Consider the following 51,501-nt stretch of genomic DNA (forward strand, 5'->3'; position numbering starts at 1 on the left):
CCATCAATGGCAGTTTTGGTTGTAGGGTTGCATGGGATGGGGAACTGGGTTTTGGAGTTGGATTGAGAATCAACTATCATGTACCGATATATCTCTTTTGGAACTTACATGTTGTGTGTAAACCAACTATCTCATTGAGAATCTTTTGGGGTATGCCCAAACAAACTTTAAGTATATTGAGATTCAATCCTTACATGTATAATTAACTTTGTATATATATTGAGCATTCGAGCCGAAAAAAATTTCACCTAATTTTATGTCGACTCGTACAATGATATATTGTCAATTTCTGAAGCAACTAATTGGAACCAAAAGAGTTGCAATATCAGATCGATAGCATAGGAGATGCGTAACTCCACACAACAGTACAGATTTCTATTCCAAGTTCGCATATATAGTTGTATGTTATGTGCTGGTAGCAGAACAACTCAAAGTACCTACACTATACAAGACAACATTCTGAATCGAATGCCGGTTTTACATTCTAGGACCCATTTCAAATTCAGAAACATTTTGTCTCGAACGTACGATTGCACAAAATCAATGGCATATTCAGAGCGTTAAGCCGAGCATGGCGGTGAGACTGAGAAGTGCGGCACAAGCGACGGCGAGAAGCCCTCTCTCTTTGATGACGACCCTGAACAACTGGACGGCGACATCGGAGGTGATGAGGCTTCCCCGTCGAACCAAAACCCGACGTCGATTTCCGGCGAAGGTGAGCATCACCAACACCGTGATCCAGGCGATCATGGTGGCACGGGCCGCGATCACGACCAATGCGAAAACCAGGGACGCTCCGATGAGTAACAAGCATGACATTGTGATATGGTACTCGCTGTAAAATAGTACTAGGAGAGATGCCAACGACGATATGGACAGCAGGAATGTCGTCGTTGCTGATTTCGTTGCAGCCAAAATCATAGTTACTGGCCGGAGAATTGAATCTGAGATTGATCGCAAAGAAGAAGAAGAAGAAGAGGTTCGTGAGAGAAGTGGGGGTTTTGGAATGATTTTGCTAACTATACTATTGGGTTGAATTGATGATCGAGGCATGTGCGCACATGGAGTCTGGTTGGAAGAATATTGGGAATTTGGAACCGACCTACTTACTTATTAGTAATTAACAAGGTTGCTGCAGAAGTGCAGAGCACCTAACCCCATAATCATAATTGGAAAATGTTACATTCATTGTCTTGAAAAAATGAATTTTAGGAAATATATAGTAAGAAAAGATTGTAGGAAATAAATATCCCCTAATTTTTACTTTAATATAGAGACACTGAGGGAGAGACCTATGCCATTATCTAGAAAGATAAAATATATTGAATATAAATCAGTAAAGAGAACATCCGTTTTCTGATTTGGAGACTATGATGATCAATCTCACTGGAAAAACTAGTAACAAAAATACCATTTTGGCATAATAAGAAGAAAAAGGTCCGTTTCAAGATTCAGATAAGTTGTCGTGACAAATCTGATATAAAATTTGATCACACCAACAATCTCTTTTACCGGCATGGGGTCCCTGAAATCAAATTGTTGGTGTTGGCCAAAATTTAGATAGCAGCGCGCTGCTAAATTCTGTGATGAATGCTTGCTGTTGCATGCAGTAGAATAACAATTTGTACTGCAATTTGACAATGGAGTCACCTCAAGTTATGATCTCTGTGAAAAGTTTGGTTGCGACACAATACAGTCGAGGAGGAAATGCGTCATGGGCGCCAAAGGAAAGTGGCTCACAGCATGCACCTACCACTTTCCATCAATGTGAATTAAAGTTCAAGGATTAAATGATTTAAATCCAAGCGATGAGCTATCTCTCCACCGTTTCACAATTTATTTGCATTTGACCGTCTCGCGCCACAGCTTAGTGGTGGGTGGGTGGGCCTACATTTTGAATATCAATATCCTATCCATAGACAGATGTAGATGTATAGTCGATTATAAAACAATTCGGCCATCGCCTACGCTTCACTCTTAAATATTACCTTGTCCATACTCCATAGGCAACAGCAAAACAAGGGAGATATATGGCCGAAATCCAAAGCAAAACCCTCTCCCTTAACAAAACCTCACAAAAACCTCAAGAGCTCCGACGTCGTCGTCCCTTCCCGCAACCTCTGGTTCCGCCTCTACACTCCCACCGCCACCCCTACCACCAAGCTCCTCATCATCGTCTTCTTCCACGGCGGCGGGTTCGTCTTCATGTCCGCCGCTTCAAAACCCTACGACGACTTCTGTCAACGCCTCGCTCGGGAGCTCCCCGCCGTCGTCGTCTCCGTCAACTACCGCCTCGCGCCGGAGCATCGGTACCCGTGCCAGTACGACGACGGTTTCGACGTCCTCAAGTTCATCGACGACAGTCAGAGCAGCTTGTTCGAGGGCGCGAATCTCGGGCAGTGCTTTCTGGCCGGGGACAGCGCCGGCGGGAACATTGCGCACCACGTGGCGATCAGAGCGAGCGGGCACGAGTTTCGGGAGCTGCAGGTGGTCGGAATGTTGGCGATTCAGCCGTTTTTCGGTGGAGAGGAGCGGACGGAATCGGAGACGAGACTGAAGAGTGTGCCGCTGGTGAACATAGAGCGGACGGACTGGATGTGGAAGGCTTTTTCGCCGGAGGGGTCGGATCGGGACCATCCGGTGGTGAATGTGTTCGGGCCGAACGCGGTGGATATTTCGGGGGTGGATTTTCCGGCGACGATTGTGGTTGTTGGGGGATTTGATCCGTTGCAGGATTGGCAGAAGAGATACTACGAGGGATTGAAGAAACGCGGGAAACAAGCGGAGCTGGTGGTGTTTCCAAATGCCATTCATACTTTCTATGCTTATCCCGAGTTGGATGACTCTTCTGTGTTTATTAGCAGAGTCAGGGATTTCGTACAAAACGCAATTAGTTAATGCTACTGAAACAACACTATAACTATTGTTTTTCGATTTTCAATTATGTACCAATTTGTTTGCCAGGATATATGAATGGTAATAAAATATAAGACGTTCAAAATCTAAATATTGCTGCTTCATGGAGCAAAGGATCATGATCAATCACACCGGTAGGCATAATTAATCAAATGAAAACTAAGAAGCATCAACATGCATGTATTCATACGAAGACAAGAAGAAATTTTGCAAAAACAGAAAAAAAATGCATTAACCATGTTTCTGGTCACTAGGCCCTGCAACGTCTTGGTCCAGTCTGGCCCATTAGTAGTGGGCTTAGAGCGGGCTGGGCCTGGCCGAGCCTTATTACATTTTAAATTAATAACGGGCCGGGCTTTATTGCAAATCGCTAGATCCAAGCCCGTCCATATAAAACGGGCCTTTCAGGTCGGGTCTTGCGGGCTTTATTTACAAATAAATCTTTAAAGATACTGTTGTAGAGAAACTGAAATTGAGAGGAATTTGCTGTGTATTCTCATTGATAATAGGGGCCTCTTTATATAGAGGATTACAATGCATAGAATCTCAATCATATAAGGAAAGTAATCTTACATTGAATAGGAATCTAGATCATTCTAATTTAACCCTATTACCACTAGGTCAAGTAACCTAGAGTTTGGGTCAGACACATAATCGGGATTTCCTTGAACACTCCCCCTTGTGTCGTCCAAACGTGGTGCTTCTCTCGTTGCCTCATTAAAAACCTTGCCGAGTAACAAAAACCTAGTGGGACAAAAAATAACCTCGGTCGAAGGGGAAAAAGAGCACAACACACCCTTCACGTTTCGAGACCATACATGTAGACATCTCCCCCTGATGTCTGCATCTCCCCCTGATGACTACGGTCATGGGAGTTCGGATAACTTCCGTAAACGATGCTACCAACATGTTTCTCGAAAGTGGAATTTAGGCAATGACTTAGTGAGCAAGTCTGCCACACTGTCCTCATATTGAACCTAGTTCACTTTGATCTTGAGGAGAGTCTGTTGTTGCTGATTAAGCTTGGTGTTGTCGCTTTGATGTAGCCTTGCTTCATTTGTTCAAAACAAGCTGCATTATCCTAAATGCTCGTAGGCTCATCTATGGTAGACTTCAAACCACAATTGTTCGAACATGCGTAATTATGGATCCAATCCATATACATTCACGAATCTCTTCGTGAAGAGCAATGATCTCTGCATTGTTCGAAGATATAGCGACTAGGGTCTATTCTGTAGACCTCCAAGATATCGCAGTCTTTACCCATGGTGAACACTTAACCAGTTTGGGAATGACCTTTGTGTGGGTCAGAGAGATACCGAATATCAGCAAAACCTTCCAAAACACTTATGTCGTTTTGGGGAGGGGATAGAGAAATCAGGCCAGTGTTGGCGGCGTTTCTGGTGTGTGATGGATCCGAATCCATCATCTCTCTGTAGGGATAGAACAAGCCCATATCAATCGTACATCTCAAGTACTGAAAAATATCTTTTACACCAATCTAATGGCGTCGCGTTGGCGCGAAGCTATATCTTAGCTAACAAGTTCATGGTAAATGAGATGTCTGGTCTTGTGCATTGAGCTAGGTACAATAATGCGCCTATTGTACTTAACTAGGGCATTTCTGCCCCTAGCGCATCTTCGTCATCATCCTTCGAACGAAGAGGATCCTTTTCAGGATCAAGACTACGGACGATCATGGGGGTGCTTGAAGGTTTGACCTTGCCAAAATGCCTAAGCATCTATCAACACGATGCTCAAGTTCCAAACCGAGACATAATCGTGTTCTCCCATAATCCTTCATCTCAAAATCGGATTTCAAGTGTTCAGCGGTTTCCCTTAACTCTTTAAGGGCTTCTAATGAAGATCATGTCCAACATGAACCGCGATAGAATCCGAAACTTGTTATAGAAACGCGTGGGCATATCCCTTCCCAATCAAGTAATCACTTTAGTGAGCGTTTCAACCTCTTTGTAAACACGCTCGTGGTCTAGAGACACTTGACTTGGGTAAATGAAGTTCACCATGAACCTTCATGTATATTCCGTATCTAGATCCCCATAGAGATACGTAGTGACCACATTTGTAAGCTGCATGTTCAGTTATTCGGAAACTACCAAACTGACAAGGTAGTGGAGTGCAATGACATCCATTACGAGAGAATATGTCTCATCGTAGTCGATTCCAGGGCGTTTTGTGAGAAGCCTTGCGCCATAAGGCGAGATTGCCATCTCTTTTTCTCAGCACGCTTTCTAACGAAGACCCAGTAGTCAATAGGTTTTATGTTAGGAGGTGTTGGCATCACTAGCTCGAAAACCTTCCTCTTCGTTAGAGAATCCATCTTAACCTGGATCGCATCTTTTCCATTTAGGCCAAATCTCTCTACGTTGGCATTCATTCATCAACGGAGCGTGGTTCGATATCATCTGACTCAACAAACTCTTGCGCAACGAAATGCGCAACTACATCATCAATTATGATGGAGTTTCTATCCCACATCTCATGTACACTAGTGTAAGTTTCATAGAGCTCTATATTCTCAGGAATAGGTTCTAACGTTGAGGCGTCCCCCAACTATAACCATAACCCGGAAGATACTCATGAGACGGATTTTGAGTGTCGATGATCAAAGTATTGCAATGTGCCAAAGTATCCTTCGAAACCCACGGGCCTCCCATGCATCCTAGCTGGGGCCATGGCCTGTAACGCCAGAGTGCCACTCTCTTTGGTGTTGGCGCCATGCCTATCTCCTTGTAGGTGGCGCTACATCCTCTCGTAGGGACGTACTTCCTTGCAGGCATGTTTGCAGCATATTTGTGTGATCTCGTCACTTTAACAGGGATCGGGATGAGACATAGTGAGGACAGACTACGACAATTCCTGTCGTTCCTGTTGAACATTCGTGTTCGTATCTCCCCCTAACGACGGGAAGACTGTCTCATCAAAGTGACATCCGCAAATCTAGCGGTAAGGAGATCGCCTAGCAAGGGCATTAAGTGGTGGACGATTGTTGGAGTCTCAAATCCAACTGAGTTGCCCATTCGTCTGTAAGGACCCATTATAGAGCGCTGTGGCGGCGCAATTGGCACATAAATGGCACACTCAAATATGCGTAAGTACGATATTTGTACCCAGTCACTAGCTGTAACGCAGAGGTAGATTGAGTGACAGTGGGTCGTAGACGAATTAGCATAGCTGCATGTGATATTGCATCACCCCAAGCGGATATAAGGAGATTGGTGCGCATTACCAATGTCCGGACTACCATCGTAGTCGTTTCCGCGAGACCATTGGGGTGTGCTCATGGGAATAAGATGTCCAACATCAGTCCCAAATGCAATAACTATCGAGAGTTTTCGATGTAAACTCACTAGCATAGTCAAATCCAATTGACTGAATAGGATGATTCGGGGAGTGAGCCCGTTGTCATATGATGTGTGCTAGGAGTGTTTCATAAGCAGCATTTGTACATACCTCCAATAATATGGAGTATTTACTACGTCACCAAGCATAAGTAACACCCACTTTGGGACATCCACAAGACATGGCAAGGCCCAACCGAGACATACATCGTGTAGCCCTATGTTCAGGCTACGCGGCGGTATCCGGAAGTCGCAAATCCGCCACCGGGAAGCCATCTTCCCGCCCTTGCCAAGATGCCTCCATAACATAGCTTTCTACATGCTTCTAGGCTTTCTAGACTAGAAATATGTGGAAACTTGTCCCACATCGAAGAATAAGTAGAGGAAGGGCATTCCTTCATCTATAAAAGGAATGCCTCCTCCCACAACTCAAGACATTCCACATTCATTACATCTCTTGTAATCTTGTTAGGCCGCAAGGCTCGACACACTAGTATAGCTTTCAAGTGGACGTAGTCTCCCGCTCATGCGGAGACGAACCACTATACATCTTGTGTCAAATCTCTCTCTCTATCTCTCTCTCTAAAGCTAACTAGAGACCCCTCGGTCACTAACGTTAACATTGGCGCCGTCTGTGGGAAATTACTATGGACACCCATTACACTTGCCACTATCTATTGTGCGTATTAATGGCCATAAGATCCACATATACAACTACCAATATTTTACATGTTCATACACATTAATGGAATATTGAATTCTTCTACCATTTGTTGTTCCCTTCAAATCGAATTCTTTTTCGCATTCCATTAATACGGACGATAACCAATACAACAAGCATTCTACATATGCGCGTTTCTTTTTGTCTCATTATGCAGGATTAAGCGAGTCCCTTCTTGCTTGCGGAGCTCGGGGACTTGTAGGGGCCGTGCGCCCCTCGGATATTACTTATGCTTGATGACTTCATGATTTGAACTCCCCAACCAAGAAGCTACTCTTACTCGGGGACTTCGGGGACTTGTACATACCTCCAATAATATGGAGTATTTACTACGTCACCAAGCATAAGTAACACCCACTTTGGGACATCCACAAGACATGGCAAGGCCCAACCGAGACATACATTGTGTAGCCCTATGTTCAGGCTACGCGGCGGTATCCGGAAGTCGCAAATCCGCCACCGGGAAGCCACCTTCCCGCCCTTGCCAAGATGCCTCCATAACATAGCTTTCTACATGCTTCTAGGCTTTCTAGACTAGAAATATGTGGAAACTTGTCCCACATCGAAGAATAAGTAGAGGAAGGGCATTCCTTCATCTATAAAAGGAATGCCTCCTCCCACAACTCAAGACATTCCACATTCATTACATCTCTTGTAATCTTGTTAGGCCGCAAGGCTCGACACACTAGTATAGCTTTCAAGTTGACGTAGTCTCCCGCTCATGCGGAGGCGAACCACTATACATCTTGTGTCAAATCTCTCTCTCTATCTCTCTCTCTAAAGCTAACTAGAGACCCCTCGGTCACTAACGTTAACAGCATTACAAGTGGACAATGGCACAACACGTGACCAGCGTGTTTGCATGTCAACCAACATCATGAGATATTTAAACGTCCGCAAGTTGGGTGAATGAGTCCAGAGAATCCCTACGGATTCTATGTAAGAACATAATGAGTATTGTCATATCCTTTGCATAGGACGGTCTCAGTCCTAATTTCCCTAAGGAACAGGCTTTGTAAAATGAGCGAGAGGCCTTAGAAGCAACCAATGAGGATTTTGGTTGGGCCTGAGCGTCTGTAGCGCTATTAGAAGCAAAGTGTGTGACTACATCTCCCATTATGGCGTTAGAGCCATGGAAATTGGTGTGTGTGGCGTCATGGCCACTAGGAGGAACAACCATGGCGTCATGCTCATGGTTGGCGCCATTAATGGCGTCATCACATGGGACTTGGCCGGCCCTATGGCGCCCCAAGACGGCTGCAGCTCCAGATGCTGCAATTGTTGCGGTCTTGCTAAGTCCTGGAATCAATTTTCGATTCTTGCTTCTTCTCACTCTGAAGAATGGATATCCGTGTGAAGTGTTTAATAGACGGATCATCATATCATGACTAGGATGACCTATCCTGTCATGACAAAGCCAATATGTGTCTAAATCCAAGAGATCTTCTCTCATAACTTTTATTGGATTAATAGCTCGAATAGTGACATAGAGTCCACTAGAGAGACACATAAACTTCTCTAAGATGCGCCTTTGTTCGCAATCATTAGAGGCATTGCAAAGGAACTCATTTCCGTTCTCTACATGCGTTTGTGCATGGAATCCGTTGGCTATTCATAGGGCAATTTGCCCTAAGAGCGTAGAGAGTTTCTGTGACATTAATCAAGGTGCCATTTGGCAAAGAGAACTTGGGCTATTCCATGTCCTTGAATTAATACTGATGGCCCAGCCATCGTAGTCACAAGGTAACATGCTCATGAATCAAAATGGAGTCATAATGAAAAGAACTCAAAATTTTATTCATAAGCCAACGGAGTACATCATTGTCTCTTAACCATTAGGAGAATCTAATCCAAATGCTTAGCTAATGCAAAACAATGGTAGTCGTCTAACTTCTTTCGGTAATTCCAAAATAAATGTGACCAGGTGAGTAGAGAGATGTCGGTGGAGCAAGGCTCGCTTAAGTACCACTAATCTCAAAACCTTCCTAGACATCACATTTACGTTGAGTACGCCTACTTTGAAGAAAGACTAAAGCATTGGCATCTACTACAAAAATGATATGGCAATTGCCTACATCTCTTGGAAAATAAAGACTTCAACAGAATTGGCGATCTATTGATCCTAGCCAGATTTGTAGTCTTGAACCCTTCACTCTAGATCATCTTCTTGATCTTCTTGTTCCACATAGTGAGCTTCTCTTGCTTCACAATATGTTTTGTAGGCGGTGACAATTTTTTCACGAGCTCTACAAATGTGTGCCCAATGATCAGACACTCCACATCGAGAACATACATCTCTTTGCTCGAACTCCATTGATTGAGGCGCTTTGAAAGCGTCATTTAGATGGCTCTTAGTGTTGGTGGCGCCACCAACATGGCCAGAGGCTTTGCCTCCCTCTCTCTTCCCACGTTGACCTCTTCGGTTCCGTGTTCGCCTATATTGGCGGTTACCTTCCCAAGTAGAGCGATTATATGGACCAGAACGTCCAGAAGTATCCCTAAGATTAGGGTTTCGCTCTTGGCGCCTTCTCTTAGGGGCGCGACTATAATTGGATTCCGGAATATGCCCTATTTCCACGGATCTCGAATTATAGTTTTTCACAAGGATGTTGTCATGCTTTTCAGCGACATTCATGGCTCCAATGAGCTCATGAAACCTTGTGATCCGTCCTGCAGCAATATCGATTCGATAGTTCTTAGCAACCATCAATGCAGAGACGGGGAAGGTAGAGAGAGTCTTCTCAATCAACATCGCATCTGTGATCTCTTTACCACAGAATTCCATTAAGGATTTAATGCGAAGTGCTTCCGAGTTGTAGTCAATAACTGACTTGAAATCACAGAAGCGGAGGCTATGCCATCTCACTTCTAGGTCAGGAAGCAAGGAGTCACGGACGTTGCCAAATCTTTCTTCGAGTGAGACCCACAGCCTTTTGGGGTCTTCTTCATTCATACACTCGTACTGGAGCGAATCATCCATATGACGAGTCATTAGGATGATGGCTTTCGCCTTATTTGCCTCTAAGGTTGCTCTATTTGCTTCCAAAGCTTGAGCTTGCTCAACAGTTAGCACGTCCTGGCTAGGCTCGAGAATCGTATCCAAGATTCCATCGGCCTTGAGATGCTGGCGGACATCACGAACCCACCTGTGATATTCAGAGCCAGTTGTTCCCAATGGAGCAAAGTCCAATTTGTTCAGGTTATTCATCCTGAAAGAGAACAAGAAAAAGGGTTAGTTTTGGAGCGTAAAAGGCTACCACGAAAACATATAAAATTTCTGAGCGTAGTTGCTTCCAAGAAATTAGGAATTTCCGAGCGTAGTCGCTTCCAAGAAATTAGGGATTTTCTGAGCATAGTCGCTTCCAAGAAAATCCGATTCCAAGAGGGGTTTTGGATTAGATCGAAACAATGATGTACTTGTGGTCGATCATAACTTCTCAACAAACTCTAAGTTTGGAGGACTCTACAAGCTCCAAGCTTGGAGTGAGCACGAACCCCCACAGTTCGGCTTTTGGTCTCCCCTATGAAGAAGAAAAGGGGGGTAGAAGAAGGGAGGTTGAAAGTCCCCGCGAAAAGAAGAGAAATTGAATTTAAAAACTCTAAAAAAAACGGGAACGTTTAGTAAAAAATACCTCGAAATAAGTCGCCGGAAATTTGGCCGGAAAAAGTGGTCGGAAAAGTCGCCGGAAAGTGGCCGGAAGTCGGCCGGAAAAGTCACCGGAAAATGGTTGACCGACGTTGACTGGAGGGTTGACCGGCGTTGACCTGGGTGCTGACGTGGCGGTCGGTTGCTGACGTGGCACTCTGACGCTGACGTGGCAGACTGATGTGGCACTGGTGCTGACGTGGCTGATGACGTGGCACTGGTGCAGACGTGTCAGATTAATGCTGACGTGGATGCTGGCGTGGCAGATGACGCAAGGATGACGTCAGAGGCTTCAGGCTGCTGGGCTTTGGACTTCGGCTTCTGGGCCTTGGGCTGAGATCTGGGCCTAGGGCTGACCGGAGATGGAATTGGTTGACTGAAGCACAGATTGATGATGCAGGCGGCGGTTCAGCGGTTCAGTTGGTTCAGGCGGCCGGTTCGTGTGGTTCTAGGCCGGTTCCGGTGGTGATTTTTCGGCTCCAGTGATCTGGGATCCTGCTGCAGCTGCTGGTGGAGTTTAGTAGCAGTAGGCAGGGAGGAAAGCTTCGAACCGGGCAAGGAGGATATCGGTATTTCCGGGGGCCGGTTCGGATATTTTCCGGCCGGTTCTGGGGACAGAGCCGCCGGTTCTGGGCTCCTGGAGGTGAGAGCTTCAAGGTGGGCGGCGGAGGTTTCTGGGGTTTGAAAGCTACGAATATTAGGTTTCAGGGTTAGTGCTTCGTGCTGATAACGTGTTGTAGAGAAACTGAAATTGAGAGGAATTTGCTGTGTATTCTCATTGATAATAGGGGCCTCTTTATATAGAGGATTACAATGCATAGAATCTCAATCATATAAGGAAAGTAATCTTACATTGAATAGGAATCTAGATCCTTCTAATTTAACCCTATTACCACTAGGTCAAGTAACCTAGAGTTTGGGCCAGACACATAATCGGGATTTCCTTGAACAGATACTAATTTTTTATAAATCTATATTTATATATCACACTCTAAATAGCAAACTCTATCAATTCAAAGAAAATGGAAAAACCGACCGTTAGATGAGATTATTACAATAAATTATGAGTTGGTAAAAAATTTAGCCAATTTCACCATGTTTTCGAATCCGATCGAATTGGTCAACCGTCGTCACTTATATGTCTTTTTGGTTGACTGATGGAGTGATGACTGCGAAACGTGCTTATTTTTTCACATCACGTTTGTAAATATTCCATCAATGGATGTGCGTGGATATCAGATAAAAGTTTCAATTTAAATTACAAAGACGTTGGTCTATACCAATTTGCGTCCTAAAGTTGTATGACTTATACGTTGCATTTAAATTGTTGAGGTTCATTCTAAAGCAACCATAATGTGAAAAATGAATTCGAAGAAACCAACCGCTCGATGGAGAGATTGTAATGTTTTATGGTGGTTGTAAAAAATCTAGCCAATTTGGTTCTCGTTTCGAATTCGATCAATTAGGTCAAACTTGGTTACTTTTATAAACATATATTTATATATCATACACTCCAAATAAAATGGGAAAACCGACTATTGGATGAGATTATTAATAATTTATCAGTGTGGTAAAAAATTTAGTTAATTTCACCATATTTTCGAATTCAATTGAATTAGTCAACCGTCGTCACTTGCATTCCTTCTTGGTTAACCGATGGCGTGACGGCTGCGGATACGAGGCTTCGAATACAATAATAACACGCACTACATGAGTCTGTGAAATATTTCTTTGATTATTTTGGACAACTGAGCTATTTTTAACAATTTATGAAAGTGTAAAGTAAATTAAATTAAGCTAATTAAATCAATTTACGGGCTTTTCTAGGCCGGGCCTGGCGGGCTTTTTTGGGCCAGACCTAGCGGGCTTTGACAGGCTTTTGGGGGGCCGTGCCGAGTTTTAAACCCCTAAACCAAGCCCGACCATCTACCCACTGAGGCAGGCTTGTATGCGGGCCGGGCCGGACTTTGAGCCCGCGGGCCTCCATCGACCCACTTAATCCGCAAACCAAATGATGAGGCCTAGCTCGAGTTATCTTTTAAAAAATAAAAAATAAAAAATAAAAAATAAAAAATAAAAAATAAAAAATAAAATAAAATAAAGTAAATAAAAGAAGCTTGAGTCGTTTAAACCCTCTTGGATGAGGTTCTTCTTCCTCTTCTTGACTTGCACCGGTAGCAGTACTACTAGATGCTACATCATCATCATCATCATCATCATCATCATCATCATAGTAGTAGTAGTGTTGAAGGCCTCGCTTGGTATTGCCAGTACTGCTAGATGCTGCATCATCATCATCATAGTAGTATTGAAGGCCTTGCTTGGTATTGCTCTGCTTCAATAATGTTTGGGTTAATTACATATAAGTGAGAGTCTCCTTCTTTGCTTCGCAGAAAGAGAGAGAAGGGAAATGGGTTCTGGTTCCGCGCCAGCCAAGAATTGGTTCTGGTTCTGATCAAGTTATAGATATGATTGACCAACAAATGTGGGGATCAAATTGTTAGTGGATGGAAACATCAATCCAAACAGAGAATCAAGTTCATGGTAGGTAGACTTTGACTTCTTGATGTGTAATTTACTAATTTTCAAGGAAACAGGCTTCCTAACTTGCCGGTTTAAACAAGCTAGATGGATTCAAATTAAAGAAACATTCAACAAAGCGATTTTCATGACTTCTGATAAAAGCTGATAAGAAGGTTACAGCTTACAAGTAACACAAGCTCTCAAGTCTCGAATATGACTCACATAGCAAAACACACAAGATGACTATAGGGAGGATACAAAACACTAACACGGTTTCATTTGTTCTCTTTCTTAATGAAACTACATATATATGAAATGCTTTATTTTTTATTTTTATTTTTTTTGAATAATAGGGTTTAGAACTCAGTCAAACTGGAAGACTCATCCTCACGTCCATGTTATTATTAAGTAAATTTTGTTGCAACGGAAGGGATGTAATATCTATACCCCATGGTATATATAGAAGCATTACAGTTGTCTTGATAGAGTACATCTTGTAGGAATGCAGGAACCTCATATGAGCTACACTCTTCACGATATACATGTCAAATTTTAATAAAATCAAAAAGCTTGCATATATATAGGCTTTGCAATCATCTAAGATCCCACTAACCTCTGAATTACTCTCACATGCTTTATGTTTTCTAGCTACCTTGTTTTTTATTCTCATTAAGATAATCTCATTGTCATTAGCATGTGTGTTAATTTAATCAATATCTAATTGTATCTCCCTGATTTCGAACGAGATTCGATAGCAAATTGGATCATCAATATGTCATCGGAAAAAAATAGGATCATCAATAGAAAAATTCTTGCGTACGGCAGCCGCACCACGTGGCCGTGCGGCTGCCCAATCATAACTCACAAAAATTTTACTTTATTCCGAAAATGTCTCTAATTTTTAAAGGTGAAATACCCAAAATACCCCCCTGCTAAGGGTCTGATTGGTCAGCCCGTACCACGTGTACTTTACGTCTGCCGTACGCAAGACTTTCTCTCATCAATATATGGTTTTGATGAGGCTGAAGAGACCACGTGGAACTTGTCTGAAAACAATGTGTGGGTTCCCTTTTGACAAAAAAAAAGAAAAAGAAAAAGAAAAAGTTTTCCCATTTTAGTGCCGCTCCCTTCTGACAAAGTCACAAAAGGAGAAAAGAACCCTCATTTACTCTTTTTTTTTTTTCTTTTCTTTTTTTGTAATACCTGACACGCTCTGCAGTTATCTGTGGGATTTGTGGGTCAGTGACTTCAGTCTATTATTTCATCATAGTTTTGGTTCTTACTTCTATTGTTTTAGGAGAAACTATGGATCTAACACAAGAAATTGCGGTCAAGTTCATTTTTTCTTTCAGGTAACAATTAACAAGGTCATGGTTTGGATTGGAGAGATTGGCATCATTGATTAGAGTCGAGCAAAAGAAGTGCATGTGCTTGATACATCCCATAAATGTGTATAGAGAGGGCTTAATTAATATCTTTTGTTGAACTTGATTTCTCTGCTGTGGGATTTGGAAAATGAAGAGAGCGGAGATACCATGGAATACTTTATGCAACACTTTGTAGTTGTCTATTGAGAGAGCATAATATTGTAGTTGAGGAAAAACTGGTCAGTAGTTGATGTCTTGATGATCAGTAAAGAGATCATCCGTTTTGTGATTTGGAGAACTATGATGATCAATCTCACTGGAAAAATAGGTAGCAAAAATACCATCTTGTCGTAATAAAAAGAAAAATAAGGTCCGTTTCGAGATTCAGATAATAAGTTGTTGTGACAAATCTGATAAAAAAACTTGATCACACTAACAATCTCTTTTACTGGCACGGTGTCCCCTGAAATCAAATTGTTGATGTTGGCCAAAATTTAGATAGCAGCGCACTGCTAATTAAATTCTGTGATGAATGCTTGCTGTTGCATGCAGTAGAATAACAATTTGTACCGCAAAGTGGAGAATTACGTCTTTACTCTTTCACAGTTTATTTGCACGTGACCGATGCAAAGCGTGCTCGTCAAGTGGGAAGCAAAGTCGTGCCCACGGCGATCGTCAATTTGTCATCAATCCGGACTTAGTGGCCCACATTTTGAATATCCTATTCCTATCCATCCATCATAATGCAGACAAATCCGCTTATACTTCACTCTTAAATATTACATTGTCCACAGTCAACAGCAAAACAAGGGAGATGGCCGAAGTCCAAAGCTCACCAGATCTGCCATGGACCGTCCGCCTCTTCGTCTCCGCCGCTTCCTTCGCAGCCGACGCCTCTCGCCGCTCAAACCTCACCATCAACCGTCGCCTCTTTAACTTGTTCGACTACAAACCCTCTCCCTTAACAAAACCTCACAAAAACCTCAAGAGCTCCGACGTCGTCGTCGTCGCTGCTGACCCTTCCCGCAACCTCTGGTTCCGCCTCTACACTCCCACCGCCGCTACCACCAAGCTCCCCATCATCGTCTTCTTCCACGGCGGCGGGTTCGTCTTCATGTCCGCCGCTTCAAAACCCTACGACGACTTCTGTCAACGCCTCGCTCGCGAGCTCCCCGCCGTTGTCGTCTCCGTCAACTACCGCCTCGCGCCGGAGCATCGGTATCCGTGCCAGTACGACGACGGTTTCGACGTCCTCAAGTTCATCGACGACAGTCAGAGCACCTTGTTCGAGGGAGCGAATCTCGGGCAGTGCTTTCTGGCCGGGGACAGCGCCGGCGGGAATATAGCGCACCACGTGGCGATCAGAGCGAGCGGGCACGAGTTTCGGGATCTGAAGGTGGTCGGGATCTTGGCGATTCAGCCGTTTTTCGGCGGAGAAGAGCGGACGGAATCGGAGAAGAGACTGCAGAGTGTGCCGCTGGTGAACGTAGAGCGGACGGACTGGATGTGGAAGGCGTTTTTGCCGGAGGGGTCGGATCGGGACCATCCGGTGGTGAATGTGTTCGGGCCGAACGCGGTGGATATTTCGGGTGTGGATTTTCCGGCGACGATTGTGGTTGTTGGGGGATTTGATCCGTTGCAGGATTGGCAGAAGAGATACTACGAGGGATTGAAGAAAAGCGGGAAACAAGCGGAGCTGGTGGTGTTTCCAAATGCCATTCATACTTTCTATGCTTATCCCGAGTTGGATGACTCTTCTGTGTTTATCAACAAAGTCAGGGATTTCGTGCAATCGCTATCAGTTAATGCTACTGAAACAATACAATAATAGGATTTTCAATTCTGTACCAATTTGTTTGCCAGGATATATGAATGTTAATAAAATAAAAGAGACATTCACAATAAAAGGACTAAAACAAGACAATGACCTTTGTTGTTTTTCGATTTCCAAATTCTGTACCAATTTGTTTGCCAGGGTATATGAATGGTAATAATTAAAGAGACATTCACAAGTGGATGGTAACTAAATATTGCTGCTTCATGGAGCAAAGGATCAATCACACCGGTAGGGATAATTAACCAAATGAAAAATAAGAAGCGCATCAACATGCATGTGTTGATTCGAAGACAAGAAGACATTTTCAAAAACAGAAAATTGCATTAATCATGTTTCTGGTCACTAGGTCCTGCACCGTCAAGCTCGAGTAGTTTAAATCGTTTTGGATGAGGTTCTTCTTCCTCTTCCTGACTTGCACCAGTTGCAGTACCACTAGATGCTGCATCATCATCATCATAGTGTTGAAGGCCACGCTTGGTATTGCTCTGCTTCAATAATGTTTGCCCAAGCTCCTCCGCATCTTCCTCATATATCAGACGGACCCCGCACTTCTTCACTTGAAGAATTTCCCCATCTATTGCTCCCCTTAAGCACTCCGTACTAAATGAAAATACCAGCTGATAGTAGATATCCTGCCACTCATGTTTAAAGTAATGTTCATCACGGTGCGCACAGAAGAATCAAATGTGATCCAACACAGGTATACCCCACTTTCCCCCAAACCTTAGACCACAGTGACGCAAGGATTCTCCATTGGCCTTCAATGAGCAATACAAGCCAAACTCAGCCAAAGGCGAGAGTGGTTTGAGGAGTCTAAAAACGACACACCAGGCAAATCCCTTCCACTTGTTACTAAACAAACCTGGATGCAGCTCTACAGTTATCGAAGACCCCACACTTTGGTGATTGTACCACTCTGGTATTTCATTTCCAGAAGCAGTAAAGCTAAATAAATGAGGTTTAGAAGAACCCCAACGTTGAAACTTAAGGTAGCGTGTTAGCAATGAAAGTGCTGAACTTTTACAGCTTTCATTCTCCACCATTTTGAAACAGTTGACACTCATCAATTTCTCTATTTGATTGGTCAATGTGTCAAATGAAATGCAGTTGCTGATGTTTACCCATGAACGAGTTGGAAGCTCTGGCAATGACTGAAGCTTGCAGCACGAATCCAAGTGAAGCAATTCAAGTCTAGAGAGTTGGCCGATGCTCTCACGTAGTCTAACAAATTGATTTTTGCTCAAATCTAAATCTATTAACAAGGACAAGCATCCAAAATCACTGGGGATTTCAGAAAGATTGCAATCACTTAGATCCAGTTTGGTTAATGAATGCAAACCAAACAAACTAGCCAACGACAATCCTGCCGGAGTGTGACTTCTTTTTCGCAATAACTGAAAAGGATTCAACATCATGTTCCATGATTTAGGTGACTGTCCTTTACATCCAGCAAGAGATAATTCTTTGAGGTTTTTCAAAAGACCAACAGAGGATGGCACTTCTCTTATGCCACTTCCGCTCGCATCAAGCTTCTCCAAACAGGTAACAAGCCCCAACTCATCTGGCAATTTATCAAGCTTTGAGCAAGCAGGCTCACCGCATTTGTTTTGTTGTTGCAAGCAGGCTCGAACCCATGTCAATCGCTCACATTAGGTTTTGTTGTTGCACGTCCATCAGCTAATGTGGGCCCATGGCAGTGGTAGTGGGAGTGCGGAGGCCAAACCAGATAAACCGCTACTATGTTTGGCAGAGGCAACATCTTTAAAACTTAAACGCTCGACTGAGAACTAGCCCGAGCAGTCAGTTTGGAGTATGGGTGATTCCAAACTGGATGAGCTGGGAAAGGTTCAGCAGATTTTCTCCATTCTCTAATATTTTTCTTCTGTCATAACTAATGATAATCCTTCAATTAATTTTTATTTTTATTCTATGACTTGCATATACATTTATTTGTTCTCCTTGCCTCCTATTCATCATCCTTCTGCTCCAATCCTGTTCTTACCATTCACACATTTTCTCCTCAAACCTCATTTAGAAACAAAAATAACAACATTACCAGACAAAACATAAACTACAGTATTTTCCTCTCTCAATACTTCAATAGACAACTACAAAATGTTGCATAAAGTATTCCATGGTACCCTCCATTCTCTTCATTTTCCCAATCCCACCAGTTGAGAAATCAAGTTCACCAAAAGATATTAAGCCCTCTTTATACACATCTATGGGATGTATCAAGCACATGCATTTCACTCCTCCACGCTATTCAATGATGCCAATCTCTCCAATTCAAACCATGACCTTGTTAATTATTACCTGAAAGAAAAAAAGAACTTGAGCGCAATTTCTTGTGTTAGATTCATGACTTCTCCTAAAACAATAAAAGTAAGAACCAAAACTATGATGAAATAATAGACTGAAGTCACTGAACCACAAATCCCATAGATAACTACGCAAGAGCGTATCAGGTATTTTTGCCAGTCCACAGATGCCAGCAAAACAATAAAGACAAGGGGAAAGAGAGGTTCCAATAATTTTTATTTTTTCGACAATGCAAATCCAATTTTTTAAGGGAGCCACTAATAACAATTTTGTTTCGTACTACGGAAAAAAAAGGAGATGAGTGAAAAAGGGGTGGAGGAGAGGATGAGAGTAGATAAAATTAAAAACAAAAAACCATTTGAACTTTGTTCTTATTTTTAACTTTGTTCTTATTTCTAAAAAAGTCGTGTCTCCCTTTTTCTTACTCTTCAAAAATCATAAACATAAACCAAACAGGTTCTTAGAATTGATAAGCAACAATTTCTCCACATGCTAAAGAACAATTTTTCCCAACTTGCCTCTCATTCATTACCATCAAGAAGAATGAAGTATACTAACCTTTCTCAACCTCTCATCTCCTGGTTTTGTCAAGAACCTCAATGTATCTCTTTGGGATCCCATATTGTTCAATCAAGTGCTTTGCCAGATTTTCAATCACTCCACCTTGAACCAGAACCTCGTGCCCCTTCTTACCTAAAGGAAAAACATAAGTGTATTCATCAGTAACTCTCGGAAGGAATCCTCATAATGTAACAATATATATTATCCCCAGACAATCAAATCGACCAGAGAGCATTTGGAGTATGGGAGAAAGGTTGTTATGTGTATATATACAAGTATATATGTAAACCATAATTTAATATTAAAAAATAAGTAAATAAAATAAACAAAAAAAAAAATACAAACAATCACTTCCATGTCTCATTGAAAAAAATAAAAATAAAGGCAGAATCTACACTAAAATTTTCACAAATGTTAACCTGTCTAATAAAATACTACAGTCCACATAATGAGTCGAGAGAAAAGATACTCTCCAATAAAAATTAATTCAGTGTGCATATTTGAGCCACATACCTGGTAGTTCTGCCACCGTTGTGCTGCAAGCGAACTTCTTTTGTAACTCTGATGCCAAAGCTTCAGGATCCACTAAAAATGTTTCCAGTCCTGATAACTTGGTCATTTTCTTATTACCTTGTTGCCTTTCTGTCATTATCTGGACTGTTTTCAAACCACCTTTACGAACAACCGAGTCATTTCCCCTCGTCACAATGTGATGGGCTTGCATCCGGTTCACAAATGCTGCTCCTAAGTCTCTTTTATGTATTTCTGTAGGGTACGTTGAACCTTTCTTTAGGCCCCCTTGAACAGTGCATCACACAATATCGCATCCAAAATCACAATGGCTTTATCTGTCGGCTTAACCAGGTTTTCCTTTTCAACATATTTAAACACAATGTCAGTGGCATCTGAAGCACTGTAAAGCTCGCCTGTGTCAGCACCTAAAGAAGCAAATACTGGATTTACATGTACACATGGTTTATAGATCTCAGCCACTTCAAGGATTTTGACCAACCGACTTTCACTGGCAGCAGGAACACCAGTTTGAACAGCTTCTTCAACTTGTCGTTTCTCTGGCTTGAAAGATGAGTAATCTGGATGGCTGCGGTTAACAGAAAGTAATGCAGACTCCTTATATTTATCTTCCTTCACTCTAATCTGCATAGATGTTTGGGTGCCAACATTAAGAAAACCAATAGCGAAGGCAATATGGATTTAAATCACAGGAAGCTTAATTCAACCGGTCTCTGTCACTCTCTACTCTGGCTACAAACCAGGTTATCAGCCCCTTAGAGAATGTATCAGAGAGTTAAGCTGATATGAAAGACTCAATAGTCTTCACAAGTTGCTACTACCAAATACACTAAACTGAAGAAAGTTTAAACAGTGGTCTTCTATTGTATAGATCATTATTAAACATTTAAACTGAAGAAAGTTTAAACAGTAGTTGTATGGATCATTATTAAACTAAACTGAAGAAAGTTTGGCCATGTCTAAAAGTTTAAACAAACCACATATACACTATGACTATCAAAATACAATGAAGAATCACCAGAAAGAAAAAATACTGCTGAATAATTAGGTAAAGGTTATTGACTATACAACTGGTTATTTAGAGCAAGAGATTCCATTGTTTTTTACTCGTATGTATTAACTTCAGAAAGCTCATAGAAATCTGGCACAAAATAATTTGACAAACATATACAAAGGGAAAGAATTTGAGCGGAGGTAATACCAATAATGCATTTCCTGATGCTTAAAATCATTTGAACAATTTTGTGCATACATCTCAAATACTAAGCCTGAATTCTTCATGAGCCCTGAATATAATAGAGATTTATACTATAACTTGATCAGTAATTGGTAGAAATATAAAAGAAAAACGAAATTTTCAAATGTTGTCAAGAACACTGAGCAGCAAAACCATGCATTAAATACATAAAGGTGCCGACCACTGACACCACCATAAGGATGTGCAGAATGTGTTCAGAATCAAAACTACAAAAATACCAATATAGATAACCGTCAAAATGACTAGGTTAAGACTGAAAAAGTGGTCACTTTTGAGAAAGGGGAAAATGAAAGCATAACGCACCAATCCTGTAGAACATTTAGCTTGTAACCACTTTGATAATTTCTTGTAGGATGATTTCTTGATGTCTAGTGTGATGCCTGAAGGCCTACAAGGTAAAACATAGTTTGACCTGCAGAACCACAAAACAAATCATGAGTTCTTATAAATGAAGTATATGCACAGGGAGAGTAGAGAGATCATGCAAAGTTTCACAAAGATTATATCTTTACCATACCATAGAGTGCTTCCAGGCATGGGAAGGTCTTTGTCTTTGACAGTTGTATGCAATGTCCACATCCTCAGTGGAAAGAGGATGTTGATCCTCCCCAGTCGACTGATACAATGTTAACCAACAGAAGTTTTATATGTGCGATCATATGATTCATATCTCTATGTCAATTCGCACAGATACTTGCCAAAGTAAGTCACCATAATAGTGAGCAATTTTTAAGGCTTTTCCACGCAACCCAGCTTTTAATGCTTCAGTGCAGCTCATAGTAGTAGTTCCCACCTGTAAAGATATTGACCAGTAAGAAGATTATGACCTAAGTTTAGTTACATAAATAGATGAACCAACGGTTGTCTCAAAACATAGCATATACTATTTGCACAGAAGCTTACAGCAATGGGAGCTGGATTTCCTGGAACTTTAACCGCCCATGCTTCCCCAGCTATAAACGATGGTAAACCTTCAGCAGGTATGCTGATACCGGGAAACATCAAATCCGCCCCTCCAATAACATATCGAGAAACCTCGCCCCCTTTCAGCATGAAAGAAGGCAAGATATCAGGAACCTTCCACAGGGCATAAACTGAAAAGAAAAACAATCAACCAAACAAAGCTGTGAATAACCTGCAGATATGCTAGCAGAGCTTCTTCATATTTTCATTGACCCAAAGCAGGAAGTGAGATTAATGCCTATCTTATATTGACCCAATATTTCTGTTCCTTTCAAATAGTCTTGAGACCCCTTTAAGGTCAAGCTAAGACCAACTTCATTGAAAATAACTAACTAGTTAAGTGTGGCAGATCACATACAAGAAAAAAGGGAAAGAAAGAAAAAAATATGCAAGAACAAATAAGGACAAGAGAACGGAAAACAAGGACATGATACCTGTGGGAAAAATTTCTTTGCCACGCCCATCAATATCAAAAAAACATAGGAAAGCCTCCCTCTATGCCATATACAAGGACTCGATTTTGATACTTTGAAACCTTTATCTCCACCTAGAGATTAATTTGATACAAAGTATACAGTAGTGAGTAACTAACATCATATTGTTTAAGGAAAAAGAGATTCGAGAGAGAATTGTAATCATATTATTGAGAATAGGAGCCCTATATATAGGGATTACAAAGTACATGTTCTAATGTTACAAGGAATACTAATCCGAGTAGGATTAGGAATTCTAGAACCTTCTCTCCTATTACTACTCCTAGTTTGATAAGGCACACTAAGTCGATTTTCCTTCAACACTCCCCCTTGTGCCGCTTCAAACTTGGTGGTGACGCTTCATTCGTTGCCTCGTTAAAAACCTTGCCAGGTAACAAAAACCCTGTGGGATAAAAATAACCCTGGTCGAAGGACAAAAAGAGCACAACACGTCCTTCACTCTTCGAGATCAAACATGTAGACATCATAACTCCCCCTGATGTCGATATCTCCCCCTGATTGCTACAATCGTGGTAGTTCGGATAACTTTCTCAATCCGATGCTCTTCACATGCTTCTCAAAGGTGGATTTAGGTAACGACTTAGTAAATAAGTCCGCTACATTATCCTCTGATCGGATTTGATTCACTTCAATCTTTAGAAGTGATTGTGGTTGCTGATTATAAAAGAACTTAGGCGATATGTGCTTGGTGTTGTCGCCCTTGATGAAACCTAACTTCATTTGCTCAATACAAGCTGCATTATCCTCATAAATGCATGTAGGTTCATCCGTGGTAGACTTCAAACCACAACTTCCTTGAATATGTCTTATTATAGACCTTAGCCATATACATTCTCGTACGGCTTCATGTAGAGCAATAATCTCTGCATGATTTGAGGAAGTAGCAACAAGGGTCTGTTTTGTAGACCTCCAAGATATCGCAGTGCTTCCCATGGTAAAGACATAACCCGTTTGGGAGCGACATTTGTGAGAGTCAGAGAGGTACCCTGCATCAGCGAAACCCATCAAAACATCATTGTCGTTTTGATGGAGGGGGATAGGGTGAGGCCGGCCACCATGGGTGGCGGTGGCTCCATGCCTAATGGGGTCCGATCCCATTCTTCCGTCATTCCTCTTCTCTCTGTAGGGATAAAATAGGCCCATATCAATCGTACCTCTTAGGTATCGAAAGATTGTCTTTACACCAATCTAATGGCGGCGTGTTGGCGCAGAGTTATGTTGAGCTAACAAGTTCACTGCAAATGAGATATCCGGTCTTGTGCATTGAGCTAAGTACAATAATGCGCCTATTGCACTTAAATAGGGCACTTCGGCCTCTAATGGTTCTTCGTCCTCATCCTTTGGACGAAACGGATCTTTTCCGGGCTCAAGACTACGACCGATCATGGGAGTACTCACAGGCTTTGCTTTATCTTCATTAAAGCGCCTTAGGATTTTCTGAGTATATGCAGACTGATGGATCAAAATCCCATCACTACGGTGCTCGAGTTCTAAACCGAGACAAAACCGTGTTTTCCCAAGATCTTTCATCTCAAATTCGGATTTCAAGTATTTAGCAGTTTCCTTCAACTCATCTAGAGTTCCAATTAGGTTCATGTCATCGACATAAACTGCTACGATTGTAAATCCGGAACTTGTTCTCTTAATGAACACGCATGGGCATATTTCGTTGTTAATATATCCCTTCCCAATCAAGTAGTCACTTAGACGGTTATACCACATCCGTCCGGATTGTTTTAATCCATATAGTGAGCGTTTTGACCTTATTGAAAACGCGCTCCGTGGTTTAGAGCCACTTGATTTGGGTAATTGAAGTCCATCTGGAACCTTCATATATATCTCTGAATCTAGATCCCCATAGAGATATGCTGTAACCACATCCATAAGCTGCATGTCAAGTTTTTCGGAAACTACCAAACTGACAAGGTAGCGGAACGTTATAACGTCCATTACGGGAGAATATGTCTCCTCGTAGTCGATTCCAGGGCGTTGTGAGAAACCTTGCGCCACAAGGCGGGCTTTATATCTTACCACCTCATTTTTCTCATTACGCTTTCTAACAAAGACCCATTTATGGCCAACAGGCTTTACACTTGGGGGTGTCTGCGTTACAAGCCCAAATACCTGTCTCTTTGTTAGTGAATCCAATTCAACCTGGATCGCATCTATCCATTTAGGCCAATCTGCTCTTCGTTGACATTCTTCAACAGAGCGAGGTTCGATATCATCATATTCTATAATTCCTTTTGCAATATGATATGCAAATGCATCATCAATCGCCATAGAATTTCTATCCATCATCTCATGTACACTAGTGTAATTTATGGAGATCTCTCTATTCTTTGGAGTTGGTTCTGACATTGGAGCGTCCCCCAATGATGTCTCTTGGACATAACCATAATCCAGAATATTCTCATGAGATGGATTATTTACATCGATGATTAATGGATTATTTTGTGCCAAACTCGCTTTTCTTTCTTGGGCGAGAATCCATCGAACCAATAGGCCTCCCGCGCTTCCTGGCAGGAGCCATGGGCCTAGCCACAACGTCACCATCACTGTGAGTGGGGACGTTGGCACCATGCTCAAATATCCTTGAGATGGCGTCATGTCCTCTAATTTTAGGGACATCAATCCTTGCAGGCACGTTTGCAGCAGGTATGTGTGATCTCGTCACTTTAGCGATATCAGAAAACGCATCAGGCATCGATTCTGCTACGTTCTGAATATCAAGAATTCTCTGCACTTCAATTTCGGACTGTGCGGTTCGGGGATCAAGATGAGACAGAGTGGGGACAGACCACGACAATTCCTGTCGTTCCTGTTGAACATTCATGTTCTTATCTCCCCCTAACGACGGGAAGACTGTCTCATCGAAGTGACAATCCGCAAATCTTGCGGTAAAGAGATCGCCTGTCAAGGGTTTTAAGTAGCGGACAATCGTTGGAGAATCATATCCAACGTAGACGCCTAATCGTCGTTGAGGACCCATTTTGGTGCGTTGTGGCGACGCAATTGGCACATAAACTGCACACCCAAATATGCGTAAGTGTGAGACATTAGGCTCATACCCAGTCACCATCTGGGACGCAGAAAAGGGTTGAGTGGCAGTGGATCTCAGACGAATAAGCACAGCTGCATGCAATATTGCATAGCCCCAAGCAGAAATAGGGAGATTGGTGCGCATTACCAATGCCCTAGCGACCATTTGTAGTCATTTAATGGCGGCTTCTGCGAGACCATTTTGGGTGTGAACATGAGGAACTGGATGTTCAACTTCAATCCCAATGGACATGCAATAATCATCAAAAGTCTTTGATGTAAACTCTCCAGCATTGTCTAATCTTATACACTTAATAGGATGATCAGGGTGGTGAGCCCTTAACTTAATAATCTATGCTAGGAGTTTAGCAAATGCAGCGTTCCTAGTGGAGAATAGCATGACATGTGACCAGCGTGTCGATGCATCAACCAACACCATAAAATATCTAAATGGTCCGCATGGTGGTTGAATAGGTCCACAAATATCACCTTGGATTCTTTGCAAGAATGGTATATTTTCTTTGGTGTCCTTTGCATAGGATGGTCTCGATCCTAGCTTTGCTAAAGAGCAGGCTTTGCAGAACGAATGATGGGCTTTAGAAACAACCAATGAGGATTTTGGTTGAGCCACAAAATCACAAGTGACTTTAGAAGTAAAAGTTGGAGACAAAGGAGCCTTGGTGGCGTCAATGCCACCCTGAGGCCGCAGGGGGAAGGCGGCGCCGGCCAAGAATGGCCGGATTTGGGGGTGAACGGCGCCGTGAGGCGCATGGGCTCCTTCAGTGTCCAAAAACCGAGTTTTACTTCTTTTCGTTCTGAAAAAGGGATGTCCGTGTGAAGTCTTTAATATACGGATCATCATGTCACGACCTGGGTGTCCCAAACGGTCGTGCCAAAGCCTATATGTGTCGGAATCGCATAAATCATCTCGCAGGACATGGTTGGATTCAATGACTCGAATAGTGGTTGCGTACAACCCACTAGAGGGACACATAAGTTTCTCTAAGACTCGTTTATGTCCGTAGTCATTAGAGGTGATGCAAAGGAACTCTTGTCCATTCTCACAATGTGTTTCCACATGAAAACCATTGGCTCTTATATATTTGAAGTAATAAAGTTCGAAAAATATGTCTACGACATGAGATAAAATAGATCAATACTTTATTAATAATAGCCAATGATTACATCAAAGTTTCGTGACCATAATCTAATCCAATATAAAAATCAAACTTTAGACAAATTGTAGTCACTCAATTCGTTCGGTAATTCCAATTAAATATGACTAGGGAAGTAGAGAGAGATGTCGGTGGAGCGAAGCTCTCTTAAATACCACTAATCTCAATTACTTTCCTAGACATCATACTTAATTGAGTACGCCTAGAGGAAAAGAGATAATCCAATAAGTCATTTTATTGATTAAAGCATAATTGCCATTACATAATTCTTGGAAATTAAAAGACTATGCTATATAAAAATCTGCGGCATTCTTTCTTCATCGCCAGATTTGAAGTCTTTTATGGCTCGATATCTTGATTACCATTGATCAGGTACTCCATAAAATACCATGAAGAGGATGCTCTCTTGATTGAGGTGTATTGACACAATACAAATGGTCTCTAGGACCAATGACGTTGGAGTAGTGCAATCATGGCCAAAAGTGGCGCCATGGTGTCCAACCCTATACCCTCAACGTCATGACTCCTATGGTCATGTTAGGGTTTTCTCAATCAATTTGTTCTTTTGTGTTTTTCCACAAGCATGCATAAATAATATGATGCAGAGAGCCTCCGAACAATATTTCATAACTCTTTCAAAGTTTTAGTGAAGCATATATTATTCCATCTTGCTTCTATGTTCGGAAAGTTGTGAATGTTACTAAAACATTCACTAGGCGCAACCCAAAGGTTGTTAGCGTTATCCTCATTCATGTACTCAAACTTGAGGGCCATCTTCATGTGGCGCTTCATCTGGGTAAATGCCCTGGAATTTTCTATCTCAGTTTGTGAGTCTTGAGCAGTTCCTTTAGAACAGGGCTCTTGGATTGTAGACAAATAAATATCCCGTGCCCGTAGAATCCAATGGAGTAAAATCGAGCTCGTTCAAGTCTTACATCCTGAAGAGGAAAGCAAGAACGTATTAGTTTCGGAGTCAATGCTGCCACGCAAACTAATATAAGATTTCTGAGCCTTAATGCTACCAAGAAATCGATTTCCAAGAATAATTGGATTAGACCGAAACAATGATGTTTGAATGGTCAAAATCGATGCTCATGAACGCTCTTAGTCCGTAGCTTACGAACGCTCTTAGTTCGTTAATTCGATGCTTACGGACGCTCTTAGTCCGAAGTCTTACGAACGCTCTTAGTTCGTTAATTGCGTGAATCCCCACGATTCCGCTTTCTCAAGAATCGAACTCACGTTATAAGAAAGGTGGGATGTAGAAGAAGGGAGGTTGCAAGTCCCCGAAGAAAAAGAAGGAAAATTAAATTCTGAAAGCGGGAACTTTAATTATAAAAACTTACTTGTTGAAATTCGGAACAGATTCTCTTCTGAACAGCTTGCACTTCTATTGGTGTACAGGTCTCAAAACAACTCCGATAAGGCTGAAATTCGGAGGTCAGATGGAAGAGACAGAGACGAACAACTTTGATGAAGAAAAGATTTTGATCTGAGGTTCCGAACTAGACGTTTCGGGGATTGCAAGAAGACAGACGTGCACAGGAAAGGAGAAGGATGCAGTTGGTGTGCGTTGGTGCTGCAGGGGCAGCCGACGTGCAGCGGTGCTGCAGGGGCAGCAGGGATATGTGCGCAGGGGTGCGTAGGTGAGGCTAGCGTGGGCTAGGAGCTGCGGTGATGAAGAAGATTTTTGGGTTTTTGGTTTGTGGTTAAAGCTCGTGCTGATAACGTGTTTAAGGAAAAAGAGATTCGAGAGAGAATTGTAATCATATTATTGAGAATAGGAGCCCTATATATAGGGATTACAAAGTACATGTTCTAATGTTACAAGGAATACTAATCCGAGTAGAATTAGGAATTCTAGAACCTTCTCTCCTATTACTACTCCTAGTTTGATAAGGCACACTAAGTCGATTTTCCTTCAACACATATGATGCCCAGTTCCAACCATTCCAAAATAAATAAATCCTATACCAAAACTTGTCCAACTTATTTCTTCTGTATTTTGGTGCAACCTGATTGAAATTAACACTATGTATGTGAAAAATGGCATAAGAATCATACAGAATAAAAACGGAGAATCATACAGAATAAAAAAGTGTGGTAAAACCCAAATAACAGTGTAAACTCCGGTAATCTACATGTCTACCAATGAAGCATAATGATTCAGAAGGAAAAAGTGGTAAGAGAGGTACCTTGGGAGGGAGTAAAGCATCGATATCGGCGTCGGAAGCCCTGGGAAATCTTTCCTTGACGGTCCTCTTCAGCTTCTTCCTGTCAGCCCCTGACAGTCTCTGGTGCGACCGAGCTTTCACTCCCTTCTTGAACATCTCTCCTTAGTCCTCCCTCTCTCTCTCTCTCTCTCTCTCGAACCCTACGACGACTTCTGTCAACGCCTCGCTCGCGAGCTCCCCGCCGTCGTCCTCTCCGTCAACTAACGCCTCGCGCCGGAGCATCGGTATCCGTGCCAGTACGACGACGATTTCGACGTCCTCAAGTTCATCGACGACAGTCAATGCAGAAAACCTCATCGTAAGTGCGAGCGAGCACGAGTTTCATGATCTGAAAGTGGTCGGAATGTTGGCGATTCAGCCATTTTTCGATTGAGAGGAGCGGACGGAATAGGAGACGAGACCGAAGAGTGTGCCGCTGGTGAACATAGAGCGGACGGAATGGATGTCGGATCGGGACCACCCGGTGGTGAATGTGTTCGGGCCAAAGGCTGTGGATTTTCCGGCGACGATTGTGGTTGTTGGGGGATTTGATCCATTGCAGGATTGGCAGAAGAGGTACTACGAGGGATTGAAGGAACGCGGGAAACAAGCGGAGCTGGTGGTGTTTCCGAATGCCATTCATACTTTCTATGCTTATCCTGAGTTGGATGACTCTTCTGCGTTTATTGACAAAGTCAGGGAGTTCGTGCTATTGCAATCAGTTAATGTTACTGAAACAAGACAATGACCTTTGTTGTTTTTCGATTTCTAATTCTGTACCAATTTGCTTGCCAGGATATATGAATGCCTGAATGGTAATAAAATAAAAGAGACAAATCACAATTTGGGATTAACTAAATATTGCTGCTTCATGGAGCAAAGGATCAATCACACCGGTAGGCATAATTAACCAAATGAAAAATAAGGAGCGCATCAACATGCATGTGTTCATTCGAAGACAAGAAGAAATTTTCACAAACAAAAAAAAAATGCTTTAATCATGTTTCTGGTCACTAGGTCCTGCACCGTCAAGCTGGAGTCGTTTAAATCTTTTTGGATGAGGTTCTTCTTCCTCTTCCTGACTTGCACCAGTTGCAGTACTACTAGATGCTGCATCATCATCATCATAGTAGTGTTGTAGGCCTCGCTTGGTATTTCTCTGCTTTAATAATGTTTGCCAAAGCTCCTCCACATCTTCCTCATATACCATACGGACCCCACACTTCTTCACTTGCACAAATTTCATTCCTATGGAGAAGTCCAATTCAAACTGATAGATTTCCTGCCACCAAAGTAGATGAGAGTCTTCATCACGTTGCCCACAGAAGAACCAAATGTGATCCGACACTGGTTGACCCCACTGTCCCCCAAAACCTAGACCAGAAACAGCATAGACTTTTCCGTTGGCCTTCAATGAGCACTGAATTGACCACCGAACCAAAGGCGGGAGTGGTTTGAGGAGTCTAAAAACGACACAGAATGCGAATCCCATCCACTTATTAGTAAACCAACCTGGATGCAACTCTACAGTTATCCAAGACCCCATACTTTGGTGATTGTACCACTCTGGAATTTCATCTCCAGGAGCAACAAAGTGAAAATCACGGGTAAATCCGGAAGAAGTCCAATGTTGAAACTTCAGGTAGCGTGTTAGCAATGAAAGTGCTGTACTCTTACAGCTTTCATTCTCCACCATTTTGAAACAGTTAACACCCATCAATTTTCCTATTTGATTGGACAATGTGTCTAATGAAATGCAATTGCTGCTGTTTATCCATGAACCAGTTGGAAGCTCTGGCAATGTCTGAAGCTTGCGGCACCAATCCAAGTGAAGCCATTCAAGTCTAGAGAGTTGGCCGATGCTCTCAGGTAGTCTAACAAATTGATTTTTGCTCAAATCTAAACTTGTTAACAAGGACAAGCATCCAAAATCACTGGGGATTTCAGAAAGATTGCAGTCACTTAGATCCAAGTTGGTTAATGAATGCAAACCAGACAAAGTGGGCAACGACAATCCTGCCAGAATGTGACTTCTTTTTCGCAATAACTGAAAAGGGTTGAACATCATATTCCATGATTTAGGTGACCGTCCTTTACATCCACCAAGATATAATTCTTTGAGGTTTTTCAAAAGACCAATAGAGGATGGCACTTCTCTTATGCCACTTCCACTCGCATCAAGCTTCTCCAAACAGGCAACAAAACCCAACTCATCTGGCAATTTATCAAGTTTTGAGCAACCAGAAAGATTGAGATCTTTCAGAGATTTTAAGCCACCCACACTGCTTGGAAGACACACAAGACGTTTGCAATCTCTCAACGACATAGAAACAAGTCCTTCAAGCATGCCAATAGAGCAAGGTAGTTCTCGTATAGAAGTCCCACTCACATCAACCTCTTCCAAACACGCTATATGGCCTAACTCCTCTGGCAATTTGTCAAGCTTTGAGCAACCAGAAAGATTGAGATCTTTGAGAGATTTCAGGCCACCTACACTAATTGGAAGACACACGAGATCTTCGCAATCTTCCATTTTCAGCAGAGGAAGTCTTTCAAGCATTCCAATAGAGGAAGGTAATTCTCTTATGCCAGTGCCATTCACATGAAGCTCCTCCAAACTTACTAAATGACCCATGTCATCCGGTAGTTTTTTAAGCTTTGAGCAACCTGAAAGATTAAGAACTTTGAGAGATTTTAAGCCACGTACACTGCTTGCAAAATGCACGAGATTCTTGCAATTTTTTAAGCTCAGAATCGTAAGATTTTCAAGCACTTCAACTCCTGGGTCAACCTCATATAATCTTGTACAACCTTCTAGAAACAGAAGCTCAAGATGTGGCATACCTTCAAAGTTTGGGGTGTTGACAAGATTCAAAGAGTTGCTGAGTTTAACGGTTTTCAAATTGTATAAAGGCTGTCGAGTAAAAGCATAAGAAAATAAGCTTTTATATTCAACAATTTCTTCTGTAAGTAATGAAATATTATTTAAGTACTTGATACCTCTATTTCCAAAGGAAAATGTTCAATGCAACTATGGCACATGTTAAGTTCTAGTAGCTTCTCAGGGTTGAAATGCGCTGGGAGAGATTTCGAGGGATACCCGGTCCATTTAAGAATTCGTAAACTATTAGGAAGACATTCAAGCTCATTCGGTAGTTTCCCATTCTTAATGACAAGGTATCTCAATTTGTTCATCATCGAAAAGGATTTAGCATTCACCTCCACCTTTACTCCGAGCTCAGTTGAGTCCAGAACAATGCCTTCTATTGCTTCTGTTCCCTATTAAACATCACCAATATAAAATATTAGGTCTAAGAAATTGAGAATATCAGACTACCTTGTCATTAGCAAATGATAACTAAAATCGTTCTTGTACTAAATCTCTTACAGTATTTTTGGTCAAGACATGTTTGACGTCTTGAGGAAGCCATAACCTACTGCGCCTGCCTGGCTCATTAGTAGATTCCTGGCAGACAATTTCCCGACCCATTTCTTGGAGCAAATCGTGCATTCGTAGTCTTCCATATGAAACAGTCAAGAGGCACCTTTCGATAAGAACTTTTATTCCAATAATCGCAGAAACATCGCAACTGATCAGTACTTCTGTTACTCTATCTTTGTCCTCTCCGCAAAAGAAGCATGAAATGTCTAGGAATATTTTCTTCTCTTCATCATCTAGACCATCATAACTTGTTTTAAGTATGTCAAAAATTTCCAAGTTACACACTCTTCCTAGTTTTCTTAATGAACTGTTCCATTCACTTCGATCTCTTCCATGCAAAAAAGAGCCCAGTACTTCAAGAGCTAAAGGGAGACCTTTGGCATAATTTATGACAGATTTAGACAAACCAAGAAAATCTTCTTCAGGGTAACCTCTTTTGAATGCTTTCCAGCTAAAAAGCTGAAGAGAATCCTCATCATTAAATTCCTCAACCTTCAATCTTCTCTCCACTCCATGTTCGATCAATAAATGCTCATTTCTAGTTGTGATGAGAACTCTACTCCCTGAACCAAACCAATCTTGGTTTCCTGCCAAATATTTCAAATGCCTTGAATGGGTCACATCATCGAGAATGAGAAGAACTTTCTTGTGACCTAACAACCTCCTTATTTTGGTGGCTCCTTCATAAAGGTCTGAAATGTCAGCCTTTTTTGTCCAAATCCCAGAGAGAAGTTGCTTTTGTAGAATAAGTAAACCACTTTTTTCAACGGAGTCTCTAACATCGGTAAGAAGGAAACTAAATTCAAATTCATGAGATATTCTCTCATACACCGCTCTTACCATAGTTGTCTTACCAATCCCGCCCATTCCCCATATACCAATGAAACGGACGTCATCCACCCCTACACCTAAAAGCAAATTGAGTGGCTGCAATCTTGAGTAAATTCCAACTAGATTTTGTGCAAAACTGAATGATGTAGGTTGCAGTTTTTTCCATATAACTTCAACAATATCTCTAATGAGCTTTGCTTCATACCTACAATACAGAATAGACCAAAATCATCAGTTTATTGATATGAAGAATCAGTTTATGAAAATGTATCTGCATTGGACTCGATTTCTTTTATATTTTTGCAGTGACATTTAAAAAGCATCAGAAGCTCAATTGATCATCTGCCTATATTACTTCTGAATAACATAATGAAGAGCGCAAAAATTAATTGTTTGTCAATTAATGCAATGGAAGGAGACAAAACAAGAAAAGAGTAAATGTATACCATTCCTTTGAATTCCACCCAGAGAAAGTTGCCACTTCAGTTAAAGCAGATCTCCATCTTTGCACCTTCTCTTTATCGTCCTTAAACCTTTCTTCATGATCAATGAAAGCTTCTTTAAATCTCCCTGTTTGCTTTCGTACATCAGAAGGATCAACATCATAGAAAATTGGCAGCACCGTTTCTCTTGCTTTCATACATTCAAGAATTCTTACAAGTTCATCCAAGCACCATGTTGACGATGCATAATTTTGTGAGAGAACAATGAGAGCAAATCTTGATTCTTCAATTGCAGCAAAAAGTGCTGGAGAAATAGCTTCCCCTTTGTGAAGTTGAGGATCATCCCTGAAAGTTGTGATTCCTTGATGATCCAATGCAGTGTATAAATGGTCTGTAAAAGCCTTTCGAGTATCCTCGCCTCTAAAACTCAAAAAGACATCATATTTCCACTGAGGAGGTGAAGGGCTTTGTATGCTCATTTCCAATTGAACCTACTGCATGTCCTACTGCATAAAGAATAGAAATGATGATGGATTTCCTTGTAAATCCTCAATATATGAACAATCATTCTAATAAACGAATCGAGTATGAAGCGACGAACATTAGTTGCTTTGCTTTTTCGGGGGAAACTAATTCTATCATAAGAAATTTTGAATAGAAATTCATCATCAATGGGCATTAAAGCCTCTTTTACACCAAATCATCAGCATAGCCATAGCCAAAAAAAAAAAAAAAATTATTCTGAAACGAATAGTAGAAATGTAGCAAACCGACGTAAATAAGGAGAAAATGGAGCTTTAACCTGAGTTTGGGGTCAATTTGAAGTTGCCGTTCAGTCTTCAAATATAGCAGCAGTACTTGGGTCAAATGAACAGAAAATACAACAAGATCGAGAAGCAAGCGAGGGCGAGACTGAGAGAAGTCTTAAGATTTAGTGAGAGAAGACTGGCTGAAAAAATGGGTGAGGATGGAATATGGATACCATTGCTTAATTAATAATTTGTCCGAACACAAACAGGTATTTCCGATTCCGGGCTCCAAACGGTGTTATATTTTAGTGGGGGTTGCCTTAAAATAAGGGAAAGATTCCCTCATGTTCCTCGCTCTTCACGTTCTTTCATCTTTTTTCACAAATGTCCACTAGCATTCCAAGAGTTGAGAATGTGAAAGCGTTGAACACATTAAAAAATTAAAACCTTCCAAAACAGTCTGGGCTTTTCCATTTATTGCCCATTGGTTGTCTCCCATTGGTTTTTAGTGTTATGCTCATTATATGGATATATATCACAGAAATAAGTGGGGTTAGCCCACGAGTGAATACGAGAGGCCGAATTACATAAGCTGCTCCCATGTTTGGAGGATGCAACATCTTTAAAATTGAAAAGCTTAACAAAGAACCAGTCTAAGCCAGCCTAACACAGGGCTTTATAGAAGTGTATGGATGGTTCCGAACTGGATGAGCAGCGGAAGGGCTCAGCAGCTTTTCTCCATTCTCTAATATTATCTACGGATCATCAATTAATTTTTATTTTTATTCTATGACTTGCATAATTTTTTTTTTTTTCCCTCCTTGCCCCCTTTCCATCATCTTTCTGCTCCAATCCCGTTCTTATTATTCAAACATCTTCTCCTCAAACCTCATTTAGAAACAAAAATAAGAACATTATTAGACAGAACATAAACTACAATATTTTGCGCTCTCAATAGACAAAATGTTGCATAAAGTATTCCATGGTACCTCCATTCTCTTCATTTTCCAAATACCACCAGTTGAGAAATCAAGTTCAACAAAAGATATTAAGCCCTCTCTATACACATCTATGGGATGTATCAAGCACATGCACTTCACTCCTCCACACTAATCAATGATGCCAATCTCTCGAATCCAAATCATGACTTTGTTAATTATTACCTGAAAGAAAATTGTTCATATCCAAAAGAACTTGAGCACAATTTCTTGTGTTAGATTCATAGTATCTCCTAAAAACAATAAAAGTAAGAACCAAAACTATGGTGAAATAATAGACTGAACCACAAATCCCATAGATAACTATGCCAGACACTGTCAGATATTTTTGCCAGTCCACAGATGCCAGCAAAACAATAAAGAGGGGAAAGAGAGGTTCCAATAATTTTTATTTTTTGGGCAATGCATATCCAATAATTTTAATGGAGCCACTAATAACATTTTTGTTTCGTTACTAGGGAAAGAAAAGGAGATGAGTGAAAAAAGGGTGGGGGAGAGGATGAGAGTACATAAAATTAAAAACAAAAAACCATTTGAACTTTGTTCTTATCTTTAAACAAGTCATGTCTTCCTTTTTCTTCCTCTTCAAAAATCATAAACGTAAATCAAACAGGTTCTTAGAATTGATAAGCAACAATTTCTCCACATGCTAAAGAACAATTTTTCCCAACTTGCCTCTCATTCATTACCATTAAGAACAATGAAGCATGCTAACCTTTCCCAACCTCTCATCTCCTGGTTTTGTCAAGAACCTCAATGTATCTCTTTGGGATCCCATATTGTTCAATCAAGTGTTTTGCAAGATTCTCAATCACTCCACCTTGAACCAGAACCTCCTGCCCCTTCTTACCTAAAGGAAAAACATAAGTGTATTCATCAGTAACTCTCAGAAGGAATCCTCATAATGTGACAATAAATATTATCCCCAGACAATCAAATTGACTAGAGAGCATTTGGAGTATGGGAGAAAGGTTGTTAAATGTGTATACTATGTATATATGTAAACCAGAATTCAATATTAAAAAATAAGTAAACAAAATAAACAAAAAAATACAAACAATCACTTCCATGTCTCATTGAAAAAAAATATATATAAAGGCAGAATCTGCACTAAAATTTTCACAAATGTTAACCTGTCTAATAAAATACTACAGTCCACATAATGAATCAAGGGAGAAAAGATACTCATTATAAAAACTAATTCACCGTGCATATTTGTGCCACACACCTGGTAGTTCTGCCACCGTTGTACTGCAAGCGAACTTCTTTTGTAGCTCTGATGCCAAAGCTTCAGGATCCACTAAAAATGTTTCCAGTCCTGATAACTTGGTCATTTTCTTATTACCTTGCCGCCTTTCTGTCATTATCTGGACTGTTTTCAAACCACCTTTACGAACAACCGAGTCATTTCCCCTTGTCACAATGTGATGGGCTTGCATCCGGTTCACAAATGCTGCTCCCAAGTCTCTTTTATGGATTTCTGTAGGGTATGTTGAACCTTTCTTTATGGCCCCCTTGAACAGTGCATCACACAATATCGCATCCAAAATCACAATGGATTTATCTGTCGGCTTAACCAGGTTTTCCTTTTCAACATATTTAAACACAATGTCAGTGGCATCTGAAGCACTGTAAAGCTCGCCTGTGTCAGCACCTACAGAAGCAAATACTGGATTTACATGTACACTTGGTTTATAGATCTCAGCCACTTCAAGGATTTTGACCGATCGACTTTCACTGACAGCAGGAACACCAGTTTGAACAGCTTCTTCAACTTGTCGTTTCTCTGGCTTGAAAGATGAGTAAGCTGGATGGCTGCGGTTAACAGAAAGTAATACAGACTCCTCCTTATATTTATCTTCCTTCACTCTAATCTGCAGAGATGTTTGGGTGCCAACATTAAACCAATAGCAAAGACAATAAGGATTTAAATCACAGGAAGCTTAATTCAACCAGTCTCTGTCACTCTCTACTCTGGCTATAAACAAGATTATCACCCCCTTTCAGAATGTATCAGAGACTTAAGCTGTGATATGAAAGAGACTCGAAAGTCTTCACAAGTTACTACTAAACAGTAGTTGTATGGATCATTATTAAACTAAACTGAAGAAGTTTGTCCATGTCTAAAAGTCAACAAACCACGTATACACTATGACTATCGAAATACAATGAAGAATCACCAAAAAGAAAAAGTACTGCTGAACAATTAGGTAAACGTTATTGACTATACAACAAGAGATTCTATTGTTTTTTTACTCGCATGTATTAATCTTCCGAAAGCTCATAGAAATCTGCCATAAGATACTTTTACAAGCCTGTTTTTCAAGCCCCAATGCAAAGAGATTACAAACATATACAAAGGGAAAGAATTCGAGTGAAGATAAAACCAATAATGCCAATCATGATGCTCAAAATCATGATAACAAATTTGGGCATACATCTCAATTACTATAACCCAATTCTTCATTAGCCCTTAATACAATAGAGATTTATACTATAACTTGATCAGTAATTGGTATAAATATATAAGAAAAATGAAATTTGCAAATATCGTCAAGAACACAGAGCAACAAAACCATGCATTAAATACATAAAGGTGCCGACTGTTGACAACACCATAAGGATGCGCAGAACGTGTTCAGAATCCAAACTACAAAAAGAACGATATAGATAACCCTCAAAATGACTAGGTTAAAACTGAAAAAGTGGTCACTTTCGAGAAAGAGGAAATGAAAGCATAACGTACCAATCCTGTAGAACATTTAGCTTGTAACCACTTTGATAATTTCTTGTATGATGATTTCTTGATGTCCAGTGTGATGCCTGAAGGCCTACAAGGTAAAACATAGTTTGACCTGCAGAACCACAAAAAAAATCATGAGATCTTATAAATGAAGTATATGCACAGGGAGAGTAGAGACAGATCATGCAAATTTTCACAAAGATTATATCTTTACCATACCATAGAGTGCTTCTGGGCATGGGAATTTCTTTGTCTTTGACAGTTGTATGCAATGCTTGCAAAAGACATTTTTCCAAAAGCATGTCCACATCCTCGGTGGAAAGAGGGTGTTGAATTGTTGATCCTCCCCAGTTGACTGATCGGCAGAATCATCATCTGTTAGCTTCAGATCACCTACATTTGCAGTTACTTCCACACCAATCTCATTCCTAGCATCAATCGGTGAAACTGAAGCAGAACTTGGTTCAGACTGCACATCAGCAACATCAACATGTTGCCCCATATCCTTATCATCAATGCCATTCAGTTGATCATGTGATCCATCATTTGCACCATCAAATGAATCAGAAATTTGAGCTGCTGACAATGTAGGATCCTCAAAAACAGCATCTTCTAAGAAACCTGCATTTGGCACATAAGGGCCCTCAACTGATTCCCTGAAACAAATATTCCACAACAATGTTAACCAACAGAAGTTTTCTATGTGTCAATCATAAGATTCATATCTCTGTGTCAATTCCCACAGATACTTGCCAAAGTAAGTCACCATAATAGTGAGCAATTTTTAAGGCTTTTCCACGCAACCCAGCTTTTAATGCTTCAGTGCAGCTCATACTAGTAGTTCCCACCTGTAAAGATATTCACCAATAAGAAGATTATGACCCTTAGTTACATAAATAGATGAACCAAGGGTTGTCTCAAAACATAGCATATACTATTCACACAGAAGCTTACAGCAATGGGAGCTCGATTTCCTGGAACTTTAACCGCCCATGCTTCCCCAGCTATAGACGGTGGCAGACCTTCAGCAGGTATGCTGATACCAGGAAACATCAAATCCGCCCCTCCAATAACATATCGAGAAACCTCTTTAACTTGTTCGACTACAAACCCTCTCCCTTAACAAAACCTCACATAAACCTCAAGAGCTCCAACGTCGTCGTCGTCGCCGACCCTTTCCGCAACCTCTGGTTCCGCCTCTACACTCCCACCGCTGCTACCACCAAGCTCCCCATCACTGTCTTCTTCCACGGCAGCGGGTTCGCCTTCATGTCCGCCGCTTCAAGACGACTTCTGTCAGCGCCTCGCTCGCAAGCTCCCCGCCGTCGTCGTCTCCGTTAACTACCGCCTCGCGCCGGAGCATCGGTATCCGTGCCAGTACGACGACTGTTTCGACGTCCTCAAGTTCATCGACGACAGTCAAAGCAGCTTGTTCGAGGGCGCGAATCTCGGGCAGTGCTTTCTGGCCGGGGACAGCGCCGGCGGGAACATAGCACACCACATGGCGATCATAGCGAGCGGGCACGAGTTTCGGGATCTGAACGTGGTCGGAATCTTAGCGATTCAGCCGTTTTTGGGCGGAGGGTTCGGATCGGGACCACCCGGTAGTGAATGTGTTCGGGCCGAACGCGGTGGATAGTTCGGGGGTTGATACGAAGACAAGAAATTTTAACAAACAAAAACAATGCATTAACCATGTTTCTGGTCACCAGGTCCTGCTCCGTAAAGCTCAAGTTGTTTAAATCTTTTTGGATGAGGTTCTTCTTCCTCTTCCTGACTTGCACCGGTACCAGTACTACTAGAGGCTGCATCATCATCATCATAGTAGTGTTGAAGGCCTCGCTTGGTATTGCCAGTACAACTTGATGCTGCATCATCATCATCATAGTAGTGTTGAAGGCCTCGCTTGGTATTGCTCTGCTTAAATAATGTTTCCCAAAGCTCCTCAATATCCCCCTCATATATCATACGGACCCCGCATTTCTTCACTTGCACAATTTCATCACCGAATTTTTCCACCTTATGGATGGATTTAAATGAGAATACAAGCTCATAGTAGATATCCTGCCACACTTGTTTACAGTATTCATCCCGGTGCACATAGAAGAACCAAATGTGATCTGACACAGGTTGACCCCATTTTCCCCCAAACAATATACCAAAAGGCTCCAAGAATTGTCCATTGACCCTCAATGAGCGATTAATGGACCACTCAGCCAAAGGCGGGAGTGGTTTCAGGAGTCTAAAAACAACACACAAGGCGAATCCCATAAACTTGTCACTAAACCAACCTGGATGCAGCCGTACAGTTATCGAAGACCCCACTCTTTGGTAATTGTACCACTCTGGAATTTCATTTCCAGGAGCAACAAAGTGAAATCTAGCTTCTTTAAAATGTACGGAAGAACCACAATGTTGAATCTTCAGGTAGCGTGTTAGCAATGAAAGTGCTGTACTCTTATATCTTTCATTCTTCACCAGTCTGAAACAGTTAACACATGTTGCTTCTAGCACCGCATTGGTTTGACCTATTGGATTGGACAATGTATCTAATGAAAAGCAGTTGCTTACGTTTACCCATACATGAGATGGAAGCTCTGGTAACGTCCGAAGCTTGCAGCACCAATCCAAGTAAAGATATTTAAGTCTATAGAGTTGGCCAATGCTCTCGGGGAGTGTAACAAATTGATTTTTGCTCAAATTTAAACTTCTCAATGAGGCTAAGCATCCAAAATCACTGGGGATTGATTCTTCAGAAAGATTGCAGTCACTTAGATCCAGTTTAGTTACTGAACGCAAACCAGATAACAATCCTGCTGGAATGCAACTTGTTTTTTGCAAAAACTGAAGGGAGTTGAACATCATATTCCATGATTTACGTGACTGTTCTTTACAACCACCAAAAGATAATTCTTTGAGGTTTTTCAAAAGACCAATAGAGAAGGGCACTTCTCTTATGCCACTTCCACTCGCATCAAGCTTCTCCAAACAGGCAACAAAACCCAACTCATCTGGCAATTTATCAAGCTTTGAGCAACCAGAAAGATTGAGATCCTTGAGAGATTTTAAGCCACCTGCACTGCTTGGAAGACACACAAGATGTTTGCAATCTCTCAAGGACAAAGAAACAAGTCTTTCAAGCATGCCCATAGAGCAAGGTAGTTCTCGTATAGAAGTTCCACTCGCATCAACTTCTACCAAACACTCCAGATGGCCCAACTCCTTGGGCAATTTGTCAAGCTTTGAGCAACCAGATATATTAATAACTTTGAGAGATTTTAAGCCACCGATACTAGTTGGAAGACACACGAGATCTTTGCAATCTTTCATTTTCAGCAGAGGAAGTCTTTCAAGCATTCCAACAGAGGAAGGTAGTTCTCTTATGCCAGAGCCATTCACATGAAGCTCCTCCAAACTTTCTAAATGACCCATGTCATTCGGTAGTTTCTTAAGCTTTGAGCAACCAGAAAGATTAAGAACTTTGAGAGATTTTAAGCCACGTACACTGCTTGCAAAATGCACGAGATTCTTGCAATCTTTCAAGTTCAGTAAAGTAAGTTTTTCAAGCACTTCAATCCCTGGGTCAACCTCACACAATCTTGTACAACCATCAAGAAACAGAAGCTCAAGATATGGCATACCTTGAAAGTTTGGGGTGTTGACAAGATTCAAAGAGTTGCTGAGTTTAATGGTTTTCAACCTGTATAAAGGCTGTCAAGTAAAAGCATAAGAAAATTAGCTTTTTATATTCAACGATTTCTTCTGTAAGTATGAAATATTATGCAAGTTAGTACTTGATACCTTTATTCCCAACAGAAAATGTTCAATGCAACTATGGCACATGTTCAGTTCTAGTAGCTTCTCAGGGTTGAAATGCGATGGGAGAGATTTCAAGGGATATCCGGTCCATTCAAGAATCTGTAAACTATTAGGAAGACATTCAAGCCCATTTGATAGGTTCCCATTCTTAATGATAAGGTATCTCAATTTGTTCATCATCGAAAATGATTTAGCATTCACGTCCACCTTTACTCCAGGTTCACTTGAGTTGAGAACAATGCCTTCTATTGCTTCAGTTCCCTACACCAATATAAAATATTAGGGCTAAGAAATTGAGAATATTAGACTACCTTTTCATTAGCAAATATAACTAAAGTTGTCTTATACTAAATCTCTTACAGTATTTTTGGTCAAGACATGTTTGACGTCTTCAGGAACCCATAACCTGCTGCGCCTGCCTGGCTCATTAGTAGATTCCCGGCGGACAATTTCCTGACCCATTTTTTGGAGCAAATCGTGCATTCGTAGTCTTCCATATGAAACAGTCAAGAGAGATCTTTCGGTGAGAGCATCTATTCCAGAAATTGCAGAAACATCACAACCGATCAATACTTTTGATACCCGATCTTTTTTCTCTCCGCAAAAGAAACATGCAATGTCTAGGAATATTTTCTTCTCTTCATCATCTAGATCATCAAAACTTGTTTTAAGTATGCAAAAAATTTCCAAGTTGCAATTTCTTCCTAGTTTTCTTAATGCACTGTTCCATCCACTTAGATCTCTTCCACGCAATAAAGAACCCAGTACTTCAAGAGCTAAAGGGAGACCTTTGGCATAATTTATAACAGATTTAGACAACCCAAGAAAATCTTTTTCAGGGTAACCTCCTTTGAATGCTTTCAAGCTGAAAAGCTGAAGAGAATCCTCATCATTGAATTCTTTGATCTTCAATCTTCTCTCCACTCTATGTTCAATCAACAAATGCTCATATCTAGTTGTGATAAGAACTCTACTCCCTGAACCAAACCACTCTTGGTTTCCTGCCAAAAATTTTAAATGGCTTGAATGGTTCACATCATCAAGAATGAGAAGAACTTTTGTGTGACCTAACAACCTCCTTATTATGGTGGCTCCTTCATGAAGGTCTGATATGTCAGCCTCTTCTGTCCAAATCCCAGAGAGAAGTTGCTTTTGTAGATTAAGTAGACCTCTTTTTTCAACTGATTCTCTAACATCAGTAAGAAGGAAACTAACTTCAAATTCACGAGAGATTCTCTCAAACACCGCTCTTACCATAGTTGTCTTACCAATCCCGCCCATTCCCCATATCCCAATGAAGCGAACGTCATCCACCCCTACACCTAAAAGCAAATTGAGTGGCTGCAGTTCTGTTGAGTAAATTCCAACTAGATTTCTTGCATAACTGAATGATGTAGCTTGCAATTTTCTCCATATAACTTGAACAATATCTCTGATGAGCTCTGATTCATACCTCCTACAACACAGAATAGACTAAACTCATCAAGTTATTGATATGAAGATTTAGTTTATGAAAATGTACCTACATTAGACTTGATTTCTTATATATTCTCATAATGACATTTAAAAAGCCTCAGAAGCTCAATTGGTTATCTGCCTATATTATTTTTGAATAATATAATAAAGATTAAACAGTGCAAAATCAACTATTGTAAAGAAAAGAGTATATGCATACCATTCCTTGGAATTCCACCCAGAGAAACTTGCCACTTCTGTCAAAGCATATCTCCACCTTCGCACTTTCTCATTCTCATCCCTAAACCTTTCTTCATGATTAGCGAAGGCTTCTCTAAAACTCCCTGTTTGCTTTCGTACATCAGAGGGATCAACATCATAGAAAATTGGCAGCACCGTTTCTCTTGCTTTCATGCATTCAAGAATTCTTACAAGTTCATCCAAGCACCATGTTGACGATGCATAATTTTGTGAGAGAACAATGAGGGCAAATCTTGATTGTTTAACTGCAGCAAAAAGTGCTGGAGAAATAGCTTCCCCTTTTTCAAGATCAGGATCATCCCTGAAAGTTTTTATTTTTTGATGATCCAATGCAGTGTATAAATAGTCTGTAAAACCCCTTCGAGTGTCCTTGCCTCTAAAACTCAAAAAGACATCATATTGCCACCGAGGTGAAGAACTTTGTATGCTCATTTCCAATTGAACCTAGTGTCCTACTGCATAGAAAATAGAAATGATTACGGATTTCCTTGTAAATCCACTATATACGACCATTCATTCTAATAAACGAATCGACAAACATTAGTTGCTTTGCTTTGTGGTGGGAAACTAATTTTATCATAAGAAATTTTGAATAGAAATTCATCGACAATTGGCATTGAAGCCTCTTTTACAATAAATCATCAGCAGAGATGCAGAAATACTAGGAAAGAAAAAGACCAAATATTATGCTGAAAAAAAAAATAGAAGAAATTTAGGGAAACAACGTAAATAAAGAAAAATGGAGCTTTAACCTGAGTTTGGGGTGAATTTGAAGTTGCGGTTCAGTCTTCAAACATGCGAATCACGATTCACGAAGCAGCAGTAGTTGATCGATAAATGAACAGGTATTGCTTAATTTGTCCCGATCAGCAGTAACTCGATCAGAAGCAAGCAAGCAAGACTGAGAGAATACTAGCTCAAAGAAAAGGATAGAATGATAGATTCAAAGGTATTGTGCGAGTTCCCTTTTTGACCACAAAAAAAAAGAGAGAAAAAAAAAAACCGAAGTGATCCTTTTTCAGTCAAAAAGTATATTTTATTAGTGTGGTTCTCCTTTGAAAAATGGTGCGGATTCCCTCGTGTTCCTCGCTCTTCATGTCGTATAGTAAGATATTTTTTTCAAAACTATCCTATAGTCATTTACAGCATCCAAGAGTTATATCCCAACACCGTACCAATGTTACTCCTGTGACTGTTGAGAATGTGAAATCATTGCACACATTAGAAAATTAAAACCTTTAAAAAAAATTCATTTATTGCCCATTTAAATATCATGAAAATAAAGTAGATCAGTCCACACGCGCGCGCGAATGCCTGTGCCGGTCAACCACGGCAGTGGTAGTGGGAATTCGGAGGCCAAACCAGATAACCCATGATCATCCTTCAATTAATTTTTATCTTTATTCTATGACTTGCATATACATTTATTTTTGCTCCTTCCTCGTGTCCATCATCTTTCTTCTCCAATCCCGTTATTATCATTCAAACATTTTCTCCTCAAACCTCATTTAGAAACAAAAATAATAACATTACCAGACAGAACCTCAACTATAAGATGTTGCATAAAGTATTCCATGGTACCTCCAATGTCTTCATTTTCCCAATCCCACCAGTTGAGAAATCAAGTTCAACAAAAGATATTAAGCCCTCTCTATACACATCTATGGGATGTATCAAGCACAGGCACTTCACTCCTCCACCACGCTAATCAATGATGTCAATCTCTCCAATCCAAACCATGACCTTGTTAATTATTACCTGAAAAAAAATTGTTCATATCCAAAAGAACTTGAGTGCAATTTCTTGTGTTAGATTCATAGTTTCTCCTAAAACAATAAAAGTACGTAAGAACCAAAACTACGATGAAACAATAGAGTACTAAAGTCACTGAACCACAAATCCCATACATAACTACGCCAGAGCGTATCAGGTATTTTTGCCAGTCCACCATAACGTAGACAGATATATAGTTGATTATAAAACCATTCCGCCATCACCTTCGCTGCTTGACTGCTTCACTCTTAATTACTTTGTTCATAGTCAACAGCAAAACAAGGGAGATGGCCGAAATCCAAAGCTCACCAGATCTGCCATGGACGGTATGGACCGTCCGCCTCTTCGTCTCCGCCGCTTCCTTCGCAGTCGACGCCTCTCGCCGCTCAAACCTCACCATCAACCGTCGCCTCTTTAACTTGACCGACTACAAACCCTCTCCCTTAACAAAACCTCACAAAAACCTCAAGAGCTCCGACGTCGTCGTCGCCGCCGACCCTTCCCGCAACCTCTGGTTCCGCCTCTACATTCCCACCGCTGCTACCACCAAGCTCCCCATTCTTCTTCCACGGCGGCGGGTTCGCCTTCATGTCCGTCACTTCAAAACCCTACGACGACTTCTGTCAACGCCTCGCTCGCCAGCTCCCCGCCCTCGTCGTCTCCGTCAACTACAGCCTCGCGCCGGAGCATCGGTATCCATGCCAGTACGACGACAGTTTCGACGTCCTCAAGTTCATCGACGACAGTCAAAGCAGCTTGTTCGAAGGCGCGAATCTCGGGCAGTGCTTTCTGGCCGGGGATAGCGCCGGTGGGAACATAGCGCACCACGTGGCAATCAGAGCGAGCGGGCAAGAGTTTCGGGAGCTGAAGGTGGTCGGCATGTTGGCGATTCAGCCGTTTTTCGGTGGAGAGGAGCGGACGGAATCGGAGACGAGATTGAAGAGGGTGCTGCTGGTGAACATAGAGCGGACAGACTGGATGTGGAAGGCGTTTTTGCCGGAGGGGTCGGATCGGGACCACCCGGTGGTGAATGTGTTCGGGCCGAACGCGGTGGATATTTCGGGGGTGGATTTTCCGGCGACGATGGTGATTGTCGGGGGATTTGATCCGTTGCAAGATTGGCAGAAGAGGTACTACGAGGGATTGAAGAAACGCGGGAAAGAAGCGGAGCTGGTGGTGTTTCCAAATGCCATTCATACTTTCTATGCTTATCCCGAGTTGGATGACTCTTTTGTGTTTATTAACAGAATAACAGAGTCAGGGATTTCGTACAAAACGCAATTAGTTAATTTTACTGAAACAAGACAATAACTATTGTTTTTCGATTTTCAATTATGTACCAATTTGTTTGCCAGGATATATGAATGGTAATAAAATATAAGACGTTCAAAATCTAAATATTGCTGCTTCATGGAGCAAAGGATCAGGATCAATCACATAATTAATCAAATGGGAAATTACTGGTCCCCCCTTTAACTTTTGGTGCGTCGACAGTTCAGTCCCTGTTATTCCAATTTTAACAGATAACTCCCCAAACATTCAAATTTCACACAATTTGATCCAAAATTACCATTTTACCCCTCACTTATTTTTTTTTGTTTTTTTTTTATTCTTCTCTCTCTCTTTTATACATATGTATATATATGTGTGTGTGTGTGTATGTATATATATTTTTTATTCTTCTCTCTCTTTATATATATATATATATATATGTGTGTGTGTGTGTGTGTGAGTATATATGTATGTATGTATGTATGTATGTATGTATATGTGTGTGTATATTTTTATTCTTCTCTCTCTCTTTTTATATATATTTATATGTATATATGTGTGTGTACATATACATATGCAGATATATACATACACATATGCATATATATATATATATATATATATATATATATATATATAATATATATATATATATAGAGGCCTTCCAATGAGGGATCCCTTTTTTTGGTATTTTATAGGGATAGGCATTTTACCAACTTTTGGATCATATTTTCACATCTCAACCGTTCAGTTTTTAGGTCCTAACAGATCACTTCTACAAATTTTCAGCCAAATCGGTGATCGTTAAGGCATCTAAAACTGCAATTTACACGAACGGACCGAATCTGTCGAACCGGAACCGTTCGTGTTTATAATGGTAAATTGCAGTTTTGGATGCCTTAACGATCATCAAATTGGCTGAAATTTTGCAGAAGTGATCTACACATTAGGACCTAAAAACTGAACGGTTGAGATGTGAAAATATGATCCCAAAGTTGGTAAAATGCCTATCCCTATAAAATACCAAAAAAAGGGATCCCTTAGAGGAAGGGCCCTGATATATATATATATATATATATATATATATATATATATATATATATATATATATATATGTATGTATACATATATATCTAATGTGTTTATGTATTTGGTAAGTCTATATACTATGTTTATGTTTCATATTATAAAAAAAATGCACGACTTTTATATATCTAATGTGTGTGTGTGTATATCTATATATATATATATATATGTATGTATATGTAGATATATAAATATATGTATAATTTTATACATATGTGTGTGTATATATATAATGTATATGTGTGTGTGTGTATATATATATGTATATATATATATATATATATATATATATATATGTATGTATGTATGTATGTATGTATGTGTAGATATATGTATATATGTGTGTGTGTGTGTGTATATTAGATATATAAAAAAAAGGAAGTGAGGGGTAAAATGGTCATTTTGGACCAAATTGTGTGAAATTTGAATGTGTGGGGAGTTATCTGTTAAAATTGAAATAGCAGGGACTGAACTGTCGACGCACCAAAAGTTAAAGGGGGGACCAGTAATTTCCCCTTAATCAAATGAAAACTAAGAAGCATCAACATGCATGTGTTCATACGAAGACAAGAAGAAATTTTGCAAAAACAAAAAAATGCATTAACCATGTTTCTGGTCACTAGGCCATGCAACGTTAAGCTCGAGTTAGGCTTGGCCCGGCCCATTCGTAGTGGGTTTGGAGCAGGCCGGGCCGAGCCTTATTATATTTTTAAATAATAATGAGCCAAGTCGGGCCGGGCTTTATTGCAAATCGCCAGATCCAATCCCGTACATATAAAGCGGGCCTCGCGGGTTTTTTCGGGTCGGGCCTTGCGGGCTTTATTTATAAATAAATATTTAAAGATACTAATTTTTTATAAACCCATATTTATATAGGGTCCTTGACCCAAAACACCAAATTGAGCCAAAATTATCCCACTTACCCCAGCAACAATTTTTTATTCCTACTAACCCATTTAACAGCTAAATGACAATTTTACCCTCAGGTTAATTAATAAAGGGTTCTTGACCCAAAGCACCAAAATGAGGGAAAATTATCACACTTACCCCAACAAGAGATTTTTATTCTCATTAACACAATTTAAAAGGAAATGACAAATATGCCCTCGACTTAATTAATAAACTACAACCATTCTCTCTCCCCTCTCTCTCCAGTCACGATTCATAGCTCTCTCTCTCTCTCTCTCCCTCCCCCCTGCCGGATTTCGTCGATGACAACAACGAGAACGTTGATTACAAAAGCTCCGAGTCCGACCAACCCAACCCCGACGATCACTCCGAGTCCGATTCCAGCCTTCTCCCCTGCACTCATCCCTCTGTGATTATAGAAGCTCCGAGTCCGATCAACTTGACTATATCTGCAGCAGAATCCGGCAGCGGCGATGGAGAATCGGACGTCAGAGGTGAAGCGGAACTCAGTGAGTTTGTCGGCCCCCTAGCCACTCCTTTGGATCCTCTCACCCACTGATCGGATCTAAGGTACGATTTTCTTCACCGCTTGGTTTCCGATTCAGATTTGTTTCGCTTCTTATCTTTTCGCGTTACGATTGATTTGTGATATGAAATTCGTTGGCTAGAGGAAGATAGTGGATGCAATTTCATTTGTGAATTTTGTTCATGCGGTGGTTGAATTTTGATTTGATTGGATTGGATTACAGTGATCGTGGTGGTGAAGATGTTGACCAAATTCGAGACGAAGAGTAATAGAGTTAAGGGAGCTTGACGTATTAAGTTGATTCTTGCAGAGTCTTTATGGAGTGTTACATTCAATCATTTTCATGTTTCTTGTTTTGGTGCATTGATCATTTTTGGGCCTGAATTTTTGCTGCAGTTGTATGTAGCTGGAGCTATTGGTGGCTCAGTCTTTTACTTGGTGCACCATACCTTCCTGAACCTGATTCAAATTGTTGTTTAGATGTGTGTGTTTGTGAATCGATTGTGACTAGAAACTTGAATTTTGGAGTTGCTTGCGAAATTGAATATTATTAGTGTCCGTAAATCACACCTCCGAAGCTCCCTCGTAGCTAATCTGAGCTTTTTAGTGATGCAAAGCAAACAGATGATAGAACTTTGAACCGGCTGACCTGGCTTCTCTTCTTTCTTTTTTTGGATAAAATGAGGGCAGAAGAATAGAAGGAAAGAAAAAAGAAAAAGAAAAAGACTATTGGAAGGCAATAGACGTCTGTTAAATGTCTATTGGGGGTCAATACACGTCTATTGGGGGGCAATACACGTTTTAAATTGATGTAATCTCCTCTTTTTTTTCTTCAATCAAAGTTTTATTTGTCTAATTATAAGAAGATTAGTTCCCATTTCGGTAATCGAAACGTCTATTGGGGGGCAATAGACCCCTATAGTATTGGGAGGCAATAGACGCCTATTGGGGGGCAATAGACGTCTATTGGGGCAATAGAGATTTTCAGAAAAATCCGGTGGGTGACGGCCGGTGACCAGATTCCGGCGACCGGTGACCGGAATCCGGCGGCCGGCTCCGGCGAAGTCTCCTATGGTTTCTCTCTCTTTCTCTCTAAGTAACAAAGGATGAGGGTAAAATGGTATTAAAAAAAAATTTCTTTATGGGGTATTAGGGAAGACCTCCTTAGAGTGTTTTGGGTAAGAGAGAATTAAAAAAACTTAATGGGGTAAGTGGGAAAAAAATCCCTAAAAATGGGGTAAATGGACAAAAACCCATTAATAAACTACCTCATGCCATCGTCTCTCTCTCCTCTCTCTCTCTCTCATCCCTCTCCGATCTGCAACTCTCTCTTTCTCTCTCTCTCCTCGCAACGTCCCCGTTGCCGCTCGCCACCGCGGTCAGAATCATGAGACGATAATGCCTTGAAGGTCGAGAGCGCCACGGAGGCAGGACGACGTCGCAGATCGAGAACTCTGTTGAGATCGGACGGCAAAGAGCACCGAGCGCTGAGTAGACTCTCTGCCACCGACGTCCTCAGGCCTTGTCATGTGCCGCAAATGCCTCCGTTTACAGCCCCGAGCTTCTAGTCGATTTCGGCGATCTGGGCTTTTTTTTTTTTTTTTTTCCCATCTGCGGCGCCGATCGGAGAAGCAGCATCCACTCTTGAAGACGACAAAGCAGGTCTGGTCGGACCTACCTCGCCGGAGTCCAACACCTAGTAGGCGAGAAACGCGTCCGGTCTGGATGTGGGTGCCCAGATCATTTTTCTGGGTGCCCAAATAAGTTTTTTTTTTAAAGTAAAATAAGGGGCAGAAGGAAAGAAAAAAGGAAAAAAAATGTTTTGAATGTCAATTGGGGGCCAATAGAGAGACGTTAAATGTCTATTGGGGGGCAATAAACGTTTTTAAATTGATATAATCTCTTCATTTTTTTTCTTTAATCAAAGTTTTATTTGTCTAATTTTATGAAGATTAGTTCTCATTCTGACTACCGAAAGTTCTATTGGGGGGCTATAGACATCTATTGGAGGGTAATAGAGGTTTATTGCCTCTCTATTGGGGGGCAGTAGACTATTGGGGGCAATAGGCGTCTATTGGGATAATAAACCTTTTCGGCGACCTATGAAATCTCCGACGACCTCTTTGGAAACCTCCGGTGAGGTTTTCAGAAAAGTCCAGTGGGCGGCTGCCGGTGACTGGAATCCGGTGGCGGGAATCCGACGATCGGTGACGGGGGTCCGACGAAGTCTCCTATGGTTTCCCTCTCTTCCATTCTCTCTCTC

General features: G+C 41.1%; 6 protein-coding genes and 3 pseudogenes across 10 annotated transcripts; 4 read left to right on the plus strand and 5 right to left on the minus strand.

Moving 5' to 3' along the window:
* The first annotated feature begins 871 nt into the window (after positions 1–871).
* On the plus strand, positions 872–2,992 carry LOC133735760 (probable carboxylesterase 18). The gene is made up of 2 exons (XM_062163199.1): positions 872–979; positions 2,002–2,992. The coding sequence occupies exons 1-2, from the start codon at positions 872–874 to the stop codon at positions 2,896–2,898; spliced, it is 1,005 nt and encodes a 334-aa protein (XP_062019183.1). The 3' UTR covers positions 2,899–2,992.
* A 12,289-nt stretch (positions 2,993–15,281) lies between these two features.
* Positions 15,282–16,464, plus strand: LOC133736553 (probable carboxylesterase 18). The gene has a single exon (XM_062164099.1). The coding sequence runs from the start codon at positions 15,350–15,352 to the stop codon at positions 16,361–16,363; it is 1,014 nt and encodes a 337-aa protein (XP_062020083.1). The 5' UTR covers positions 15,282–15,349; the 3' UTR covers positions 16,364–16,464.
* LOC133736550 (disease resistance protein RPV1-like) lies at positions 15,982–44,655 on the minus strand. Of its 3 annotated transcripts, XM_062164093.1 has the most exons (6): positions 44,425–44,655; positions 43,632–44,127; positions 42,317–43,412; positions 41,939–42,217; positions 39,782–41,848; positions 15,982–16,113 (listed from the first exon to the last, which is right to left on the minus strand). In XM_062164093.1, the coding sequence occupies exons 2-5, from the start codon at positions 44,102–44,104 to the stop codon at positions 39,827–39,829; spliced, it is 3,870 nt and encodes a 1,289-aa protein (XP_062020077.1). In that variant the 5' UTR covers positions 44,105–44,127; positions 44,425–44,655; the 3' UTR covers positions 15,982–16,113; positions 39,782–39,826. The 3 variants fall into 3 exon arrangements, with proteins under 3 accessions (XP_062020077.1, XP_062020078.1, XP_062020076.1); XM_062164094.1 differs by lacking the exon at positions 15,982–16,113 and having other exon boundaries at positions 39,578–41,848; positions 43,632–44,124; XM_062164092.1 differs by lacking the exon at positions 15,982–16,113 and having other exon boundaries at positions 39,578–41,848.
* LOC133735763 (disease resistance protein RPP2B-like) lies at positions 16,696–18,616 on the minus strand. Its single transcript, XM_062163201.1, has 3 exons — positions 18,514–18,616; positions 17,096–17,933; positions 16,696–16,972 (listed from the first exon to the last, which is right to left on the minus strand). Exons 1-3 carry the CDS (start codon positions 18,614–18,616, stop codon positions 16,696–16,698), a joined length of 1,218 nt encoding a protein of 405 aa, XP_062019185.1.
* Positions 18,273–29,392, minus strand: LOC133735767 (uncharacterized). Its single transcript, XM_062163207.1, is given in 11 exon segments — positions 18,273–18,688; positions 19,253–19,387; positions 19,769–20,047; positions 20,050–20,410; positions 21,348–21,456; positions 21,562–21,660; positions 21,731–21,837; positions 21,948–22,138; positions 22,442–22,484; positions 22,486–22,554; positions 28,914–29,392. Coding segments are annotated over 10 exon segments (1,515 nt in total). The 5' UTR covers positions 29,049–29,392; the 3' UTR covers positions 18,273–18,688; positions 19,253–19,265.
* LOC133736554 (probable carboxylesterase 18) lies at positions 29,094–29,690 on the plus strand (annotated as a pseudogene).
* On the minus strand, positions 29,776–34,785 carry LOC133736552 (TMV resistance protein N-like). Of its 3 annotated transcripts, XM_062164097.1 has the most exons (6): positions 34,450–34,785; positions 33,651–34,153; positions 32,320–33,409; positions 31,932–32,210; positions 31,776–31,845; positions 29,776–31,598 (listed from the first exon to the last, which is right to left on the minus strand). In XM_062164097.1, exons 2-6 carry the CDS (start codon positions 34,124–34,126, stop codon positions 29,926–29,928), a joined length of 3,588 nt encoding a protein of 1,195 aa, XP_062020081.1. In that variant the 5' UTR covers positions 34,127–34,153; positions 34,450–34,785; the 3' UTR covers positions 29,776–29,925. The 3 variants fall into 3 exon arrangements, with proteins under 3 accessions (XP_062020081.1, XP_062020080.1, XP_062020079.1); XM_062164096.1 differs by having other exon boundaries at positions 29,776–31,845; positions 33,651–34,150; XM_062164095.1 differs by having other exon boundaries at positions 29,776–31,845; positions 34,450–34,784.
* LOC133735769 (uncharacterized) lies at positions 35,289–39,408 on the minus strand (annotated as a pseudogene).
* Positions 44,656–45,732: 1,077 nt separating the features above from the next.
* LOC133735777 (probable carboxylesterase 18) lies at positions 45,733–46,756 on the plus strand (annotated as a pseudogene).
* The last annotated feature ends 4,745 nt before the right edge of the window (positions 46,757–51,501 follow it).

This window comes from Rosa rugosa, chromosome 3, assembly GCF_958449725.1.
Source record: "Rosa rugosa chromosome 3, drRosRugo1.1, whole genome shotgun sequence".
NCBI lineage: Eukaryota > Viridiplantae > Streptophyta > Magnoliopsida > Rosales > Rosaceae > Rosa > Rosa rugosa.

Bases quoted from the DNA above. Each gene is read 5' to 3' on its own strand.
- LOC133735760 (XM_062163199.1), top strand. From the start codon at position 872: ATGGACAGCAGGAATGTCGTCGTTGCTGATTTCGTTGCAGCCAAAATC. The intron at 980-2,001 runs GTTCGTGAGAGA...TTGTCCATACTC, and splicing joins AAGAAGAAGAAGAAGAAGAG to CATAGGCAACAGCAAAACAA.
- LOC133736553 (XM_062164099.1), top strand. From the start codon at position 15,350: ATGGCCGAAGTCCAAAGCTCACCAGATCTGCCATGGACCGTCCGCCTC.
- LOC133735763 (XM_062163201.1), bottom strand. From the start codon at position 18,616: ATGTGCTTGATACATCCCATAGATGTGTATAAAGAGGGCTTAATATCT. The intron at 17,934-18,513 runs GTACCATGGAAT...ATAAATTGCCAG, and splicing joins GAAAATGAAGAGAATGGAGG to ATGAGTTGGGGCTTGTTACC. The intron at 16,973-17,095 runs GTTTGGGGGAAA...ATTTTCATTTAG, and splicing joins TTGCGTCACTGTGGTCTAAG to TACGGAGTGCTTAAGGGGAG.
- LOC133736552 (XM_062164096.1), bottom strand. From the start codon at position 34,126: ATGAGCATACAAAGCCCTTCACCTCCTCAGTGGAAATATGATGTCTTT. The intron at 33,410-33,650 runs GTATACATTTAC...TCTGTATTGTAG, and splicing joins GGGTGGAATTCAAAGGAATG to GTATGAAGCAAAGCTCATTA. The intron at 31,846-31,931 runs GTATCAAGTACT...TTTACTCGACAG, and splicing joins ATTTTCCTTTGGAAATAGAG to CCTTTATACAATTTGAAAAC.
- LOC133736550 (XM_062164093.1), bottom strand. From the start codon at position 44,104: ATGAGCATACAAAGTTCTTCACCTCGGTGGCAATATGATGTCTTTTTG. The intron at 42,218-42,316 runs GTAAGAGATTTA...ATATTGGTGTAG, and splicing joins ATGTCTTGACCAAAAATACT to GGAACTGAAGCAATAGAAGG. The intron at 41,849-41,938 runs GTATCAAGTACT...TTTACTTGACAG, and splicing joins ATTTTCTGTTGGGAATAAAG to CCTTTATACAGGTTGAAAAC.